At 46.0% G+C, this 72,089-nt stretch overlaps 1 protein-coding gene and 1 pseudogene across 1 annotated transcript; both read right to left on the bottom strand.

Annotated features, from left to right (window-relative positions):
• Positions 1–465: 465 nt before the first annotated feature.
• LOC130360950 (astacin-like metalloendopeptidase) lies at positions 466–11,831 on the bottom strand. The gene is made up of 14 exons (XM_056563505.1): positions 11,763–11,831; positions 11,663–11,684; positions 10,929–10,982; positions 10,272–10,337; positions 8,402–8,539; positions 8,203–8,320; positions 7,508–7,686; positions 6,273–6,354; positions 4,706–4,833; positions 3,973–4,079; positions 3,016–3,241; positions 2,531–2,649; positions 2,166–2,394; positions 466–604 (listed from the first exon to the last, which is right to left on the bottom strand). The coding sequence occupies exons 1-14, from the start codon at positions 11,829–11,831 to the stop codon at positions 591–593; spliced, it is 1,551 nt and encodes a 516-aa protein (XP_056419480.1). The 3' UTR covers positions 466–590.
• A 27,388-nt stretch (positions 11,832–39,219) lies between these two features.
• On the bottom strand, positions 39,220–69,338 carry LOC130360948 (astacin-like metalloendopeptidase; annotated as a pseudogene).
• Positions 69,339–72,089: the final 2,751 nt, after the last annotated feature.

Genomic DNA, 72,089 nt, shown 5'->3' with positions numbered 1-72,089 from the left:
TCGAATCACGGCGATATTCGCATTCATTGCAAATCGAATAGTTCATGAAATTCGTAACGAATTCGGGTTCGTCAGCTTCGATTCGCTCATCTCTAATTGTAAGCTCTTGTGATCAGGATCCTCACTCCTCTTGTCTCCTCCTCATAGATTGTACATCGTGGTGCGATTGCATTGCAATTGGCCATGTACAGTAAGTCCATCTGAAATGATGCTATTAACCTGCACTTTTTTTTTTTTTTTGAGTACTTTTCAGTTTTAGCTTTTTAGGAGTAAGGGTGTTAAAGTATTAAGAATCCGCAGCATTTCAGAAGTACTGCCTACTGTCATCTACACCTCAACCCTAACTAAACCACCCACTTTATGTGTTTTTACCATTTGTGCAAGAAGTGGAAGTGAGACAAGGAAGCCAGATGAGGTCGATGTGCAGGAAATCAGAGAATATAGAGGCTTAATGATCATAATTTTATTTATTCTGCAAGCAAATTTTATGAACAGAATTTTTGACAAAAATAAAACATTCTATGTCTTTGCCAAAATGTTTCGGGTCTTGGTTTTGCAGAGATAATTGGATTCTCTCTCAGTTGCGTCATTCAGCTTGTAGTCACTGTAAGAAAGAGGAATGTATGAAAGAAAGGAACGATTTCAGAAATATGCGCAACCACATTGTGTGTTTTTACCCATATGGAGGTTTAGGCCTATCCCCTACTCTACTGCATTGTTCAGGAGAATCCAAAAATAGTTGAGATCTCCTGAACCGCTAGCAGATGGATACAAGCAGCTACCGCTATGGAGGACTTGCTGCGTGTGTGTGTGTGTGTATAGATATATATACATACATACAGTATATTGCTTCCATTGGCTTCACAGGTAGCTGTATACAAACACTCATTGACCAAAAAATAATGGGGGAGATTTATCAAAACCTGTCCAGAGGTTAAGTTGCTGAGTTGCCCATAGCAACCAATCAGATCGCTTCTTTCATTTTGTAGAGGCCATGTTAAAAATGAAAGAAGAGATCTGATTGGTTGCTACGGGCAACTCAGCTACTTTTCCTCTGGACAGGTTTTAATAAATCTCCCCCAATGTTCCCAAATACAAATGTCGGATCACTGCAAAACTCTGCATGAGTTGATGAGGCAAATGTGGGAATGATTTCAGGTGTGCACTGGGTATTGTTACAAAAGGGCATAAAACTGCTTCCCCCACTGCCCTATAAAATGGCTCTCAGAGGCTACTTTTGAATAGTGAACCTCTCAGTGAGAGATTGTTGACTGTAGACTTATCTACGACGCACTCAAAGACATTTTGCTCGGTTGACAGACTTTGTTAGGTGGCACATCTTTAGACCAAGGGTTTGTATTAAGTACATTTTTAAAGGATATTTCCAAACAAATAACATGACATCACAGAAATAATGTAAAAGCAAAAAGAGAATTTCCATGTATCGAATAAGGTATTTTGGTTCAACTCCATAAACATACAAAATAGGAATCGTTGGTTCTAGACCAAGGGTTTGTTTTTTGCAAGACAAAGTTACTTTGCAATGACCTTGTGTGATATTTAGCAATAATATGTTTAGTTTTTTTTCCCCTGACACATGGAATGGAATATATGGGAACCTTTTTTTTCGTCTATAGCTTTGTAAAAAGAAAATGGGGATTTGAAGAGTTGTACTTTGTATAATTTAAGCTCCAACCCTTAAAAAGATGTATAAAAAAATTACATTACAGAGTTTTGGACTCTTACAGTAAATAAAACATTGCCAGTCCCATATCGGAACAATTGTACGATTATTGTTGTGGGGGTGTGGCCTGTGTTTGTTGGTTGATTTTAATAAAAAAAAATTGCCGAAACTAAAAAGAAAATTCTGAAGTGGCCAGGTATAGAATAGGACAGTGCAGATTAAAGATTTGGGGCCTTCTTAAGTACTTCACAATGTCCGGTTTTAGCAAAACATTAAGGCCCAATTTGTCAATCTGTCTAATTGACATAACATTCCATAACAACCAATCATAGCTCAGTTTTAATATTACCAGTATTAACATATGAAAGCTGAGGTGTGATTGGTCGATGTGGGCAAATCTCTCCAGTTTTTTTTTTTTTTTCAGACAGATTAATGAATCTGGGCTTAAAGTCAACATCTATTATTATAGATCCTCACTTACCAAACTCATATTCAGCATAAAATCCATTATAACCAGTACTATCCCCACTGTGGAACTGGAGAAGCATCACATTCCCAGTAGACACCAGTGGGGGAGGTAGGTCGTCCAAAAATCCACAGTAAGTTCCCAAGATGGCGGAAGAGTTCGATGGTCCATCATTAACAATCAAATAGTCTATGGAACAGGTCGGTGAAGGTTTTGTCATAAAGAAATAGATGCTTAGGGACACCTGAAAGAGAAACATAGGCCTGGTGAGCTGGATTCTGAGAATTTTGGAAATGATGCCATAAATATTGGGCTTTATGCTGAAGATTGATATTGTGGGTTAGGTTCGGTATCATGGCAGCTTTCATCTCACATCTTACCTTTTTTCCTATGGGGGCTATGATACTATAGACAACATCCAAAAAACTGGGATAAAAACTTGTAAATCCTGGAGATGTCACCACTCCGGTATCCGTCACATAGGTTCCTCCGTATCTCACTAGGCGAAGAGAACTTGTTTAGGCATTTTTGATACTTTTGCAATAAATATAAGATTTGAATGGGGTTCTTAGATTTATGAAACCAAGTTTTTGAAAGACTCGGGATTCAGACAATCCCATTGGCTTGAATTAGCACTGAAATATAATGTCTCAATTCCCCTGGAGTGATACTGCAGAGGAATGAAGCACTTGTTACAAGAATATTCCACAGATTAAGGATAGGTTCTTCTCAGCAATGTAACACTATCTGATCACTTTTGACAATCCCTTTTTATTGGGAGAAACCAACAAAATAAAGCTGGGCAACTCCATGAGAAAAAACCTAGAACTCAAAATCTAGATATTTTAACTTGTGGTAGAATTACCTGTTTCATAGGAAGCTGTAAAAGTGCTTGGAACTGATGGTTTGTTGTTCACAATCTCTATGAGCATGAAGCTTCCAGATGATACCAGCGGTGGGACCGGTCCGCTTCCACATGTCTTGTCCAGCAGGACAGGCGAGGACTGACTGACTCCATCATAGACTTTAATGTAGGAATTACTACAGCCAGGAGATGATGGGATATTGAGGCCACTGAGCTGCAGGAGAACCTGGAATGGAAGGGAAGAAATAGTTGGTGTCCACAGGATCAGTATGCAGTGCTGCTGTATGCATCATAGCTTCTACTCCACTACATTTACTTCCAGCTACTGTGTGTACTGTACGGTAGGTATTTCTGCTTTTAGAAGGATTCTCTGCTCCTGTACATACTTTGCATAGGCAATAGCAGGGCTAGCAGGGCATTTCGGAACCCATATTAGACCAATATAGATACAAATCTGCCAAATCGGTCCCAAATAAGACTCTTACTTATCTCCAATAGCCAGTACTGAATCTTCTGGCATATAACTAGTTAAAAAATTGGATCTGATGTGTCCAAACATTGTGAGAAGACGGAGCTGATGGAGGCTAACCAAGTGTTGTCCTCTGTTTATCCATCATTGTTCACGGCAAGATCAGTAGACCGTTAAGAAAAAGTTGGAAATACCCAAGGTGGCAAAAAATAGTAATGTAGGTTGTGCTCATCTAAAGATTGACTAAAGAGGCTGTTTGATTATGGCATATGGATGTTGTAGAGATAGTGGTGACTAGTATAGGATTTGGCCACTACAAGTGTTGCGCAAATAGCCATAATACTGTACTGTCGCATGGCTAATGTGTTTCCCCTAGAGGTAACAGCTAATGGGTGGGGTTAATATAGCCAGACCCTGCAGTGATCACCAGGCTGGGGTCAATATAGAAATATATTTAACAGTCATTGAGGGGATTGATTCAAACTTACCTTCAGGGTGGATTGGATGAGATAGAGGCAATAAGCTCCTCCCTGTCCTGATGAGGTGGAGTCATAGGTGGAAGACCCTGGTGTAATAAGCTTCTGTCTACACAGATCTGAAATGAATAGGTCTTATGTCAGGTGAAGTAAAAGGATGTGATAAATGAAATTAATGGGAATCTGTCAGCTCTATATCATGCTTAAAGCATCAAACATGGGCAAATAGTTCATATGGATATTAACATATAATACCTGTTCTTTAACTGATGGTTATTTGTAAAATTATAAACTCATGTTTTTTCTTATAAACTCGAGAAGAGTTATAGAGGCGGTTCTGAGCTGCAGCATGCAAGCCTCCTCCCTCCTCCACCCTCCCTGCTCTGCACGAATGATGTACAGGGCTCAGTGCTAGAATCCAAGCTGGGGGGTGGGGGAGGAAGAAGACTTGCATGCCGCAAATTTCTAAAAACTTGAAGAGTACAAACTAGCTCCCTCTTTCCCTAAAAAGTAACCCAAGTCCAAGTGCACCAGTTTTAAAGGGTCCAAGACCTTCAATGGTTTTTGGAATGGCTCATTATTAGCTCAGCCTTTAGCAATGTTTAGAAACCCCATAGAGAATGTTTAAAGCACTGGCCAAACGTAGATGCCGCATCTCCTTTCATTCACAGGACAATGGTTCTCTGCTCTTGGGATTGGTGGGGATCCCAAGGACAACCCTTTAATATTGTTGGCAAACACTCACTGCAATTGTATATTTTGTTAATCTTCATCACATCCAGATTATCCAGTCCTATCGCCTGTCCCATAGGGACGTTGGGGTCAGGTTTTGCGACCATGGATGGTTGGCCAGATACACTGCTCAAAGCGTACCTTAAGGGGAAATAAGATATAAGTGATAAGAAACCTTCTGAAAACTGAAGAATAAGGGTATGTTTACACTAGGCAATTCCTGCGTAATTCCCGCATAATTCATCAGTGTGAATGGGTCTTCCGCAAAACCCGTTCACACTGAGGAATTTCAGTACTGAAGAACATTTTTATTCTGTGCATGGAAGTCCGCGAGCCCTGTATTGCCATCAATGGTGATGGCAGCCACCAGATAGAATCTCCACCCGCGGAATCCTGCGAGCAGAAATTCCGTTCACATTACTCCTTTCCTAGTAACTTTTACACCATTACTAGGAAAAGCGATGTGCATAAGAGGAATTGTAAAATATTACTTTATCTGTACAGAAGCCATGAGGTAGGGTGAGGGAGAGATAGGACTAACATGCTCAGAGAGTTTCAGGATATATATAATGCCATTTATAAAGTACAGATTGAGTAAATACCACACTAATAGATACTATGGGGAAGGTTTAAAAAAAAATGGCCTAGTTGTTAAAAGAGACAACAGTGGGGTGCCCATTGGTTGCCATGGTAGTTGGAGACCTTATAAAGGGCTTCCAAGGAAGATCCAGCCACAGATTGCCAGTGTAACGGTTCAGAGCAATGCCGAAGTATTGCATTAAACTGTATACAACATACAAAACTGTATAAACGGACAAAAACATTTAAACTAAAGGAAAAAACCATTTTGTATCAAAGTGTGCAAATTGTTTTTTTTAAATATAATATTAATAATTCTGCACAGTGAATCCTGAAAAAAAAAAAAAAAAAAACCTTACATGCCATTTGCACTGCTGTAGGGGTCAGAATATGACAAAGCACTTTTTATTAAAAAACAAAAAGTAGTAAAAAAAATGCATGAATTGTTTATTGCTGTAAATATACGAACATGTAAAATAAAGATAGCACATCATTTTTATTCCTATTCTTCATTTTTTATTGTTTTTTAGCACACTATACGGTAAAATGAAGGGTGTGATTAAAAAAAGGACAATTGGTCCTGCAAAAATGGAAGCCCTTCTATGTCCCAATTTATGAAAAACCTTGAAGGATTTAAGTAAATAAATTGGCTTTGGGAAATGTAAAAAAAAATAAAAATATATAAAACACCAACATTATCCTATTAAAGCCCCCACTGTATCAATCACCAGAGTGTTTTATTTATTTATTTATTTATTTTTAGGTAAATAATGTTAGATTTTTTTTTATTCTTTTTTTTTTTTTTTATAACATTTTCGGGGCTTACTTAAAATTTCTAAGGTCTTGAGCAGCCCCCTTTATGGCCTTGGGCAGATAAAAAGGCTGAAAATAAAGTACAATGCACGAAAAAATAAAAATAAAGCAGAAATCCACGGTTTACTATATCATGGATTCCTAAATAAATCATACATGATAGGACACTATATTTCATATCTACTTACTTTGTATAATGCACAATAGAATTGTAATCGTAAGGAATGTCCTGGGTATTCCCATTATCCAAGTAGAAATAAGGCCGATCACCTTATGGAAAAATGTTTTATACACAATAGAATTAGATCAGATAAGAATAAGAACTTCTATCATTACTAGAGTCATGTATGGAGATCACTGCTTAGAAACATCTATGGTGGAACCAACATCCAACTACTGTATATAGCACTGACATCAAACTTAGGTTATAAAAGTATACAACTATCTATATAGATGGCTGTATGCTTTATTGGCCAGAAAGGGTAAACTAGTGAGGCTCAGCTTTGCTAGTTAACCAATCCAGTGTCGGGGCAGGCACAGAGCGCTAAGCGCAGTATTGGGGAACACTATCCAGTGATGTATGCATGGCACTGCTCCTTAAAGGGATACTCTGCCCCTAGACATCTTATCCTCTATCTAAAGGATAAGGGATAAGATGTATGATGGGTGGGACCCCCGCGATCCCCGCTGCGGCATCTCAGTCATCCTATGCACAGTGTGAATTTCGCTTTGTGCCGGATGACTAGTGATGCGGCGCTGGAGGCTTGTGACGTTACGAGCCTCCAACGCCGCAGCTGGTATTTATTTAGGGTGGTGCAGGGAGATCGCGGGGGGGCAGGGGGGGTCCCAGTGGCAGGACCCCTGCGATCAGACATCTTATCCCCCATCCTTTGGATAGGGGATAAGATGTCAAGGGGCAGAGTACCCCTTTACCTATTTTTATGAATACCTCCTGCTCAGCCGAGCTGTGCCTGCAGCTGTATAGCCGCTGGTACATGCACTATAAACCGCTGAATACTTTTCCTTCATCGGCAGGGCCTGCTCAGAGCAAGGATAAGTGAGTCCGACTACAGAACACCTATCCATTCCGTGCATTGCGGCCTGTAAAACAGGGTCATTGACTGGCATGGGTAGTGCGACTTTGTGTGACACTTTTCAAACATTTTTCAAAAGTCGCACATAATACGTCCTGGTGTAAATAATTCACCAGGATGAAAACTCCCACTCCCCACCCGCTAGAGTCACTGGTGAAAATAGTCACTAACGTAGGAGATTCCAGCTTGCTGCATGCAGTGTACAGGGTACACCACGCCACCATGGGATTTGGGCAAAAAAAGTTAAGACATGACCCCTAAGTGTATTTCCTTTGCTACAATGCTTAATTATTAGGTTCTTTTTATAACCAGCAGATGTCGATGCTCACCTGGAGAAATGTTCTGCCACATGATGTCTATGTAGTCATCCCGGTCACTTCTTGTGAATTCATGATAGAAGCCCAGAGCATGCATGAATTCATGTTGTATGATATTGTACTTGATACATCCGGCCATAGAGAGACTCATTGTCTGTTTACCCCCCATCTTCCCAACGTATGACCAACAGCTGAGAATGAGATCACATTATAACTCCTTTGAATTTCCACATACCTTTAAAGGAGAAGTATCACGGACAAAAACTTATCACCTATCCTGCGGATAGGGGATAAGTTTTAGATTGTGGGGGGTCCGAGCGCTGGGCTGGCCTGTATGGAGCCCTGGTTCTCTTCCACAGCGGCATGTCATGACCCCCTGTCCAAAGCGGGGGCCGCCATGCCCCCACCATATAGCTCTATGGGAGAGCCATTTAGCATTCTTCTGCTCTCCCATAGAGCTATATAGAGGGGGCTTGGCGGCCCCAACTTTGGGCGGGGGTCGTGATGCACTGCTGAGGAAGAGAGCCGGGGTTCCATACAGGAGATCACGGGGGCCCCAGTGCTCGGACCCCCACAATATAAAACGTATATCCTGCGGATAGGGGATACGTTTTTGTCTATGATACTTCTTTAATAATACCAATAATACAATTATGGAAAATACCTAAAATATGTTAAAGATCAAAAAGCATCAAAAAATCACTTACCCCGATCCATCCTCTATACTCAGATAGTCATTCTCGGTGCTTCTGCTGACAAACTGTATGCAGGTCATCACCTCAAATTCCTTCATAGCCGAAATAAACATCGATCTTTCAAAATTCGCTAAAGGCCAAAGAAGAGTTTATTGTCATAAATTAATCTTGTTGCCTCCCCAATGTAATATATATAATAGTAATTATTTACTGTATGTGGGTGAGGGGGTAGTATATGGGACTCGAACTCTTCCATCCTGGGACTTTAACCACAAGCATCTTGTACATTCCGTCACACTGCGGTCAAGGTTAGGCCTAATGTCACCTTCCACAAGCAGAACAGAGGTATCTACAAGGATATAAAGAATATTCTTTAAATACAAAATATAATTGTATATGATCTTCCCCTAATAACCTCAAATTGTCCCCCTTGTTCTTGTGTTTAGTCTTTTATTACAGATACTTCTTTCCTCAAACTTATTTAACCCTTCAAAATATTTCAAGGTTTTGACCACGTCCCCTTTTTCCTTATTTCCTCCAAACTATATAGGATTTAGTTCCTTGACTGATAATTCTCATCATCACAGGTTACACATCACCTACAGAATTATGATTAACTAGTTGATTGATGGGGGTTCTACTATAGGCTTATACCAGAGATTAGCTAAGTTTAGGCAACAGGCAGTATGTCCATGTGAAGCTAGGAGAAAGTCAAAGTGATATAAAGGCATATACATGGGCACCATTGCGGGACCAGACATATAAAAATAAAATAAAAATAAAAACGATTCATCAAAAATAAATTGAATACGTCATAACAAAGAATGGATGATCAAACTCTTTATATGCGGGGTCAAACATCCTCTGTATGAATACAGCTCTTCATTTATTCTCTATTGAGCTTCCAAACACTGAAGAGTGCTCAGAATGTCAGCAAAAATGAAGAAAAAAAAAATGAAGAAAAAAAGAACATTTTCACATGTCATAGAAATGTGTAAGTTTTGATCAGTTGGGGCGTGGGAGCTGAGACCCTCACAGATCAGTTCAGTATCAATTCCAAAGGATACCCTTTATTAAATGTTCATAAAAATATACAGTACGGTACTTGACACTGGGTTCAGACCCAACGTGTTTCTGATGTAGACATCACCTCCTTACTCATGGGTGTCACATGACATCTGAGAACAGAACCCCTTTTCTCTCCTCGCTGCAGGCTCTATAGACTTTCTATAGACTCTGTCTCCCATAGTGAGGAGAGACGTGGAGAGAAGCACATAGATGGGCACTTTTATCTACTCGTTCTAGTATTCAGTGGGGGTCTTAGCACCCACAGCCCAACTACTTAAAACATTTGACTTGTCTAAAGTTTTTTAGTTTTTTTAATCACAAGGACACTTTAAAGTGGAACTCCGCCCCTAGACATCTTACCTCTATCCTTTGATCTGATGGCGAGGTCTCACCTCTGGGTAGCCCCATGATCTTGGCTGCGGCACCCCAGAAATCTGGCGCACGGATGACTGGCGATGCAAGGCAGAGGCTCGTGACGTTCCAGTCACGCCCGCTGGTGATGTCACGGCCACGCCCCCTCAAAGAAAGTCTATGGGAGGGGGTGTGACGGCCGTCACACCCCCTCCCATAGACTTGCATTGAGGGGGCATAGCCGTGACGTCATGAGCGGGCATGACTGTGACATCACGGGCCTCCGGCACAGCACCCGACACTCTTAATGAACGCCAGGTGTAGCAGGGAGATCGTGGTGGTCCCAACACGATCAGACATCTAATCCCCTATCCATTGACTAAAGGATAAGATGTCTAGGGGCGGAGTACACTGTTAAGGATTTAAAAAGGTTGTGAATTATTGGTCTAGATACATATATCTTAAACTCCGCAAACACCAATAGACCACACGATGGCCCTCTACTACAAATATAGGGAGAGTTTTGGCTATATTAATAAGATGCCAGTCTGCCTTTTGGTAGGCTACAGAAGAAGGTTTTGCTTGATGGGTAATAATGTGGTGAGGGTAAAGCAAGAGGAAAGTCCAGTTGACTGATGCACAATGGAAGGCTGGAGACTTACCTTTGTTTACTTCCTCTATTATATCGGACACCGGCCTAAAATGGGTCTCATCATCATTGACGATATCTGGGGAGGAGGAAAACAAGTTGTCAAAACAATCTGGATACATTGTATGAGATTTCTGCCTTAACACCATAAGGGAGCGTTCTTCTGCATTCACTATTTTATAGACACAAGGTTGTTTATTAAAAATACATATATATATATATATATATATATATATATACAGTGTATATATATATACAGGGCTCAAGTCCTGCAGGAACGCGTGGGAACCGAATGCGCTATCTTTTTCCAAAACAAGAACACTGTTTCCATTAACAGGACCAGCCCTTATTTGGAAATCTTGGGTGAGTTCCCTCGCTTTTTTTTACCCCAGGACTTGACCCCTGTCACAAGCCTCCACCCCACATCGCCAGTCATCCGGCAAGGAGCAAAGTTCACTCCGTGCACTGGATGTCTGGGGTGCTGCAGCCAAGATCGCAGGGGTCCACTGCAGCGGGACCACCCTGCGATCAGACATCTTATCCCCTATCCTTTGGAGTACCCCTTTAGGTTATAATGATAATAATTAATATTTCTAAATAAACATTATAGAGTATATCATGGCATACTAAGGCCAGCTATATGATCCACCATGGAAGGCTGAACCCGCACCTTTGTTTGTTTCCCGTATTATCTCAGATACTATCCTCTTGTCCACCTCAGCATCTGTAAAGATTAAAGAGTCATTACAACTGATACTGTCTAAAACTCAGACCAGACAGTGTAAAATGCACCCGATATATCACACTGGCCATTATTTTTTATACATTTTGTACATATGAGTTTAGACCAGCAGGTTTAGTTGGCTTAGTTTATGCCAATATTGTGCGCTTGATCATTTTTGATGCATATTGTTGCAGTTTATGTCCCTTTTACATGACACTATAAGATTATGTTTGCATGGAGAAAGGTAAATGTAGTTGAAAGTTAAAGGGGTATTCCAGGGAAAAAAAATATTTTTATATATCAACTGGCTCCAGAAAGTTAAACAGATTTATAAATTACTTGTGAAGTAGAGTTGTTCTTTTCTGTCTGGCAACAGTGCTCTCTGCTGACACCTCTGTCTGTCTCGGGAACTACACAGAGTAGAAGAGGTTTGCTATGGGGATTTGCTTCTACTCTGGACAGTTCCCGAGACACGTGTCATCAGAGAGCCCTTAGACAGAAAAGAACAACTTCACTTCAGAAGCTCATAAGTACTGAAAGGATTTAAAAAATGTAATAGAAGTAATTTACAAATCTGTTTAACTTTCTAAAGCCAGTTGATATATATATTAAAAAAAAGTATTTTTTTCCTGGATAACCCGTTTAAATAGGAATGAAACAAAGCAAAAAAATCAAATTACCTTGAACATCACCTCCAGAAATCTATAAGGAAAGGGAAAGAGATGTTATAGTTGAGAGGATTACGGGAGGGTCGTTTAGTACTTTAGGATCTTCACTCACCGGTACTGGAAGAGCTTGACTGAGAGGACAACTGGTCAAACACAGCAGCAACACCAAGATGACCGCCATGATCTTGTGGAACAGATAGCTCAATTCTACCAGGAAAACTATTTAGGGTGATCTATATAAACCACCTAGAAAATGGAGCCAGCCAATCCGTATGTAGACAGAAATCCTCTCCCACTTCTACCAACCATGAAACTGCTCCTAATATGAAACTTTGCCTTTGGCACCATGCAGAATAATCACCCCTATAATGATTGGCTTGGTGAATTATGTGTGACTTACCCTAAATTCAACCGCAAACTCTTTTCCACGGGTAAAGGTCATAAAGACGATTCAACTTATGGTCTTCAAAGAACTTTACTATCCTTGTATAATAAGCTCCTGGTAGAATAGATAGATGATTGATGATAGATAGATAGATAGATAGATAGATAGACAGATGGTAGATAGATATGAGATAGATAGAAAGAAAGATATGAGAGAGAGATAGATAGATAGATAGATAGATAGATAGATAGATAGATAGATATGAGATAGATAGAAGGTAGATAGATATGAGACAGATAAGATAGAAGACAGTTAGATAGATAGATAGAAGGTAGATAGATATGAGATAGATATATAGATAGAAGATAGATATGAGATAGATAGAAAGAAAGAAAGAAAGAAAGACAGACATGAGATGGATAGATAGATATGAGATAGATATGAGATAGATAGATAGATAGATAGATATGAGATAGATAGATAGATAGATATGAGATAGATAGATATGAGAGAGATAGATAGATATGAGATAGATAGATATGATCGATAGATAGATATGATCGATAGATAGATATGAGATAGATAGATATAAGATAGATAGATCTGAGATAGATAGATAGATAGATAGATATGAGATAGATAGATAGATAGATAGATATGAGATAGATAGAAATGAGATAGATATATAGATATGAGATAGATATGAGATAGATAGATAGATATGAGATAGATAGATAGATAGATAGATAGATAGATAGAATATGCAAAGCAGCTCAATCACAAAACCTTTCCAGGTAGCATTCCCTAAAAATCAGCTTTTTGTGCCAGTTACAGAAACAGATATGGATTTAATGCCAAGCCAGTATTTAGAGCAAGGAGTTCTGGCCTAACTTGTGAGAGACCTGTCACCTATTGCCTAGGGAGGAAATAAAGCATGGAGTATTTTCTAATGATAAATTACCTGTTTTTAACATGGTAATGAAACTGTATAACATTTAGATCCCCATGAAAAACATTTATATCCCCATATGTATAAATATATCCAGACATACATATCCTCCATCACAGATAATGTTCTTCTCCCCATCACAGATAATGTTCTCCCCATCACAGATAATGTTCTTCTCCCCATCACAGATAATGTTCTTCTCCCCATCACAGATAATGTTCACTCCCATCACAGATAATGTTCTCCCCATCACAGATAATGTTCTTCTCCCCATCACAGATAATGTTCTCCCCATCACAGATAATGTTCTTCTCCCCATCACAGATAATGTTCTTCTCCCCATCACAGATAATGTTCACTCCCATCACAGATAATGTTCTTCTCTCCCATCACCGATAATGTTCTTCTCCACCATCACACATAATGTTCTCCATCATCAGAGATAATATTCTCCGCCCCATCACCGATAATGTTCTTCTCCACCATCACACATAATGTTCTCCATCATCAGAGATAATATTCTCCGCCCCATCACAGATAATGTTTTCTGCCTCACAGATAATGTTCTCCTCCATCACAGATAATGTTCTCCCACATCTCAGATAATATTTTCCCCATCACAGATAATGTTCTCTCCCATCACAGATAATCTTCTTCTCTCCCATCACAGATGTTCTTCTCCCCCATCACAGATAATGATCTCCCCCATCACAGATAATGTTCTTCTCTCCCATCACAGGTAATGGTCTTCTTCCCTATCACAGTTAATGTTCTCCCCCATCACAGATAAAGGTCTTCTCCCCATCACAGATAATGGTCTTCTCCCCCATCACATATAATGTTCTCCCCATCACAGATAATGTTCTTCTCCCCTATCACAGTTAATGTTCTTCTCCACCATCACAGATAATGTTCTCCCCCATCACAGATAATGTTCTCCCCATCATCGATAATGTTCTTCTCCACCATCACACATAATGCTCTCCATCATCAGAGATAATATTCTCCGCCCCATCACAGATAATGTGTTCTGCCTCACAGATAATGTTCTCCTCCATCACAGATAATGTTCTCCCACATCTCAGATAATATTTTCCCCACCACAGATAATGTTCTCTCCCATCACAGATAATTTTCTTCTCTCCCATCACACATCATGTTCTCTCCCATCTCAGATAATGTTCTCCCACATCTCAGATAATATTCTCCCCATCACAGATAATGTCTCCCCATCATAGATAATGTCTCCCCATCACACATATTGTTCTCTCCCATCTCAGATAATGTTCTCCCCATCACAGATAATGTTCTCCCCATCACAGATAATGTTCTCTCCTCCCATCACAGATAATGTTCTTTCCCATCACAGATAATGTTCTCCCCATCACAGATAATGTTCTCCCCATCACAGATAATGTTCTCTCCCATCACAGATAATGTCCTCCCCATCACAGATAATGTCTCCCCATCACACATAATGTTCTCTCCCATCTCAGATAATGTTCTCCCCATCACAGATAATGTTCTCCCCATCACTGATAATGTTCTTTCCCATCACAGATAATGTTCTCCCCATCACAGATAATGTTCTCTCCCATCACAGATAATGTCCTCCCCATCACAGATAATGTCTCCCCATCACACATAATGTTCTCTCCCATCTCAGATAATGTTCTCCCCATCACAGATAATGTTCTCCCCATCACAGATAATGTTCTTTCCCATCACAGATAATGTTCTCCCCATCCCAGATAATGTTCTCCCCATCACAGATAATGTTCTCTCCCATCACAGATAATGTCCTCCCCATCACAGATAATGTTCTCTCCCATCACAGATAATGTTCTTCTCTCCCATCACAGATAATGTTCTCTCCTCCCATCACAGATAATGTCTCCCCATCACACATAATGTTCTCTCCCATCACAGATAATGTCCTCCCAATCACAGATAATGTTCTCTCCCATCACAGATAATGTTCTCTCCCATCACAGATAATGTCTCCCCATCACACATATTGTTCTCTCCCATCTCAGATAATGTTCTCCCCATCACAGATAATGTTCTCCCCATCACAGATAATGTTCTCTCCTCCCATCACAGATAATGTTCTTTCCCATCACAGATAATGTTCTCCCCATCACAGATAATGTTCTCCCCATCACAGATAATGTTCTCTCCCATCACAGATAATGTCCTCCCCATCACAGATAATGTCTCCCCATCACACATAATGTTCTCTCCCATCTCAGATAATGTTCTCCCCATCACAGATAATGTTCTCCCCATCACTGATAATGTTCTTTCCCATCACAGATAATGTTCTCCCCATCACAGATAATGTTCTCTCCCATCACAGATAATGTCCTCCCCATCACAGATAATGTCTCCCCATCACACATAATGTTCTCTCCCATCTCAGATAATGTTCTCCCCATCACAGATAATGTTCTCCCCATCACAGATAATGTTCTTTCCCATCACAGATAATGTTCTCCCCATCCCAGATAATGTTCTCCCCATCACAGATAATGTTCTCTCCCATCACAGATAATGTCCTCCCCATCACAGATAATGTTCTCTCCCATCACAGATAATGTTCTTCTCTCCCATCACAGATAATGTTCTCTCCTCCCATCACAGATAATGTCTCCCCATCACACATAATGTTCTCTCCCATCACAGATAATGTCCTCCCAATCACAGATAATGTTCTCTCCCATCACAGATAATGTTCTCTCCCATCACAGATAATGTCTCCCCATCACACATATTGTTCTCTCCCATCTCAGATAATGTTCTCCCCATCACAGATAATGTTCTCCCCATCACATATAATGTTCTCTCCTCCCATCACAGATAATGTTCTTTCCCATCACAGATAATGTTCTCCCCATCACAGATAATGTTCTCCCCATCACAGATAATGTTCTCTCCCATCACAGATAATGTCCTCCCCATCACAGATAATGTCTCCCCATCACACATAATGTTCTCTCCCATCTCAGATAATGTTCTCCCCATCACAGATAATGTTCTCCCCATCACTGATAATGTTCTTTCCCATCACAGATAATGTTCTCCCCATCACAGATAATGTTCTCTCCCATCACAGATAATGTCCTCCCCATCACAGATAATGTCTCCCCATCACACATAATGTTCTCTCCCATCTCAGATAATGTTCTCCCCATCACAGATAATGTTCTCATCATCACAGATAATGTTCTTTCCCATCACAGATAATGTTCTCCCCATCCCAGATAATGTTCTCCCCATCACAGATAATGTTCTCTCCCATCACAGATAATGTCCTCCCCATCACAGATAATGTCTCCCCATCACACATAATGTTCTCTCCCATCTCAGATAATGTTCTCCCCATCACAGATAATGTTCTCCCCATCACTGATAATGTTCTTTCCCATCACAGATAATGTTCTCCCCATCACAGATAATGTTCTCTCCCATCACAGATAATGTCCTCCCCATCACAGATAATGTCTCCCCATCACACATAATGTTCTCTCCCATCTCAGATAATGTTCTCCCCATCACAGATAATGTTCTCCCCATCACAGATAATGTTCTTTCCCATCACAGATAATGTTCTCCCCATCCCAGATAATGTTCTCCCCATCACAGATAATGTTCTCTCCCATCACAGATAATGTCCTCCCCATCACAGATAATGTTCTCTCCCATCACAGATAATGTTCTTCTCTCCCATCACAGATAATGTTCTCTCCTCCCATCACAGATAATGTCTCCCCATCACACATAATGTTCTCTCCCATCACAGATAATGTCCTCCCAATCACAGATAATGTTCTCTCCCATCACAGATAATGTTCTCTCCCATCACAGATAATGTCTCCCCATCACACATATTGTTCTCTCCCATCTCAGATAATGTTCTCCCCATCACAGATAATGTTCTCCCCATCACAGATAATGTTCTCTCCTCCCATCACAGATAATGTTCTTTCCCATCACAGATAATGTTCTCCCCATCACAGATAATGTTCTCCCCATCACAGATAATGTTCTCTCCCATCACAGATAATGTCCTCCCCATCACAGATAATGTCTCCCCATCACACATAATGTTCTCTCCCATCTCAGATAATGTTCTCCCCATCACAGATAATGTTCTCCCCATCACTGATAATGTTCTTTCCCATCACAGATAATGTTCTCCCCATCACAGATAATGTTCTCTCCCATCACAGATAATGTCCTCCCCATCACAGATAATGTCTCCCCATCACACATAATGTTCTCTCCCATCTCAGATAATGTTCTCCCCATCACAGATAATGTTCTCCCCATCACAGATAATGTTCTTTCCCATCACAGATAATGTTCTCCCCATCCCAGATAATGTTCTCCCCATCACAGATAATGTTCTCTCCCATCACAGATAATGTCCTCCCCATCACAGATAATGTTCTCTCCCATCACAGATAATGTTCTTCTCTCCCATCACAGATAATGTTCTCTCCTCCCATCACAGATAATGTCTCCCCATCACACATAATGTTCTCTCCCATCACAGATAATGTCCTCCCAATCACAGATAATGTTCTCTCCCATCACAGATAATGTTCTCTCCCATCACAGATAATGTCTCCCCATCACACATATTGTTCTCTCCCATCTCAGATAATGTTCTCCCCATCACAGATAATGTTCTCCCCATCACAGATAATGTTCTCTCCTCCCATCACAGATAATGTTCTTTCCCATCACAGATAATGTTCTCCCCATCACAGATAATGTTCTCCCCATCACAGATAATGTTCTCTCCCATCACAGATAATGTCCTCCCCATCACAGATAATGTCTCCCCATCACACATAATGTTCTCTCCCATCTCAGATAATGTTCTCCCCATCACAGATAATGTTCTCCCCATCACTGATAATGTTCTTTCCCATCACAGATAATGTTCTCCCCATCACAGATAATGTTCTCTCCCATCACAGATAATGTCCTCCCCATCACAGATAATGTCTCCCCATCACACATAATGTTCTCTCCCATCTCAGATAATGTTCTCCCCATCACAGATAATGTTCTCATCATCACAGATAATGTTCTTTCCCATCACAGATAATGTTCTCCCCATCCCAGATAATGTTCTCCCCATCACAGATAATGTTCTCTCCCATCACAGATAATGTCCTCCCCATCACAGATAATGTTCTCTCCCATCACAGATAATGTTCTTCTCTCCCATCACAGATAATGTCCTCCCCATCACAGATAATGTTCTCTCCCATCACAGATAATGTTCTTCTCTCCCATCACAGATAATGTCTCCCCATCACACATAATGTTCTCTCCCATCACAGATAATGTCCTCCCAATCACAGATAATGTTCTCTCCCATCACAGATAATGTTCTCTCCCATCACAGATAATGTTCTCTCCCATCACAGATAATGTTCTCTCCCATCACAGATAATGTTCTCTCCCATCACAGATAATGTTCTCTCACATCACAGATAATGTTCTCTCAAATCACAAATAATGTCCTCCCCATCACAGATAATGTTCTCCCCATCACAGATAATGTTCTCTCCCATCACAGATAATGTCCTCCCCATCACAGATAATGTTCTCTCCCATCACAGATAATGTTCTTCTCTCCCATCACAGATAATGTTCTCTCCTCCCATCACAGATAATGTCTCCCCATCACACATAATGTTCTCTCCCATCACAGATAATGTCCTCCCAATCACAGATAATGTTCTCTCCCATCACAGATAATGTCCTCCCCATCACAGATAATGTTCTCTCCCATCACAGATAATGTTCTTCTCTCCCATCACAGATAATGTTCTCTCCTCCCATCACAGATAATGTCTCCCCATCACACATAATGTTCTCTCCCATCACAGAAAATGTCCTCCCAATCACAGATAATGTTCTCTCCCATCACAGATAATGTTCTCTCCCATCACAGATAATGTTCTCTCCCATCACAGATAATGTTCTCTCCCATCACAGATAATGTTCTCTCACATCACAGATAATGTTCTCTCAAATCACAAATAATGTCCTCCCCAGCACAGATAATGTTCTCCCCATCACAGATAATGTTCTCTCCCATCACAGATAATGTCCTCCCCATCACAGATAATGTTCTCTCCCATCACAGATAATGTTCTCTCCTCCCATCACAGATAATGTCTCCCCATCACACATAATGTTCTCTCCCATCACAGATAATGTCCTCCCAATCACAGATAATGTTCTCTCCCATCACAGATAATGTTCTCTCCCATCACAGATAATGTTCTCTCCCATCACAGATAATGTTCTCTCCCATCACAGATAATGTCTCCCCATCACACATATTGTTCTCTCCCATCTCATATAATGTTCTCCCCATCACATATAATATTTTCTTATGAGTCTGGCTGACTAGACAATTGGTTAACATTTTCCACCGCTCTGTGAAATGGTAGGCCATCATTCAGCAATAAAATGATTTTCAATTTGTAAAAATACTCCACTCTTCATTTCTTTTTTAAGTTTTTTTAAAAACTTTCATTTTTATTTAATTTTTTTACAAAAAAAAAAAATGGTTTTCCATTGCTTCAAGATTTTGGAAATTTTAACATTTCTACTTCTGTACAGATCACTTCCCAGCAATGTTATTCTTATGATCCCAGATGACACCAGGTGAAAGGTGACTCCAGTATATAAATAACACATAAATAACACAGAGCTGTAGCTCACTGTTCAGCCTCCCCCTCCCTGTAGAGTGATAAAGATCACTGAGCATGTAACATCTGCGCTCTGGCCAGACACACTGGCCATGAGCGCTCTCTTGTCATGTCCCCGCTGCCGGCAGGGCTGGGATTCGCATTGCGGGATGTGCCCGCATGTGAATCCCAGCCCGTCACTCACCTCTCTGGTCTTTCTGTTCCCGCAGCCCTGGCGTGTGTGCCTCCGCCTCCTAGGGCGCGCGCACCAGAGCTGTTACATTTAAAGGGCCAGTACTCATTTAAATAATTGTCTACACCTGCACTTTGTCTTTAAGTATCAGCTCCTCTCTTTGTTCCTGGCCGGATCTTTGTTGCCTTGTGCCCTAGTGATATTGTCGAAATTGATTATAATGATTCTGACCGATCAATATATTAATACTCATATGCCATTGCTAATGCTGCAAAAAGATATTTGTTACCTACCCTTAACCTATATATCAGCTTGCTAACTTGCTGACCAAGAAGATGAAGACCTTGGAATGAGGCCAAAAGAAGCGAGATAAGAAGAGGCTGAAAGTTGGAAGACAAAATATTTAAAGAGATATAGACTGTGCAGAAAGACAGAGATATATCCGTAATTTTCTGGCAAAATAGGGGGATGGCAACGTCAGTGAACTACAGCCAAGAAAGAAATGAATGTTTAATATGCTAATATATACACAGACGCAATACTCAAATAACCAATCAAAATATAACATGATGATTTTGACGTGATCTCTAACTTTTTGTCTATGTAAAAAACTAATGTACTTCTGTGGAATAAACAGAACTCTCAGAACGCCTTGGGACAGTTCCCTAGCCAGTATGCTGAGAAGGAGTTTCATACCAACATCTTGTCTGGTGTTTATTTCTTGTGTCAACACTCAGCAGTATACAGCGGCAGTCACTCACAGTTTAAGGCCTAACCAGCAGCCATCCTTGACAAAAGCATACTGTGTTCCTGTGTTCCTGATATCCGTGTTCCTGATCCTTGTTCCAGTACCTGACCCTGCACCTGTGCCACCTGCCCTGACCTACTGCTAACTTGACCTTATCTTGCCAGTTTCCTTTTGTGCCACGCCACATCCCAGCAACCTGTGTGGACAAGTCGTGTCAGGGGTAGAGACCTTGGTGCTGCCTGCCACAGCAAGACCATCCTGCTTTGCAGCGGTCTCTGGTGAAAACCAGCAGAGCCTTAGACTCCGCTCCTTGGCACGGCTCACATCATCATCCAAGCCCAGAGGATCCACCTCCTGCCGTGACCCCTTTACAGTAAGATCTGGCCATGGATCCCGCTGGGGTGCCTTTGCCAGATGTCTCGGATCTCTCCACCTTCGTGGCTCAGCAGTCGCAGCAGTTAGTCTATCAGGCGCAACAACTGAATCAAGTCTCAGCCATGGTGCAACAGCTTCTTGCTGCTCATCAGCAACAACAGCAGCCTATTGTTCCTGAGCCTTCTTCTATGTCTGCAGCTTCTCCTGGGACCAAGCTTTGTTTGTCCTTGCCTTCTAAGTATGACGGAGATCCCAAGCTGTGTAGAGGCTTTGCGACACAGTGTTCTATCCATCTAGAACTCATGGCGGATCTGTTCCCAACAGAGCTTGCTAAAGTGGTGTTTGTGGTTAGTCTACTATCTGGAAAAGCTTTAGCTTGGGCTACTCCTCTCTGGGATCGTAGAGATCCGGTCTCTTTCAACCTGTTGACCTTCCTTGCAGAATTCCGCAATGCATTTGAAGAACCCGCGCGAGCCTCCTCTTCCGAGACGGCTCTTCTGAACCTCTGCCTAGGGAACTCCTCCGTTCAGTTCTGCACACTTGCCTCTGAACTTGCTTGGAATGACGAGGCCTTGTGTGCTACCTTTAAAAAAGGACTTTCCTCTAGAATCAATTATGCTCTCGCTGCACGAGATTCTCTGACTAACCTGAGCGAACTCAAATTGATGTGCGTTTTGCTGAGAGGCAGGAAGAACTTCCTTTGAAAAAAGAACCTGCCCGAACACGGCGATTACCTCATCTGGCACCTGTTTTCCACCATCCAACTCTACAGTCTTCTTTGCCTCCTGCCGAAGAGGCTATGGAGGTGGACCATTTTCGCTTAACGCAGCAAGAAAGATCCCGTTGACGCAATGACAATTCGTGCCTATATTGTGCCAGTCTGGAGCACTTTCTCAAAGACTGTTCTATACGTCCTCCGCATCCTGGAGAACACTCTCATCTTGGACAAGTAGGAGTGGCATCACTAGATGTGAATATTACCTCTCCTCGCTTGACCACCCCGGTTCAAGTTTTTACCTCTGCCAAGTTCTTTCATCGCTTCTGCTTTTTAGGACTCTGCTTCCGCTGGCAACTTCATTGGTGCCTCCCAGGTCCATAAACACCGTCTTCCAGTGACGTGTCTTGTCAAGCCCTTCTACATTTCTTCTGTTGATGGACAAAATCTTAACTGTAAGGTGCAATTCCGCACTGAACCCCTCGTCATGCAAGTAGAGGATTTGCATAAGGAAAAGATTGAGTTTTATGTCCTACCAAATTGTACTTCAGAGCTTCTTCTCGGTCTTCCTTGACTTCAACGTCATTCTCACCAACTTGACTGGAAATCTGGTGAAATCACTTGTTGGGGACAATTTTGCCAAGATCACTGCCTTGTGCCTCCTCTTAGGCCTGCTAATAAAACCTTCAGCACCGATGCTCTTTCCAGATCCTCCGATGTCACAGGGTTGGACTTCACGCCAAGGCATAATGTTCCTCCTGTGATATCTTCTGTGCCTGTTAAACTCAGATGTAAGTCTTGAATTGGGGACATTCTTCTTTGCCAGTTGGTCACCTTAGAAGACGGAAGACTCCACGACAGAAACCTGCATGTCCCTTACAGCCTTTGTCCATTCCAGAAACCCCTTGGTCTCATGTAGTGGGGAACTTTCTGAGTTCCAAAGAAGAGACATGCTGGCCGTGAGCGCTCTCTTGTCATGTCCCCGCTGCCGGCGGGGCTGGGATTTGCATCATGGGACGTGCCCGCATGCGAATCCCAGCCCGTCACTTACCTCCCTGGTCTTACTGTTCCCGCAGCCCCGGCATGTGTGCCTCCACCTCTTAGGGGGCGCGCGCGCACTGGAGCTCCTACATTTAAAGGGTCAGTACTCATTTAATTTAGTGTCTACACCTGCACCTTGTCTTTAAGTATCAGCTCCTCTCTTTGTTCCCGGCTGGATATTTGTTGCCTTGTGCCCTAGTGAAAGCATACTGTGTTCCTGTGTTCCTGATATCTGTGTTCCTGATCCTTGTTCTGTTGCCTGACCCTGCACCTGTGCCACCTGCTCTGACCTACTGTTACCTTGACCTCGTCTTGCCAGTTTCCTTTTGCGCCACGCCAGCATCCTGTGCAAGTTGTATCAGGAGTAGCAAGATGGGTGCCGCCTGCTGCAGCAAGACCGTCCCGCGGGTTCTGGTGAAAACCAGGGGCACCTTACACTCTGCTCCCTGGCACTGCTCATGTCATCATCCACACAGGCCCAGTGTCACGATTCGGCTTCCAGGTAGTGGATCCTCTGTGTCAGCGAGGGATTGGTGTGGACCGTGCTAGTGGACCGGTTCTAAGAGGCTACTGGTTTTCACCAGAGCCCGCCGCAAAGCGGGATGGTCTTGCTGCGGCAGTAGCAACCAGGTCGTATCCACTAGCAACGGCTCTACCTCGCTGACTGCTGAGAAGGCGTGGGACAGAAGGACTAGGCAGAGGCAAGGTCAGACGTAGCAGAAGGTCGGGGGCAGGCGGCAAGGTTCGTAGTCAGGATGGGTAGCAGAAGTTCAGGTACACAGGCTTTGGACACACTAAACGCTTTCACTGGCACAAGGCAACAAGATCCGGCAAGGGAGTGCATGGGAGGAGGTCAGATAAAGGCAGGGAGCAGATGGAAGCCAATTAAGCTAATTGAGCCAGGCACCAATCATTGGTGCACTGGCCCTTTAAGTCTCAGAGAGCTGGCGCGCGCGCGCCCTAGAGAGCGGAGCCGCGCGCGCCAGCACATGACAGCAGGGGACCGGGACGGGTAAGTGACCTGGGATGCGATTCGCGAGCGGGCGCGTCCCGCTGTGCGAATCGCATCCCCAACGGCCATGACAGTGCAGCGCTCCCGGTCAGCGGGACTGACCGGGGCGCTGCAGGGAGAAAGACGCCGTGAGCGCTCCGGGGAGGAGCGGGGACCCGGAGCGCTAGGCGTAACAGTACCCCCCCCCCTTAGGTCTCCCCTTCTCTTTGTCCGGTAACTGCCTCCCCTGGGATGAGGACACCGGGAAAGAATGGAGGGTTTCCTCAACGGCAGGCAGTACAGCAGGAGTGGGAATGGGGAGGGAGGGCAGAGGGCGAGGCCTGGCACGGGGCAGTGTGACACCAGGACGGGGGCCATGGGGAGGCACAGAGGCTTGCCTGACGGGACTGGGAGGGGGGGAGAGGCACTTCCTGTGGCAGGCAGAGTCCCAGTTCCTGATCTCCCCGGTGGTCCAATCAATGGTGGGGGAATGAAGCCGGAGCCAAGGCAGACCGAGGAGGACCTCAGAGGTACAGTTGGGGAGAATGAAGAACTCAATCCTCTCAAGGTGGGGTCCAATAGACATGAGGAGGGGCTCTGTGCGGTAACACACGGTGCAGTCCAATCTGGCTCCGTTGACCGCGGAAATGTAGAGCGGCTTGACGAGACGGGTCACCGGGATGCTGAATTTATTAACAAACGACTCCAAAATAAAATTTCCAGAGGCACCGGAGTCCAAGCAGGCCACGGCTGAGAGGGAGGAGTTGCCTGAAGAAGAAATCCGCACGGGTAGCGTGAGACGTGGAGGAGCAGACTTGGAACCAAGAGACGCCACACCCACGTGAGCTGGGTGCGTGCGTGCGTTTCCCAGGCGTGGAGGACGGATAGGGCAATCCACCAAGAAATGCTCGGTACTGGCACAGTAAAGACAGAGATTTTCTTCCCTACGGCGATTCCTCTCTTCCTGGGTCAGGCGAGACTTATCCACTTGCATGGCCTCCTCGGCGGGAGGCCCAGGCGTAGATTGCAACGGATACTGTGGGAGAGGTGCCCAGAGATCTAAGTCTTTTTCCTGGCGGAGCTCTTGGTGTCGCTCAGAAAAACGCATGTCAATGCGGGTAGCTAGATGGATGAGTTCTTGCAGATTGGCAGGAATCTCTCGTGCGGCCAGCACATCCTTGATGCGACTGGATAGGCCTTTTTTAAAGGTCGCGCAGAGAGCCTCGTTATTCCATGATAACTCGGAAGCAAGAGTACGAAATTGGATGGCGTACTCGCCCACTGAAGAATTACCCTGGACCAGGTTCAACAGGGCAGTCTCGGCAGAAGAAGCTCGGGCTGGCTCCTCGAAGACACTCCGGAGTTCAGCGAAGAAGGCCTGGACTGTGGCTGTGGCAGGATCATTGCGGTCCCAGAGCGGTGTGGCCCAAGACAAGGCCTTTCCTGAAAGAAGGCTTACTTCGAACGCCACCTTAGACCGTTCAGAAGGAAACAAGTCCGACAACATCTCCATATGTAGGGAACACTGAGACAAAAATCCACGGCAGAGTTTAGAGTCCCCATCAAATTTGTCCGGCAGGGACAAGCGGAGGTTAGGAGCGGCCACTCGCTGCGGAGGAGGTGCAGGAGCTGGCGGAGGAGATGGTTGCTGCTGTAGCAGAGGCAGAAGTTGCTGTAACATGGCGGTCAACTGCGACAGCTGCTGTCCTTGTTGGGCAATCTGCTGCGATTGCTGAGCGACCACCGTGGGAAGATCAGCGAGACTTGGCAGCGGCACCTCAGCGGGATCCATGGCCGGATCTACTGTCACGATTCGGCTTCCAGGTAGTGGATCCTCTGTGTCAGCGAGGGATTGGCGTGGACCGTGCTAGTGGACCGGTTCTAAGAGGCTACTGGTTTTCACCAGAGCCCGCCGCAAAGCGGGATGGTCTTGCTGCGGCAGTAGCAACCAGGTCGTATCCACTAGCAACGGCTCTACCTCGCTGACTGCTGAGAAGGCGTGGGACAGAAGGACTAGGCAGAGGCAAGGTCAGACGTAGCAGAAGGTCGGGGGCAGGCGGCAAGGTTCGTAGTCAGGATGGGTAGCAGAAGTTCAGGTACACAGGCTTTGGACACACTAAACGCTTTCACTGGCACAAGGCAACAAGATCCGGCAAGGGAGTGCATGGGAGGAGGTCAGATAAAGGCAGGGAGCAGATGGAAGCCAATTAAGCTAATTGGGCCAGGCACCAATCATTGGTGCACTGGCCCTTTAAGTCTCAGAGAGCTGGCGCGCGCGCGCCCTAGAGAGCGGAGCCGCGCGCGCCAGCACATGACAGCAGGGGACCGGGACGGGTAAGTGACCTGGGATGCGATTCGCGAGCGGGCGCGTCCCGCTGTGCGAATCGCATCCCCAACGGCCATGACAGTGCAGCGCTCCCGGTCAGCGGGACTGACCGGGGCGCTGCAGGGAGAAAGACGCCGTGAGCGCTCCGGGGAGGAGCGGGGACCCGGAGCGCTAGGCGTAACACCCAGAGGATCCAAAACCTGCCGTGACCCTTTTACAGAGCAGTTTAAAAATACTATTACCTACAACTGACTTTTCAACATGGATAAGGCTTGGAGTAATTTGCCTACAAGATATAAGTGTGGGTAATTGGTCCTATCTTTTGAAGAGATAAGGAATAAATATCCTATCCCTTCTAGCGATTTTTATAAATACTTACAATTGAGGCATCTTTTGACATCTATTGTGTGGCCAACATCTACATCTTCTCAAGGTTATACACAATATTTTGATTGTCATGAAGAGATTAAAAAAAAAGGGGTATCAAGAACATATATCTTATGGAGCTTAGCTCCCAATTCCAGTGTTTCCTTAAGGTTCAATGGATTTAGGAATACATACTTGATGATCAGTGGACTTCACTTTACACTTTGCCTTTTTCAGTTATCTTGATGTGCTAATCACTGGGAATCCTCCCGTAAATTAATGTATAGATAGTATCAAACGTCTTACCAAATATCGTCTATACATCCACAAATATCGCCGTTATGTTGGAGATGCGGAGATGGAAAAGGGACTTTCATACACATTTGGTGGAAATGTCCCCGTTTTAAACTATTCTGGTTAGAAATATTTGATTTTCTTCAGACCACTCTATCTCTTCACTTTTCCTTGGGACCAGGCCTGACACTATTGTCTCTGGATTTTAATAAATTCCCAATGTGTAGCTGGGCTCTTATATTTCGTGTATTAACGAGTGCTCACATTATGATTGCGACACTGTGGAAGTCTAAAGATATCCTAGACATCTCTACCATTATTGGCAAAACACAATATTCTTATAGAATAAGTTTTGAAACAATATGGCCGAAATGGGCTTATTTGGATAGAATTTCTTTAATATCTAGTAACTTTGGTATATAATGAAATTGACGGCCGTGAACATATATTAATTTCTTCTTTGTTACTTTTCTTTTAGTTCCTCTTTTCTTTTTATGCTTTTTTTCTTGCACTACAATATGTGGGTTTAGGAATATAATAGGGCAGTTGTTACGCCGAGCGTATAGTATATTATACTGTAGTATATATACTGTAGTATATTATAGTACTTTTTTTCGATTTTTTATTCTGCTTCTGTATCATTTACTTTGTTTTCTTTTCCTTATTGTCTATGTTGTGAATAATGCAAAAATCTATAAATAAATAAAAAATAAAAAAAATAAATAACGATCACTGATCACACCTAGGCAGCTTTTCCATTCGTATCAATAGAACAGCTTTAGTATATTTATTTCCTATGTCCGAGGGGCTTGCTATAAAGCACATGTCTAAACCCTGTTAAAAACTGTTCAGGCAAGATGGCTGCCCCCATAATAATGTACAAAAACTAAATTAAATAAATTGTAATCAGAAAATATAAACAGATTAGAAAAAAAAAGTTTCAGCATCTAGTTCGAATCAGTAAAACCAAATCTGGATGACACATTCTAGATGATGTTAAAAAACCATGTTGACCTTGAATAAAGGGAGTGAATTAGTTAATGAAAGACTAACAAAGACACAAGCGTGTCCAAGTTAACGTGCAGTAATAATATGAAGAACACAAGTTATAATGTGATGATTGCTAAGTGCGCCGGAGGACAGGACGAAGCAGAACACAGGCGTAGTAAATAGAGAAAACAAGTCATCTCACTGCTCAATGTCTGGGTAGAGTATTGGGAACATCCAGGGAGCACAGAGGATAAGGCAACAAGCCGATTCCTGAGTATCAAAAAAGGAGGGCCTCCAGTAGAGATGAACGAACTTTTGAAAAATTCAATTTGGCCGATTCGCCGAATTCTCCGAAAAAGTTTGTTTTGATCCGAAATTTTTCGCAGCGAATCTATATTTAAAGAGGCTATTTCTAGCCTACATACAGCCTCTATAGGGGTATAGAACACTTTACTGTGTTATAAAACGCATATGGAGTGTGCTGGGGTAGTGAAATTGTTACGCCGAGCGCTCCGGGTCCCCGCTCCTCCCCGGAGCGCTCGCAGCGTTCTCTCCTTTGCAGCGCCCCGGTCAGACCTGCTGGCCAGGTGCGCTGCGATATTACTCCCAGCCGGGATGCGATTCGCGATGCGGGACGCGCCCGCTCGCGATGCGCATCTCGGCTCCCGTACCTGACCCGTTCCCCGTCTGTGTTGTCCCGGCGCGCGCGGCCCCGCTCCTTAGGGCGCGCACGCGCCGGGTCTCTGCGATTTAAAGGGCCACTGCGCCACTGATTGGCGCAGCAGGCCTAATCAGTATCCTCACATGTGCACTCCCTACTTATACCTCACTTCCCCTGCACTCCCTCGCCGGATCTTGTTGCCATTGTGCCAGTGAAAGCGTTTCCTTGTGTGTTCCTAGCCTGTGTTCCAGACTTCCTGCCGTTGCCCCTGACTACGATCCTTGCTGCCTGCCCTGACCTTCTGCTACGTCCGACCTTGCTCTTGTCTACTCCCTTGTACCGCGCTTATCTCAGCAGTCAGAGAGGTTGAGCCGTTGCCGGTGGATACGACCTGGTTGCTACCGCCGCTGCAAGACCATCCCGCTTTGCGGCAGGCTCTGGTGAATACCAGTAGCAACTTAGAACCGGTCCACCGACACGGTCCACGCCAATCCCTCTCTGGCACAGAGGATCCACCTCCAGCCAGCCGAATCGTGACAGTAGATCCGGCCATGGATCCCGCTGCGGTCCCACTGCCAGTTGTCGCCGACCTCACCACGGTGGTCGCCCAGCAGTCGCAACAGATAGCGCAACAAGGCCACCAGCTGTCTCAACTGACCGTGATGCTACAGCAGCTACTACCACAGCTTCAGCAATCATCTCCTCCGCCAGCTCCTGCACCTCCTCCGCAGCGAGTGGCCGCTTCCAGCCTCCGATTATCCTTGCCGGATAAATTTGATGGGGACTCTAAGTTTTGCCGTGGTTTTCTTTCGCAATGTTCCCTGCATTTGGAGATGATGTCGGACCAGTTTCCAACTGAAAGGTCTAAGGTGGCTTTCGTAGTCAGCCTTCTGTCTGGGAAAGCCCTGTCATGGGCCACACCGCTCTGGGACCGCAATGATCCTGTCACTGCCTCTGTACACTCCTTCTTCACGGAGATTCAAAGTGTCTTTGAGGAACCTGCCGAGCCTCTTCTGCCGAGACTGCCATGCTGAACCTGGTCCAGGGTAATTCTTCTGTTGGCGAGTACGCCATCCAATTCCGTACTCTTGCCTCAGAATTATCCTGGAATAACGAGGCCCTCTGCGCGACCTTTAAAAAAGGCCTATCCAGTAACATTAAAGATGTGCTGGCCGCACGAGAAATTCCTGCTAACCTGCATGAACTTATTCATCTTGCCACCCGCATTGATATGCGTTTTTCCGAAAGGCGTCAGGAGCTCCGCCAGGATATGGACTTTGTTCGCACGAGGAGGTTTCTCTCCCCGGCTCCTCTCTCCTCTGGTCCTCTGCAATCCGTTCCTGTGCCTCCCGCCGTGGAGGCTATGCAAGTTGACCGGTCTCGCTTGACACCTCAAGAGAGGACACGATGCCGCATGGAGAACCTTTGCCTGTACTGTGCCGGTACCGAACATTTCTTGAAGGATTGTCCTATCCGTCCTCCTCGCCAGGAAAGACGCATGCTGACTCCGCACAAAGGTGAGACAGCTCTTGATGTGAACTCTGCTTCTCCACGTCTTACTGTGCCTGTGCGGATGTCTTCTTCTACCTTCTCCTTCTCTGCTATGGCCTTCTTGGATTCCGGATCTGCAGGAAATTTTATTTTGGCCTCTCTCATCAACAGGTTCAACATCCCGGTGACCAGTCTCGCCAGACCCCTCTACATCAACTCTGTTAATAATGAAAGATTGGACTGTACCGTGCGTTACCGTACGGAACCTCTCTTAATGTGCATCCGACCCCATCACGAAAAAATTGAATTTTTGGTCCTCTCTAACTGCACTTCAGAAATTCTTCTTGGATTACCGTGGCTTCAACGCCATTCCCCAACCCTTGATTGGACCACAGGGGAAATCAAGAACTGGGGTACTTCTTGCCACAAGGACTGTCTTAAAACGGCTCCCAGTACTCACAGTCAAGACCCTGTAGTTCCCCCGGTATCTGGTCTTCCTAAGGCCTATCTGGACTATGCTGATGTTTTTTGCAAGAAACAAGCAGAGACTTTGCCTCCACCCCGGGGCATAATCTATCCTCTGTCTGATCCGGAAACCCAAGCCATGTCGGAATACATCCAGGAGAACTTAAAAAAGGGGTTTATCCGCAAGTTCTCCTCTCCTGCCGGCTCCCTACGCCCTTGTATTGATTACCGCGGACTTAATAAAATCACGGTAAAAAAACGCTACCCCCTACCTCTTATCTCGGAACTCTTTGACCGCCTACGAGGCGCCCACATCTTCACCAAGCTGGACTTAAGAGGTGCTTATAATCTCATCCGCATCAGGGAGGGGGACGAATGGAAGACTGCATTTAACACCAGAGATGGACACTTTGAGTATCTGGTTATGCCCTTTGGCCTTTGCAACGCCCCTGCCGTCTTCCAAGACTCTGTAAATGAAATTTTTCGTGATCTTCTATATACCTGTGTTGAGGTTTACCTGGACGATATTCAGATTTTTTCTGCCAACTTAGAAGAACACCGCCAGCATGTCCGCATGGTTCTTCAGAGACTTCGGGACAATCAACTTTATGCCAAAATGGAAAAAAGTCTCTTTGAATGTCAGTCTCTTCCTTTCCTAGGATACTTAGTCTCTGGCCAGGGACTACAAATGGACCCAGATAAACTATCTGCCGTATTAGATTGACCACGCCCCTTCGGACTCCGTGCTATCCAACGTTTTTTTGGGGTTCGCCAATTATTACAGACAATTTATTCCACACTTTTCCACTATTGTGGCTCCTATCGTGGCTCTAACCAAGAAAAACGCCAATCCTAAGTCCTGGTCTCCTCAAGCGGAAGACGCATTTGAACATCTCAAGGCTGCCTTTTCTTCTCCTCCCGTACTCTCCAGACCTGACCCATCTAAACCCTTCTTATTGGAGGTAGACGCCACCTCAGTGGGAGCTGGAGCAGTTCTTCTACAAAAAAATTCTTCCGGGCTTGCTGTTACTTGTGGGTTTTTTTCTAGGACCTTCTCTCCGGCGGAGAAAAACTACTCCATTGGTGATCGAGAATTACTGGCCATAATATTGTCGCTTGAGGAATGGAGGCACCTGCTGGAGGGATCCAAATATCCAGTTATCATATACACTGACCACAAGAATCTCTCTTATCTCCAGTCTGCCCAACGACTGAACCCTCGCCAGGCTAGGTGGTCGTTGTTCTTTGCCCGTTTTAACTTTGAAATCCATTTTCGCCCTGCTGACAAGAACATTAGGGCCGATGCCCTCTCTCGTTCTTCAGATGCCTCTGAAGTGGAAGCCTCTCCGCAACACATCATTCCTCCGGACTGTCTGATCTCCACTTCTCCAGCTTCCATCAGACAAACTCCTCCAGGGAAGACCTTCGTTTCTCCACGCCAGCGCCTCGTGATTCTCAAGTGGGGACACTCCTCCCACCTCGCAGGCCATGTTGGCATCAAAAAATCCTTTCAACTCATCTCTCGATTTTATTGGTGGCCTACTCTGGAGACTGATGTTATTGATTTCGTGCGGGCTTGTACTGTCTGTGCCCGGGATAAGACTCCTCGCCAGAAGCCTGCTGGTCTCCTTCATCCACTGCCTGTTCCTGAACAACCTTGGTCACAGATTGGTATGGACTTTATTACTGACTTGCCTTTATCCCGTGGCAACACAGTTGTTTGGGTGGTCGTTGATCGATTCTCCAAGATGGCACATTTTATCCCTCTTCCAGGCCTTCCTTCAGCGCCTCAGTTGGCAAAGCAATTTTTTTATACACATTTTTCGCCTTCACGGGTTGCCCACGCATATCGTCTCGGATAGAGGCGTTCAATTTGTGTCTAAATTCTGGAGGGCCCTCTGTAAGCAGCTCAAGATCAAATTAAACTTCTCTTCTTCTTATCATCCCCAATCCAATGGGCAAGTAGAAAGAATTAATCAGGTCCTGAGTGACTATTTGCGACATTTTGTTTCCTCCCGCCAGGATGACTGGGCAGCTCTTCTACCATGGGCCGAATTCTCATACAACTTCAGAGTCTCCGAATCTTCTGCTAAATCCCCATTCTTCGTGGTGTACGGCCGTCACCCTCTTCCTCCCCTCCCCACTCCCATGCCCTCTGGTTTGCCCGCTGTTGATGAAGTGACTCGAGACCTTTCCATCATATGGAAAGAAACCCAAAATTCTCTTTTACAGGCTTCATCCCGGATGAAAAAATTTGCTGATAAGAAAAGAAGAACTCCCCCCATTTTTGCTCCCGGAGACAAGGTATGGCTCTCCGCTATAAACTGGCTCTCCGTTATAAACTGGGACCACGCTATCTTGGTCCTTTCAAAATCATGTGCCAGATCAACCCTGTCTCTTACAAACTCCTTCTTCCTCCTTCTCTCCGTATTCCCAATGCCTTCCATGTCTCTCTCCTTAAACCACTCATCCTTAACCGCTTCTCTCCCAAAGTTGTTTCTCCCACTCCTGTTTCCGGTTCATCTGACATCTTTTCTGTGAAGGAGATTCTAGCATCCAAGACAGTCAGAGGTAAAAGATTCTTCTTGGTTGACTGGGAGAATTGTGGCCCAGAGGAGAGATCTTGGGAACCTGAGGACAACATCCTGGACAAAAGTCTTATCCTCAGGTTCTCAGGCTCCAAGAAGAGGGGGAGACCCAAGGGGGGGGGGGGTACTGTTACGCCGAGCGCTTCGGGTCCCCGCTCCTCCCCGGAGCGCTCGCAGCGTTCTCTCATTTGCAGCGCCCCGGTCAGACCTGCTGACCGGGTGCGCTGCGATATTACTCCCAGCCGGGATGCGATTCGCGATGCGGGACGCGTTCGCAAGCGATGCGCATCTCGGCTCCTGTACCTGACCCGTTCCCCGTCTGTGTTGTCCCGGCGCGCGCGGCCCCGCTCCTTAGGGCGTGCGCGCGCCGGGTCTCTGCGATTTAAAGGGCCACTGCGCCACTGATTGGCGCAGCAGGCCTAATCAGTATCCTCACATGTGCACTCCCTACTTATACCTCACTTCCCCTGCACTCCCTCGCCGGATCTTGTTGCCATTGTGCCAGTGAAAGCGTTTCCTTGTGTGTTCCTAGCCTGTGTTCCTGACCTCCTGCCGTTGCCCCTGACTACGATCCTTGCTGCCTGCCCTGACCTTCTGCTACGTCCGACCTTGCTCTTGTCTACTCCCTTGTACCGCGCTTATCTCAGCAGTCAGAGAGGTTGAGCCGTTGCCGGTGGATACGACCTGGTTGCTACCGCTGCTGCAAGACCATCCCGCTTTGCGGCGGGCTCTGGTGAACACCAGTAGCAACTTAGACCCGGTCCACCGACACGGTCCACGCCAATCCCTCTCTGGCACAGAGGATCCACCTCCAGCCAGCCGAATCGTGACAGAAATAATACTGTTATTCAAAATAACATGCAGATTATCAGCATCACTTTTAGAATCACTGCTGCACAGCAGCACACTGACAGACCCTGGTGGTGGCATCAGTGTCAGGAGACCATATAGTGACTGAATGACACAACGTGGAGGTGTTGGCAGCATGAGGACACCATATAGTGGCTGAATGACATAGCTTGGAAGAGGCTGAAGCATAAGGACACCATATAGTGGCTGAAAGGCACAGGGTGGAGGTGTTGGCAACATGAGGAGATCATATAGTGGCTGAAAGGCACAGCGTGGAGGTGTTGGCAGCATGAGGACACCATATAGTGGCTGAATGGCACAGTGTGGAGGTGTTGACAGCATGAGGACACCATATAGTGGCTGAATGACACAGCTTGGAGGTGTTGGCAGCAAGAGGAGACCATATAGTGGCTGAATGACACAGCGTGGAGGTGTTGGCAGCCTGAGGACACCATATAGTGGATGAATGGCACAGCCCGGAGTTGCCAGCAGCATGAGTAGGCACTAGGCCTTCACAATCCCTAAGATTAAAAGATGAATTAAGAAATTGAAACCGAAGATTTTGGATAGCGGGTGCTACCTATGAGAACATTTTAAATTCCCAGACCCAGGCCCAGCAGCGGCATCAGTAAACCATATATTGCCTGAATGACACAGCCTGGAGTTGGCTGATGCATGAGTACACACCAGGGCTTCACAATCCCTAAGAAAAAACACAACAATTTTAGAAATTTTTGAAGAAGATTTTGGAAAGCGGGTGCTACTTATGAGAAAATTAGAAATTCCCAGAACCAGGCCCAGCAGCGGCATCAGTAAACCATATATTGTCTGAATGACACAGCCTGGAGATGGCTGATGCATGAGTACACACCAGGACTTCACAATCCCCACCAAAAAATACAACAATTTAAGAAATTTATGAAGAAGACTTTTGGATAGCGGGTGCTACCTATGAGAAAATTTGAAATTCCCAGACTCAGGCCCAGCAGCACCATCAGTAAACCATATATTGCCTGAATGACACAGCCTGGAGTTCGCTGATGCATGAGTACACCCCAGGACTTCACAATCCCCCCCCCCCCCCCCAAAAAAAAACACAACAATTTAAGAAATTTACGAAGAAGACTTTTGGATAGCGGGTGCTACCTATGAGAAAATTTGAAATTCCCAGACCCAGGCCCAGCATCGCCATTATTGTTTTATTTGAAATTTAAATCAAACTTTGAGTGTCTCGGACCCCAGCGTGTGGGTACGAAGGACCAAATATAACAAGCCCCCATAGGGCTCATGTGACCGTGAGATGTAGGTTCAACGTCTCCATTGCCGTGACCAGCCATAGTTTCAATCATTTGTTGTAGGAAATGTAGGAGTGGAATGATGTCGTTCATGGTGTAATCTAGGCGACTTACAAATAATGTGGCTTCCTCAAAGGGCCTCAGTAAACGGCAGGTGTCACGTATGAGCTGCCACTGGTTCACATTAAAGTTACACAGGGGAGTAGTCCTATCTGCTTGGATAATCAAGAAATCGGTGATGGCTTTTCTTTGTTCGTATAGTCTGTCCAACATATGGAGGGTGGAATTCCAACGTGTGGCAACGTCACAAATGAGAATATGTTGTGGGATACCGTTCTGAAGCTGCAGCTCATGGAAGGTGTGCTTGGCGGTGTACGAGGCTAAAGTGCATGCACAGTTTCCTTGCCATTTTCAGGATGTTTTGCAAATGGGGTGAAGATTTGAGGAAGTGCTTGACAACAAGATTCAACATGTGTGCCATGCAGGGAGCATATTTCACACTTCATTGTCACAGCATGGACACAATGTTCTTCCCGTTGTCGGTCACCATGGTTCCCATTTCCAGATTTCGTATAGTAAGCCATTCTCGAATTTCTTTACGTATGAATTTTAGCAGTTCCTACCCTGTGTGACTCCGTTCGCCAAGGCAAACCATGTGAAGAACAGATTGACACTGCCGTGCCCTACACACATGGTACGATGAAGGGCCGCTGAGATTTGGACGTGCAGTGGAGGCCGAGGACACGGTAGAGGATGAGGAGGCGGCATCGCACACTGTAACAGGACCAACTGCCTGAGAGCGAGAGCGTGGAGGAGGAAGCGGTGTGACCTGTCCAAGTTGCTGTTGTGGCTGTGCAGGAACCACATTTACCCAGTGGGCCGTAAAAGACAAGCATTGTCCCTGCCCGTAATTACAGCTCCACACGTCGGCGCTGCCGTGCACTTTTGAACACACCGACAGTCTCAAGGACTGGCCCACCTTCTCTTGTACAAACTTATGCAGAGCTGGTACTGCCTTCTTCGCAAAGAAATGACGGCTTAGGACTCTCCACCTCGGCTCGGCACAAGCCATCAATTCTCTGAAAGGTGCAGAGTCCACCACTTGAAAAGGGAGGGACTGCAGCACCAGCAACTTGGATAGGGGCACATTCAACTTCTGCACCGTTGGATGAGTGGGCGCATACTGTTGTCTCTTGGACATGGCTTCGCCGATGGATTGTTTGCGGAATGGCTGACTAAAAGCGGGAGAAGCAGGAGCATCTGGAGCGATAGAAGGAGGGTTTGACACACAGCTCCCTTCGGCTGAGGTGGTGGAGCCTTCGCTGGATGAAGGAGGGAGCGGATGGCCACTGGGTGATGCAGCAGGCTGGACCACTACATCGGAGCCACGGTTCTCCCAGGCCGCTTTATGGTGGCAAAGCATGTGTTGATGCAGGGCCGTGGTGCCGACATTGGGACCCTGGCCACGCTTCACCTTCTGCCGACAGATCTTGCATGTGGCTACGTGAACCTCCTCCGGATGCCTGATGAAAAACTTCCACACCGCCGAGTAGCTGATTTTCCCACCTGCACTAATTGACTGCTACTGCCGCTGACTCCAGGAACCCCTGTTCCACTACCTCCCGGAAAGGTATGCTGCCGCAAAGCAGGTGGTCTTCCCCGGGCACGTTTGGCTCCTGAATTTCCCCTCCTGCCACCACGCTGACTGCCAACCGTGCTACCGCCTTGCTGCCTCAAGGGCGACCTGCAACTCTCTTCTCCTGATGATGATGAAGCCCCTTCTGCACCCGGCTCCCAATTGCGATCGGCTTCATCATCATCAACAGTTGTGTGCACGTCACTGATGTCCTCCTCAGGTTCCCCAACAGTGTCTGCTTCAGGACCCTGAACCCTTGCAACACCGCCTCCCACGTCGCTCTCCGCATCACTACTTGGCCGCCTAGCGGAGCAAGCAGCACATGTCTCCTCCCCTTCTTGGCTGTCCAGTAGCTGCTGACTGTCCTCTATTAGATCGTCCTCAGTAAATAGTGGAGCTGAACCCACAACATAAGATCCTTCTCTAGGAGAGGGAACAGCATAGGACAAAGGCAATGGGAGGACACGGACTGCTTCCGGGCCATGCCAACTGAGGGTTGTGTCTGAGGAACCCACCGACTGTTGACTGGGGGTGTCAGATGTCACTTGTGATGATGTGGATGAGCGTGTTAACCAATCGACGACGGCAGATGGGTTGCTGGTCGAGACTCGACCGCTGGCTGATAATAGGAGCTCAGGCCTCTCGCTGCGACTCCTGCTGCCACTCGCCCCTAGTCTGCTGCCAACTCTGCCTGAAGTATTTAGGCCTCTGCCACTCCTCTGTGCTTGTCCTGGCACTTCTCTGCCTGACAAACTTAGTGCATATATGAGGGTATTACAATACGCTACACTACTCTTTAAACAGTATTTGTCTAGAACAGCAGTGGGTGATTACTTATGGCTGTCCTTTCACAGTATGAAGGCCCTTGAAAGATTAACAGGTGCAAGATGGTACACTACTTGGATGTACGTATGCGGTATGCACTGATGAGGGCAGAAATATGCGCAACAATACCCACAAAAAACTCTGTATTTTTGTTAAACACCAGCCGGTGAGTACTATTGTTTGGACTTTCACAGTATGTAGCCCCTTGACAGATTAACAGGTAAAAAATGGTACAATACTTGGATGTACGTATGCGGTATGCACTGATGAGGGCAGTAATATGCGCAACTATACGCAGAAAAAAAATCTCTATTTTTGTAAAACACCAGCCGGTGAGTACTATTGTTTGGACTTTGACAGTATGTAGGCCCTTGACAGATTAACAGGTACAAAATGGTACAATACTTGGATGTATGTATGCGGTATGCACTGATGAGGGCAGAAATATGCGCAACTATGCGCAGAAAAAATAAGTGTTTTTTAAAAACACCAGCAGGTGTTTACTTTTGCCAGGAGTCAGGACTTTCCCTGTATCTAGACTTGTTACAGATACAGAACGTATTTGTGAACAGCAGCAGGACCCAACAGTGCAGCACCACAAAAAAAAAAAAATCCAGGGATTAAACCCTAAATTGCACTCTGTCACACAATTCTGAGCAGCAGAAGATTTGTGGAGCAAAAAAACACTGAATTTCGCTGAAAAATGAGGAGATAAGATGGTTGATAAAGTTCAGGCAGCTTGTTGATCTGTATGAGGCAGCTGACAGCTATCTGCCCCTCTCTGCTGTAATGCTCAATAACGTGAATAGGAGGTTTAGCAATCAATGATCCTTCTCAGAGTAACAGCACAGCACTCTGCACTCCTGTCTTTCCCTAATGCTGATGTGACTAGCAGTTGCAATGTAACGCTGTGGTATGAGCTATTCACACACACGCAGTCCCGTCCTCTCCATCTGAGTGCATAGATGAAATGAAGAGAGGCAAGATGGCCGCTGATTATATAGGGGCTGTGACATCACAGGGGTCAGTGAACACTGATAGGCTGCATCTCACATGTGGTTCAGGGTCAGCCCGCCTACCTTCATTCCCACCGCTGTTTCCCGCCCTCCCATAATCCCCTGCCCCATGTACTCACACGTGGATCCGCCATTTTAGGCCTCCAATAGCCTGGAACACTGTAATATGAAGTTTAATGAAGCGATTCGCGCGATCGAATCGCGGCGATATTCGCATTCGTTGCAAATCGAAAAGTTCATGAAATTCGTAACGAATTCGGGTTCGTCAGCTTCGATTCGCTCATCTCTAATTGTAAGCTCTTGTGATCAGGATCCTCACTCCTCTTGTCTCCTCATAGATTGTACATCGTGGTGCGATTGCATTGCAATTGGCCATGTACAGTAAGTCCATCTGAAATGATGCTATTAACCTGCGCTTTTTTTTTTTTAGTACTTTGCAGTTTTAGCTTTTTAGGAGTAAGGGTATTATTAAAGTATTAAGAATCCGCAGCATTTCAGAAGTACTGCCTACTGTCATCTACACCTCAACCCTAACTAAACCAGCCACTTTATGTGTTTTTACCATTTGTGCAAGAAGTGTGAGACAAGGAAGCCAGATGAGATCGATGTGCAGGAAATCAGAGAATATAGAGGCTTAATGATCATAATTTTATTTATTCTGCAAGCAAATTTTATGAACAGAATTTTTGACAAAAATAAAACATTCTATGTCTTTGCCAAAATGTTTCGGGTCTTGGTTTTGCAGAGATAATTGGATTCTCTCTCAGTTGCGTCATTCAGCTTGTAGTCACTGTAAGAAAGAGGAATATATGAAAGAAAGGAACGATTTCAGAAATATGCGCAACCACATTGTGTGTTTTTACCCATATGGAGGTTTAGGCCTATCCCCTACTCTACTGCATTGTTCAGGAGAATCCAAAAATAGTTGAGATCTCCTGAACTTCTAGCAGATGGATACAAGCAGCTACCGCTATGGAGGACTTGCTGCGTGTGTGTGTGTATAGATATATATATACATACAGTATATTGCTTCCATTGGCTTCACAGGTAGCTGTATACAAACACTCATTGACCAAAAAATAATGGGGGAGATTTATCAAAACCTGTCCAGAGGTTAAGTTGCTGAGTTGCCCATAGCAACCAATCAGATCGCTTCTTTCATTTTGTAGAGGCCATGTTAAAAATGAAAGAAGCGATCTGATTGGTTGCTACGGGCAACTCAGCTACTTTTCCTCTGGACAGGTTTTAATAAATCTCCCCCAATGTTCCCAAATACAAATGTCGGATCACTGCAAAACTCTGCATGAGTTGATGAGGCAAATGTGGGAATGATTTCAGGTGTGCACTGGGTATTGTTACAAAAGGGCATAAAACTGCTTCCCCCACTGCCCTATAAAATGGCTCTCAGAGGCTACTTTTGGATGGTGAACCTCTCAGTGAGAGATTGTTGACTGTAGACTTATCTACGACGCACTCAAAGACATTTTGCTCGGTTGACAGACTTTGTTAGGTGGCACATCTTTAGCCTCTTAAGGACCCAGCCATTTTACACCTTAGGACCCGGCCATTTTTTGAACATCTGACCACTGTCACTTTAAACATTAATAACTCTGGAATGCTTTTAGTTATCAATCTGATTCCGAGATTGTTTTTTCATGACATATTCTACTTTAACATAGTGGTAAAAAAAATTGTAACTTGCATCCTTTCTTGGTGAAAAATTAGAAAATGTTATGAAAAATTTGAAAATTTTGCATTTTTCTAACTTTGAAGCTCTCTGTTTGTAAGGAAAATGGATATTCAAAATATTTTTTTTTTCACATAAACAATATGTCTACTTTATGTTTGCATCATAAAATTGACAAGTTTTTACTTTTGGAAGACACCAGAGGGCTTCAAAGTTCAGCAGCAACTTTCCAATTTTTCACAAAATTTCCAAACTCACTATGTTTCAGGGACCAGATCAGGTTTGAAGTGGATTTGAAGGGTCTTCATCTTAGAAATACCCCACAAATGACCCCATTATAAAAACTGAACCCCCCAAAGTATTCAAAATGATATTCGTTCAGCCTTTTAACCCTTTACGTGTTTCACAGGAATAGCAGGAAAGTGAAGGAGAAAATTCACAATCTTCATTTTTTACACTCGCATGTTCTTGTAGACCCAATTTTTGAATTTTTACGAGGGGTAAAAGGAGAAAATGTATACTTATATTTGTAGCCCAATTTTTCTCGAGTAAGCAGATACCTCATATGTCTATATAAAGTGTTCGGCGGGCGCAGTAGAGGGCTCAGAAGCGAAGGAGCGACAAGGGGATTTTGGAGAGTACGTTTTTCTGAAATGGTTTTTGGGGGGCATGTTGCATTTAGGAAGCCCCTATGGTGCCAGGACAGCAAAAAATACCCACATGCCATACCATTTTGGAAACAAGACCCCTTGAGGAACGTAACAAGGAATAAAGTGAGCATTAATACCCCACATGTGTTTCACGACTTTTGCATATGTAAAAAAATAAAATAAAATTTCAATAAAATGTGTGATTCCCCCCAAATTTCACATTTTTGCAAGGGTTAATAGCAGAAAATACCCCCCAAAATTTGTAACCCCATCTCTTCTGAGTATGGAGGTACCCCATAAGTTGACCTGAAGTGCACTACGAGCGAACTACAATGCTCAGAAGAGAAGGAGTCATATTTGGCTTTTTGAGAGCAAATTTTGCTCGGGGGCATGTCGCATTTAGGAAGCCCCTATGGTGCCAGGAGAGCAAAAAAAAAAAAAACAAATAGCATACCATTTTGGAAACTAGACCCCTTGAGGAACGTAACAAGGAATAAAGTGAGCCTTAATACCCCACACGGGTTTCACAACTTTTGCATACATAAAAAAAAAAAAAAAAAAATGTCTTTAAAATGGGTGTTTCCCCCCAAATTTCACATTTTTGCAAGGCTTAATAGCAAGAAATATCCCCCAAAATTTGAAACCCCATCTCTTCTGAGTATGGAGGTACCCCATAAGTTGACCTGAAGTGCACTACGAGCGAACTACAATGCTCAGAAGAGAAGGAGTCATATTTGGCTTTTTGAGAGCAAATTTTGCTCGGGGGGCACTTCGCATTTAGGAAGCCCCTATGGTGCCAGGACAGCAAAATAACCCCCACATGGCATACCATTTTGGAAACTAGACCCCTTGAGGAACGTAACAAGGGGTACAGTGAGCATTTACCCCCCCCCCCCCACTGGTGTCTGTCAGATCTTTGGAACAGTGGGCTGTACAAAATCTTTAATTTGCACAGCCCACTGTTCCAAAGATCCGTCAGACACCAGTGGGGGGTAAATTCTCACTGCACCCCTCATTACATTCCATGAGGGGTGTAGTTTCCGAAATGGGGTAACATGTGGGGTTTAGTTTTTTTTGCGTTTGTCAAAACCGCTGTAACAATCAGCCACCCCTGTGCAAATCACCTCAAATGTACATGGCGCACTCTCCCTTCTGGGCCTTGTTGTGCGCCCCCAGAGCACTTTGTGCCCACATATGGGGTATCTCCGTAGTCGGGAGAAATTGCTTTACAAATTTTGGGGGCTTTTTTCCCTTTTACCTCTTGTCAAAATGAAAAGTATAGGGCAACACCAGCATGTTAGTGTAAAAAATTTATTTTTTTAAACTAACATGCTGGTGTAAATCCCAACTTCACATTTTCATAAGGGGTGAAAGGAGAAAAAGCCCCCCAAAATTTGTTAGGCAATTTCTCCCGAGTACGGCGATACCCCATATGTGGCCCTAAACTGTTGCTTTGAAATACGACAGGGCTCCAAAGTGAGAGTGCCATGCGCATTTGAGGCCTAAATTAGGGATTTGCATAGGGGTGGACATAGGGGTATTCTACGCCAGTGATTCCCAAACAGGGTGCCTCCAGCTGTTGCAAAACTCCCAGCATGCTTGGACAGTCAACGGCTGTCCAGCAATACTGGGAGTTGTTGTTTTGCAACAGCTGGAGGCTCCATTTTGGAAACAGTGGCGTACCAGACGTTTTTCATTTTTATTGGGGAGGGAGGGGGGCTGTGTAGGGGTATGTGTATATGTAGTGTTTTTTACTTTTTATTTTATTTTGTGTTAGTGTAGTGTAGTGTTTTTAGGGTACAGTCACATGGGCGGGGGGTTACAGCGAGTTTGAGCTGCCGCGCAAAATTTGCTGCATCGCAAACTTGCAGCCTGATACTCACTGTAAGCCCCTGCCCATGTGAGTGTACCCTGTACATTCACAGGGGGGGGACCTCCAGCTGTTGCAAAACTACAACTACAACAGTCTATCAGTGCATGCTGGTAGTTATAGTTTTGCAACAGCTGGAGGCACACGGGTTGGGAAACACTGAGTTAGGAAACAGACAATGTTTCCCAACCAGTGTGCCACCAGTTGTTGCAAAACCACAACTCTCAGCATTCTCAAACATGCTGGGAGTAGTAGTTCGGAAACATCTTTAGAGCCAGATGTTGCCGAACTACAACTCCCAGCATGCTTGGAGTTGTAGTTTTGCAAAATCTGGAGGACTACAGTTTGCAGACCACTAATACAGTGGTTCTCAATCTGTGCCCTTCCAAATGTTGCAAAACTACAACTCCCAGTATGCCAAAACTGTCCAGGCATGCTGGGAGTTGTAGTTCTGCAACATCTGAAGGGCCAGATGTTATAGAACTACAACTCCCAGCATGCCTGGACAGTAAGGGCATTCTGAGGATGTGTAGTTTTGCAACATCTGGAAGGGCACAGTGGTCTCCAAACTGTGGACCTCCAGATGTTGCAAAACTGCAACTCCCAGCATGCCCAGACGCCAAGGGCTGTCTGGGCATGTTGGGAGTTGTAGTTTACAGGGTCCCAATACAGCAATGCATGCCGCTTTACGGCGATGTGCATTGCTGTAAAGGGCCCGGCCGCGGCTGAAGATCTACTCACCTGTCGCCGCCACCGCCATCTTCCTCGCCAGGATCCGGGTCTTCAGGGACGAGGTAAGTACCGGGGCCAGTCTCCAGCACTCCCCCGTCCCCCGCCGTGTCCTCCGGTCTTCCTCCCGTCCTCTCCGGACTTTTAGGGGCTGGGCAGGACGGGAGGAAGTAACCGCCCCCCCCCCCCCCCCTTGCGATTGGTCGGTTAGTTAACCGACAGATCGCAGGGAATAGGAGGAGGTGGCAGGCTTGCCACCTCGCTCCTATTCTTTAGCATGGTCCTGGCTGTCTGTGACAGCCGGGATCATGCGAAATTACCGGACGGTCGGGTCCCAGAGACCCGATCAGCCCGGTATCGCCGCAGATCGCAAGGGTGATTTCCCTTGCGATTTGCGGCGATCGCCGACATGGGGGCCTACATGGCCCCCTTCGGCGTTTGCCCTGGATGCCTGCTGAAGGATTTCAGCAGGCATCCAGTTCCGATCTCTGCCCGGCGTGCGGCAGAGACCGGAAAACGCCAGGGCGTACTAGTACGCCCTGGGTCCTTAAGGCCCAGGGTGTGAGGGCGTATCCATACGCCTGTCACGATGCCGGCTGGCAGGTAGTGGACCCTCTGTGCCAGAGAGGGATTGGCGTGGACCGTGCTAGTGGACCGGTTCTAAGCCACTACTGGTTTTCACCAGAGCCCGCCGCAAAGCGGGATGGTCTTGCTGCGGCGGTAGTGACCAGGTCGTATCCACTAGCAACGGCTCACCTCTCTGGCTGCTGAAGATAGGCGCGGTACAAGGGAGTAGGCAGAAGCAAGGTCGGACGTAGCAGAAGGTCGGGGCAGGCAGCAAGGATCGTAGTCAGGGGCAACGGCAGAAGGTCTGGAAACACTGGCAAGGGACACACAAGGAACGCTTTCACTGGCACTAAGGCAACAAGATCCGGCAAGGGAGTGCAAGGGAAGTGAGGTAATATAGGGAGTGCACAGGTGATAACTCTAATTGGAACCACTGCGCCAATCAGCGGCGCAGTGGCCCTTTAAATCGCAGAGACCCGGCGCGCGCGCGCCCTAGGGAGCGGGGCCGCGCGCGCCGGGACAGAACAGACGGGGAGCGAGTCAGGTAGGAGAGCCGGGGTGCGCATCGCGAGCGGGCGCTACCCGCATCGCGAATCGCATCCCGGCTAGCAGCAGGATCGCAGCGCCCCGGGTCAGAGGACGTGACCGGGGCGCTGCAGCGGAGGAGGTGAAGCGAGCGCTCCGGGGAGGAGCGGGGACCCGGAGCGCTCGGCGTAACAGTACCCCCCCCCTTGGGTCTCCCCCTCTTCTTGGAGCCTGAGAACCTGAGGAGCAGACTTTTGTCAAGGATGTTGTCCTCAGGTTCCCAGGATCTCTCTTCAGGACCACAACCCTCCCAGTCTACTAAAAAAAAATTTTTTCCTCTGACCTTTTTGGCAGCCAAAATCTCCTTGACCGAGAAGACGTCCGAGGAGCCGGAAACAGGAGTGGGAGGAACAGATTTGGGAGAAAAACGGTTGAGGATGAGTGGTTTGAGAAGAGAGACGTGAAAGGCATTAGGGATACGAAGAGAAGGAGGAAGAAGAAGTTTATAAGAGACAGGATTAATTTGACACAGAATTTTGAAAGGACCAAGATAGCGTGGTCCCAACTTGTAGCTAGGGACACGGAAGCGGACATATTTAGCGGAGAGCCATACCTTGTCTCCAGGGGAAAAAACGGGGGGAGCTCTTCTTTTCTTATCCGCGAACCTCTTCATGCGTGAAGAAGCCTGTAAGAGAGAATTTTGGGTCTCTCTCCATATAATGGAAAGGTCACGAGAAATTTCATCCACAGCGGGCAGACCAGAGGGCAAGGGGGTAGGGAGGGGGGGAAGAGGGTGACGGCCGTACACCACGAAAAATGGGGATTTGGAGGAAGATTCAGAGACCCTGAAGTTATACGAGAATTCGGCCCATGGAAGGAGATCTGCCCAGTCATCCTGGCGGGAGGAAACAAAATGTCGCAAATAATCACCCAGGATCTGGTTAATTCTTTCTACTTGTCCATTGGACTGGGGATGATATGCAGAGGAAAAATTTAATTTAATCTTGAGTTGTTTACAGAGAGCTCTCCAGAATTTAGACACGAATTGGACCCCTCTATCCGAGACAATCTGCGTAGGCAACCCGTGAAGACGAAAAATGTGTACAAAAAATTGTTTAGCCAACTGAGGCGCAGAAGGAAGACCAGGAAGAGGAATGAAATGTGCCATTTTGGAGAATCGATCAACGACCACCCAAATAACGGTGTTGCCACGGGAAGGGGGTAAATCAGTAATAAAATCCATACCAATCAGAGACCAAGGCTGTTCGGGGACAGGCAGAGGATGAAGAAAACCAGCGGGCTTCTGGCGAGGAGTCTTATCCCGGGCACAGATAGTGCAGGCTCGCACAAAGTCCCCAACATCCGTCTCCAGAGTTGGCCACCAATAGAAGCGGGAGATGAGTTGCACAGATTTCTTGATGCCCACATGACCTGCGAGATGGGAGGAGTGACCCCATTTGAGGATTCCGAGGCGTTGGCGTGGAGAAACAAAGGTCTTTCCTGGAGGAGTCTGTCTGATGGAGGCAGGAGAAGTGGAGATCAGGCAGTCAGGTGGAATGATGTGTTGCGGAGGGAGATCAACTTCTGAGGCATCCGAGGAACGAGAGAGAGCATCGGCTCTAATGTTCTTATCGGCAGGACGAAAGTGAATCTCAAAATTAAATCGGGCAAAGAACAGAGACCACCGGGCCTGGCGAGGATTCAGCCGTTGGGCCGACTGGAGGTAGGAGAGGTTCTTGTGGTCGGTGTAGATAATAACAGGAAATCTTGATCCCTCCAGCAGATGCCTCCATTCCTCAAGTGCTAATTTAATGGCTAGAAGTTCTCGATCCCCGATGGAGTAGTTCCTCTCCGCTGGAGAGAAGGTCCTAGAGAAAAAACCACAAGTGACAGCATGCCCGGAAGGATTTTTTTGTAGAAGAACAGCTCCAGCTCCTACTGAGGAGGCATCAACCTCCAATAGGAAGGGTTTGGAAGGGTCAGGTCTGGAGAGCACGGGAGCCGAAGAAAAGGCAGACTTGAGTTGTTTAAAGGAGTCTTCTGCTTGAGGAGGCCAGGACTTGGGATCAGCATTTTTCTTGGTTAAAGCCACGATAGGAGCCACAATGGTAGAAAAATGTGGAATAAATTGCCTGTAATAATTGGCGAACCCCAAAAAGCGTTGGATAGCACGGAGTCCGGAGGGGCGTGGCCAATTTAAGACGGCAGAGAGTTTGTCTGGATCCATCTGTAGTCCCTGGCCAGAGACCAAATATCCTAGAAAAGGAAGAGATTGGCATTCAAACAGACATTTCTCAATTTTGGCATAGAGTTGGTTGTCACGAAGCCTCTGAAGAACCATACGGACATGCCGGCGGTGTTCCTCTAGATTGGCAGAAAAAATTAGGATATCGTCCAGATATACCACAACACAGGAGTATAATAGATCACGAAAAATTTCATTGACAAAGTCTTGGAAGACGGCAGGGGCATTGCACAGTCCAAAGGGCATGACCAGATACTCAAAGTGTCCATCTCTGGTGTTAAATGCCGTTTTCCACTCGTCCCCCTCTCTGATGCGGATGAGGTTATAGGCGCCTCTTAAGTCCAATTTAGTGAAGATGTGGGCACCTTGGAGGCGATCAAAGAGTTCAGAGATGAGGGGTAAGGGGTAGCGGTTCTTAACCGTGATTTTATTAAGACCGCGGTAGTCAATGCAAGGACGTAGGGAGCCATCTTTTTTGGAGACAAAGAAAAATCCGGCTCCGGCAGGAGAGGAGGATTTACGGATAAAGCCCCTTTTTAGATTCTCCTGGACGTATTCGGACATGGCAAGAGTCTCTGGGGCAGAGAGAGGATAAATTCTGCCCCGGGGTGGAGTAGTACCCGGGAGGAGGTCGATAGGGCAATCATAAGGCCTGTGAGGAGGTAGAGTCTCAGCTTGTTTTTTGCAGAAAACATCCGCGAAGTCCATATAGGCCTTGGGGAGACCGGTTACTGGAGGAACCACAGAGTTACGGCAAGGGTTACTGGGAACCGGTTTTAGACAGTTCTTGGAACAAGAGGACCCCCAACTCTTGATCTCCCCAGTGGACCAATCCAGGGTTGGGGAATGAAGTTGAAGCCAGGGAAGTCCAAGGAGAATCTCCGAGGTGCAATTGGGGAGGACCAAAAGTTCAATCCTCTCATGATGAGATCCGATGCTCATAAGAAGGGGCTCCGTGCGGAAACGTATGGTACAGTCCAATCTTTCATTATTTACACAATTGATGTAGAGGGGTCTGGCGAGACTGGTCACTGGGATGTTGAACCTGTTGACGAGGGAGGCCAAAATAAAATTTCCTGCAGAACCAGAGTCCAAGAAGGCCACTGTAGAGAAGGAGAAGGCAGAAGCAGACATCCGCACAGGCACAGTAAGACGTGGAGAAGCGGAGTAGACATCAAGGACTGTCTCACCTTTGTGCGGAGTCAGCGTACGTCTTTCCAGGCGGGGAGGACGGATAGGACAATCCCTCAGGAAGTGTTCGGTACTAGCACAGTACAGGCAGAGGTTCTCCATACGGCGTCGTGTCCTCTCTTGAGGTGTCAGGCGAGACCGGTCGACCTGCATAGCCTCCACGGCGGGAGGCACAGGAACAGATTGCAGGGGACCAGAGGAGAGAGGAGCCGAGGAGACGAAACGCCTCGTGCGAACAGAGTCCATATCTTGGCGGAGTTCCTGACGCCTTTCAGAAAAACGCATGTCAATGCGAGTGGCTAGGTGAATAAGTTCATGTAGATTAGCAGGAATTTCTCGTGCGGCCAGAACATCTTTAATGTTGCTGGATAGGCCTTTTTTGAAGGTCGCGCAGAGGGCCTCATTATTCCAGGACAATTCTGAAGCAAGTGTACGGAATTGTACGGCATACTCGCCAACGGAAGAATTACCCTGGACCAGGTTCAACAGGGCAGTCTCAGCAGAAGAGGCTCGGGCAGGTTCCTCAAAGACACTTCGGATTTCCGAGAAGAAGGAGTGTACTGAGGCAGTGACGGGGTCATTGCGGTCCCAGAGCGGTGTGGCCCATGACAGGGCTTTTCCGGACAGAAGACTGACTACGAAAGCCACCTTAGACCTTTCAGTGGGAAACAGGTCCGACATCATCTCCAGATGCAGGGAACATTGGGAAAGGAAGCCACGGCAAAACTTAGAGTCCCCATCAAACTTATCCGGCAAGGATAAGCGTATCCCAGGAGCGGCCACTCGCTGCGGAGGAGGTGCAGGAGCTGGCGGAGGAGATGACTGCTGAAGCTGTGGTAGCAACTGTTGTAGCATAACGGTCAGTTGAGACAGCTGTTGGCCTTGTTGCGCAATCTGTTGTGACTGCTGGGCGACCACCGTGGTGAGGTCAGCGACAACTGGCAGAGGAACTTCAGCGGGATCCATGGCCGGATCTACTGTCACGATGCCGGCTGGCAGGTAGTGGACCCTCTGTGCCAGAGAGGGATTGGCGTGGACCGTGCTAGTGGACCGGTTCTAAGCCACTACTGGTTTTCACCAGAGCCCGCCGCAAAGCGGGATGGTCTTGCTGCGGCGGTAGTGACCAGGTCGTATCCACTAGCAACGGCTCACCTCTCTGGCTGCTGAAGATAGGCGCGGTACAAGGGAGTAGGCAGAAGCAAGGTCGGACGTAGCAGAAGGTCGGGGCAGGCAGCAAGGATCGTAGTCAGGGGCAACGGCAGAAGGTCTGGAAACACTGGCAAGGGACACACAAGGAACGCTTTCACTGGCACTAAGGCAACAAGATCCGGCAAGGGAGTGCAAGGGAAGTGAGGTAATATAGGGAGTGCACAGGTGATAACTCTAATTGGAACCACTGCGCCAATCAGCGGCGCAGTGGCCCTTTAAATCGCAGAGACCCGGCGCGCGCGCGCCCTAGGGAGCGGGGCCGCGCGCGCCGGGACAGAACAGACGGGGAGCGAGTCAGGTAGGAGAGCCGGGGTGCGCATCGCGAGCGGGCGCTACCCGCATCGCGAATCGCATCCCGGCTAGCAGCAGGATCGCAGCGCCCCGGGTCAGAGGACGTGACCGGGGCGCTGCAGCGGAGGAGGTGAAGCGAGCGCTCCGGGGAGGAGCGGGGACCCGGAGCGCTCGGCGTAACAACGCCCTGGGTCCTTAAGAGGTTAGACCAAGGGTTTTTATTAAGTAAATTTTTATAGGATATTTCCAAACAAATAACATGACCTCACAGAAATAATGTAAAAGAAAAGAGAATTTCCATGTATCGAATAAGGTATTTTGGTTCAACTCCATAAACATACAAAATAGGAATCGTTGGTTCTAGACCAAGGGTTTGTTTTTTGCAAGACAAAGTTACTTTGCAATGACCTTGTGTGATATTTAGCAATAATATGTTTTGTTTTTTTCCCCTGACACATGGAATGGAATATATGAGAACCTTTATTTTTCGTCTATAGCTTTGTAAAAAGAAAATGGGGATTTGAAGAGTTGTACTTTGTATAATTTAAGCTCCAACCCTTAAAAAGATGTATTAAAAAATTACGCTACAGAGTTTTGGACTCTTACAGTAAGTAAAACATTGCCAGTCCCATATCGGAACAATTGTACGATTATTGTTGTGGGGGTGTGGCCTGTGTTTGTTGGTTGATTTTAATAAAAAATTTTGCCGAAACTAAAAAAAATTCTGAAGTGGCCAGGTATAGATTAGGACAGTGCAGATTAAAGATTTGGGGCCTTCTTAAGTACTTCACAATGTCCGGTTTTAGCCAAACATTAAGGCCCGATTTGTCAATCTGTCTAATTGACATAACATTCCATAACAACCAATCATAGCTCACTTTTAATATTACCAGTATTAACATATGAAAGCTGAGGTGTGATTGGTCGATGTGGGCAAATCTCTCCAGTTTTTTTTTTTTTTTTCAGACAGATTAATGAATCTGGGCTTAAATGTAACATCTATTATTATAGATCCTCACTTACCAAACTCATATTCCGCATAAAATCCATTATAACCAGTACTATCCCCACTGTGGAACTGGAGAAGCATCACATTCCCAGTAGACACCAGTGGGGGAGGAAGGTCGTCCAAAAATCCACAGTAAGTTCCCAAGATGGCGGAAGAGTTCGATGGTCCATCATTAACAATCAAATAGTCTATGGAACAGGTCGGTGAAGGTTTTGTCATAAAGAAATAGATGCTTAGGGACACCTGAAAGAGAAACATAGGCCTGGTGAGCTGGATTCTGAGAATTTTGGAAATGATGCCATAAATATTGGGCTTTATGCTGAGATTGATATTGTGGGTTAGGTTCGGTATCATGGCAGCTTTCATCTCACATCTTACCTTTTTTCCTATGGGGGCTATGATACTATAGACAACATCCAAAAAACTGGGATAAAAACTTGTAAATCCTGGAGATGTCACCACTCCGGTATCCGTCACATAGGTTCCTCCGTATCTCACTAGGTGAAGAGAACTTGTTTAGGCATTTTTGATACTTTTGCAATAAATATAAGATTTGAATGGGGTTCTTAGATTTAGGAAACCAAGTTTTTGAAAGACTCAGGATTCAGACAATCCCATTGGCTTCAGTTAGCACTGAAATATAATGTCTCAATTCCCCTGGAGTGATACTGCAGAGGGATGAAGCACTTGTTACAAGAATATTCCACAGATTAAGGATAGGTTCTTCTCAGCAATGTAACACTATCTGATCACTTTTGACAATCCCTTTTTATTAGGAGGAACCAACAAAATAAAGCTGGGCAACTCCATGAGAAAAAACCTAGAACTCAAAATCTAGATATTTTAACTAGTGGTAGAATTACCTGTGTCATAGGAAGCTGTAAAAGTGCTTGGAACTGATGGTTTGTTGTTCACAATCTCTATGAGCATGAAGCTTCCAGATGATACCAGCGGTGGGACCGGTCCGCTTCCACATGTCTTGTCCAGCAGGACAGGCGAGGACTGACTGACTCCATCATAGACTTTAATGTAGGAATTACTACAGCCAGGAGATGATGGGATATTGAGGCCACTGAGCTGCAGGAGAACCTGGAATGGAAGAGAAGAAATAGTTGGTGTCCACAGGATCAGTATGAAGTGCTGCTGTATGCATCATAGCTTCTACTCCACTATATTTACTCCCAGCTACTGTGTGTACTGTACGGTAGGTATTTCTGCTTTTAAAAGGATTCTCTGCTCCTGTACATACTTTGCATAGGCAATAACAGGGCTATCAGGGCACTTCAGAACACATATTAGACCAATATAGATACAAATCTGCCAAATCGGTCCCAAATAAGACTCTTACTCATCTCCAATAGCCAGTACTGAATCTTCTGGCATATAACTAGTTAAAAAATTGGATCTGATGTGTCCAAACATTGTGAGAAGACGAAGCTGATGGAGGCTAACCAAGTGTTGTCCTCTGTTTATCCATCATTGTTCACGGCAAGATCAGTAGACCGTTAAGAAAAAGTTGGAAATACCCAAGGTGGCAAAAAATAGTAATGTAGGTTGTGCTCATCTAAAGATTGACTAAAGAGGCTGTTTGATTATGGCATATGGATGTTGTAGAGATAGTGGTGACTAGTATGGGATTTGGCCACTACAAGTGTTGCGCAAATAACCATAATACTGTACTGTCGCATGGCTAATGTGTTTCCCCTAGAGGTAACAGCTAATGGGTGGGGTTAATATAGCCAGACCCTGCAGTGATCACCAGGCTGGGGTCAATATAGAAATATATTTAACAGTCATTGAGGGGATTGATTCAAACTTACCTTCAGGGTGGATTGGATGAGATAGAGGCAATAAGCTCCTCCCTGTCCTGATGAGGTGGAGTCATAGGTGGAAGACCCTGGTGTAATAAGCTTCTGTCTACACAGATCTGAAATGAATAGGTCTTATGTCAGGTGAAGTAAAAGGATGTGATAAATTAAATTAATGGGAATCTGTCAGCTCTATATCATGCTTAAAGCATCAAACATGGGCAAATAGTTCATATGGATATTAACATATAATACCTGTTCTTTAACTGATGGTTATTTGTAAAATTATAAACTCATGTTTTTTCTTATAAACTCGAGAAGAGTTATAGAGGCGGTTCTGAGCTGCAGCATGCAAGCCTCCTCCCTCCTCCACCCTCCCTGCTCTGCACGAATGATGTACAGGGCTCAGTGCTAGAATCCAAGCTGGGGGGTGGGGGAGGAAGAAGACTTGCATGCCGCAAATTTCTAAAAACTTGAAGAGTACAAACTAGCTCCCTCTTTCCCTAAAAAGTAACCCAAGTCCAAGTGCACCAGTTTTAAAGGGTCCAAGACCTTCAATGGTTTTTGGAATGGCTCATTATTAGCTCAGCCTTTAGCAATGTTTAGAAACCCCATAGAGAATGTTTAAAGCACTGGCCAAACGTAGATGCCGCATCTCCTTTCATTCACAGGACAATGGTTCTCTGCTCTTGGGATTGGTGGGGATCCCAAGGACAACCCTTTAATATTGTTGGCAAACACTCACTGCAATTGTATATTTTGTTAATCTTCATCACATCCAGATTATCCAGTCCTATCGCCTGTCCCATAGGGACGTTGGGGTCAGGTTTTGCGACCATGGATGGTTGGCCAGATACACTGCTCAAAGCGTACCTTAAGGGGAAATAAGATATAAGAGATAAGAAACCTTCTGAAAACTGAAGAATAAGGGTATGTTTACACTAGGCAATTCCTGCGTAATTCCCGCATAATTCATCAGTGTGAATGGGTCTTCCGCAAAACCCGTTCACACTGAGGAATTTCAGTACTGAAGAACATTTTTATTCTGTGCATGGAAGTCCGCGAGCCCTGTATTGCCATCAATGGTGATGGCAGCCGCCAGATAGAATCTCCACCCGCGGAATCCTGCGAGCAGAAATTCCGTTCACATTACTCATTTCCTAGTAACTTTTACACCATTACTAGGAAAAGCGATGTGGATAAGAGGAATTGTAAAATATTCCTTTATCTGTACAGAAGCCATGAGGTAGGGTGAGGGAGAGATAGGACTAACATGCTCAGAGAGTTTCAGGATATATATAATGCCATTTATAAAGAACAGATTGAGTAAATACCACACTAATAGATACTATGGGGAAGGTTTAAAAAAAAATGGCTGTCACGATCCCGGCTGGTAGGAGGTGGATCCTCTGTGCCAGAGAGGGATTGGCGAGGACCGCGCTAGTGGACCGGTTCTAAGTCACTACTGGTTTTCACCAGAGCCCGCCGCAAAGCGGGATGGTCTTGCTGCGGCGGTAGTGACCAGGTCGTATCCACTAGCAACGGCTCACCTCTCTGACTGCTGATGATAGGCGAGGTACAAGGGAGTAGACAAAGGCAAGGTCGGACGTAGCAGAAGGTCGGGGCAGGCAGCAAGGATCGAAGTCAGGGGCAACGGCAGGAGGTCTGGAACACGGGCTAGGAACAAACAAGGGAACGCTTTCACTAGGCACAAGGGCAACAAGATCCGGCAAGGGAGTGCAGGGGAAGTGAGGTATAAGTAGGGAGTGCACAGGTGGAAACTAATAAGCTAATTGGAAGATTGGGCCAGGCACCATCATTGGTGCACTGGCCCTTTAAATCGCAGAGACCCGGCGCGCGCGCGCCCTAGGGAGCGGGGCTGCGCGCGCCGGGACAGGACCGACGGAGAGCGAGTCAGGTACGGGGACCGGGGTGCGCATCGCGAGCGGGCGCCACCCGCATCGCGAATCGCATCCCGGCTGGAGGCGGGACCGCAGCGCACCCGGTCAGTGGATCTGACCGGGGCGCTGCAACAACGAGGATGAGGCGAGCGCTCCGGGGAGGAACGGGGACCCGGAGCGCTCGGCGTAACAGTACCCCCCCCCCCTTGGGTCTCCCCCTCTTCTTGGGGCCAAAGAACCTGAGGAAAAAAAACTCAATTTTTTCGTGATGAGGTCCGATGCACATTAGGAGGGGTTCCGTGCGGTAACGCACGAGACAGTCCAATTTTTCATTGTAAACACAATTGATGTAGAGGGGTCTGGCGAGACTGGTCACAGGGACGTTGAACCTGTTGATAAGAGAGGCCAAAAAAAAATTTCCTGCAGATCCGGAATCCAAGAAGGCCATAGTAGAGAAGGTAGAGGCAGATATCCGCACAGGCACAGTAAGGCGTGGAGAAGCAGAGTTGACATCAAGAACTGTGTCACCTTTGTGCGGAGTCAGCGTACGTCTTTCCAGGCGGGGAGAACGGATAGGACAATCCTTCAGGAAGTGTTCGGTACCGGCATAGTACAGGCAAAGATTCTCCATGCGGCGTCGTGTCCTCTCTTGAGGTGTCAAGCGAGACCGGTCAACTTGCATAGCCTCCACGGCGGGAGGCACAGGAACGGTTTGCAGAGGACCAGAGGAGAGAGGAGCCGGGGAGAAAAAACGCCTCGTGCGAACAAAGTCCATATCCAGGCGGAGCTCCAGACGCCATCCGGAAAAACGCATGTCAATGCGAGTGGCAAGATGAATGAGTTCACGTAGGTTAGCAGGAGTCTCTCGTGCGGCCAGAACATCTTTAATGTTGCTGGATAGGCCTTTTTTAAAGGTCGCGCAGAGAGCCTCACTATTCCAGGACAACTCGGAAGCAAGAGCACGGAACTGAATGGCGTACTCGCCAACGGAAGAAACACCCTGGGCCAGGTTCAGCAGGGCAGTCTCGGCAGAAGAAGCTCGGGCAGGCTCCTCGAAGACACCACGGACCTCAGCGAAGAAGGACTGGACTGTGGCTGTGGCAGGATCATTGCGGTCCCAGAGTGGTGTGGCCCCAGACAAGGCCTTTCCAGAAAGGAGACCACGGCAGAGTCTAGAGTCCTCATCAAATTTGTCCGGCAGGGACAAGCAGGGGTTAGGAGCGGCCGGTTGCTGCGGAGGAGTTGCAGGAGCCGGCGGAGGAGATGGTTGTTGCAGTTGCAGCTGCTGTAACTGTGACTTCAGTTGCTGTGTCACGGTGGACAAGTATGCCAGCTGGTGATTTTGTTGGGTGATCATCGTGGAAATGTCGGCAAGACTTGACAGCGGCACCTCAGCGGAATCCATGGCCGGACGCTGCGGAGGAGTTGCAGGAGACGGCGGAGGAGATGGTTGTTGCAGTTGCAGCTGCTGTGTCAGTGGCAGCAGCTGCTGTAACTGTGACTTCAGTTGCTGTTTCACGGAGGACAAGTATGCCAGCTGGTGATTTTGTTGGGTGATCATCGTGAAAATGTCGGCAAGACTTGACAGCGGCACCTCAGCGGAATACATGGCCGGATCTACTGTCACGATCCCGGCTGGTAGGAGGTGGATCCTCTGTGCCAGAGAGGGATTGGCGAGGACCGCGCTAGTGGACCGGTTCTAAGTCACTACTGGTTTTCACCAGAGCCCGCCGCAAAGCGGGATGGTCTTGCTGCGGCGGTAGTGACCAGGTCGTATCCACTAGCAACGGCTCACCTCTCTGACTGCTGATGATAGGCGAGGTACAAGGGAGTAGACAAAGGCAAGGTCGGACGTAGCAGAAGGTCGGGGCAGGCAGCAAGGATCGAAGTCAGGGGCAACGGCAGGAGGTCTGGAACACGGGCTAGGAACAAACAAGGGAACGCTTTCACTAGGCACAAGGGCAACAAGATCCGGCAAGGGAGTGCAGGGGAAGTGAGGTATAAGTAGGGAGTGCACAGGTGGAAACTAATAAGCTAATTGGAAGATTGGGCCAGGCACCATCATTGGTGCACTGGCCCTTTAAATCGCAGAGACCCGGCGCGCGCGCGCCCTAGGGAGCGGGGCCGCGCGCGCCGGGACAGGACCGACGGAGAGCGAGTCAGGTACGGGGACCGGGGTGCGCATCGCGAGCGGGCGCCACCCGCATCGCGAATCGCATCCCGGCTGGAGGCGGGACCGCAGCGCACCCGGTCAGTGGATCTGACCGGGGCGCTGCAACAACGAGGATGAGGCGAGCGCTCCGGGGAGGAACGGGGACCCGGAGCGCTCGGCGTAACAATGGCCTGGTTGTTAAAAGAGACAACAGTGGGGTGCCCATTGGTTGCCATGGTAGTTGGAGGCCTTATAAAGGGCTACGTGGCTTCCAAGGTAGATCCAGCCACAGATTGCCAGTGTAATGGTTCAGAGCAATGCCGAAGTATTGCATTTAACTGTATACAACATACAAAACTGTATAAACGGACAAAAAAATGTAAACTAAAGGAAAAAAAATTTTTGTATCAAAGTGTGCAAATTGTTTTTTTAAATATAATATTAATAATTCTGCACAGTGAATCCTGAAAAAAAAATACCTTACATGCCATTCGTACTGTTGTTTATTAAAAAACAAAAGGTAGTAAAAAAAAATGCATGAATTGTTTATTGCTGTAAATATACGAACATGTAAAATAAAGATAGCACATCATTTTTATCCCTACTCATCATTTTTTATTGTTTTGTACTACACTATACGGTAAAATACTATACGGTAAAATGAAGGGTGTGATTAAAAAAAGGGACAATTGGTCCTGCAAAAATGGAAGCCCTTCTATGTCCCAATTTATGAAGTAAATAAATTGGCTTTGGGAAATGTAAAAAAAAATTAAAATATATAAAACACCAACATTATCCTATTAAAGTCCCCACTGTATCAATCACCAGAGTGTTTTTTTTTTTTTTTTTTCCGGTAAATAATGTTAGATTTTTTTTTTATTCTTTTTTTTTTTTTTTTTTTATAACATTTTCTGGGCTTACTTAAAATTTCTAAGGTCTTGAGCAGCCCCCTTTATGGCCCTGGTCAGATAAAAAGGCTGAATATAAAGTACAATGCACGAAAAAAAAAATAAAGCAGAAATCCACGGTTTACTATATCATGGATTCCTAAATAAATCATACATGATAGGACACTATATTTCATATCTACTTACTTTGTATAATGCACAATAGAATTGTAATCGTAAGGAATGTCCTGGGTATTCCCATTATCCAAGTAGAAATAAGGCCGATCACCTTATGGAAAAATGTTTTATATACAATAGAATTAGATCAGATAAGAATAAGAACTTCTATCATTACTAGAGTCATGTATGGAGATCACTGTTTAGAAACATCCATGGTGGAACCAACATCCAACTACTGTATATAGCACTGACATCAAACTTAGGTTATCAAAATATACAACTATCTATATAGATGGCTGTATGCTTTATTGGCCAGAAAGGGTAAACTAGTGAGGCTCAGCTTCGCTAGTTAACCAATCCAGTGTCAGGGCAGGCACAGAGCGATAAGTGCAGTATTTGAAAACACTATCCAGCGATGTATGCATGGCACTGCTCCTTAAAGGGGCACTCTGCCACTAGACATCTTATCCTCTATCTAAAGGATAAGGGATAAGATGTATGATGGGTGGGACCCCCGTGATCCCCGCTGCGGCACCTCAGTCATCCAATGAAAAGAGCGAATTTCGCTTTGTGCCGGATGACTAGTGATGCGGCGCTGGAGGCTTGTGACGTTACGAGCCTCCAACGCTGCAGCTGGTATTTATTTAGAGTGGTGCAGGGAGATCGCGGGGGGCAGGAGGGGTCCCAGTGGCAGGACCCCTGCGATCAGACAACTTATCCCCCATCCTTTGAATAGGGGATAAGATGTCAAGGGGCAGAGTACCCCTTTACCTATTTTTATAAATACCTCCTGCTGAGCCGAGCTGTGCCTGCAGCTGTATAGCCGCTGGCACATGCACTATAAACCGCTGAATACTTTTCCTTCATCGGCAGGGCCTGCTCAGAGCAAGGATAAGCAAGTCCGACTACAGCACACCTATCCATTCCGTGCATTGCAGCCTGTAAAACAGGGTCATTGACTGGCATGGGTAGTGCGACTTTGTGTGACACTTTTTAAACATTTTTCAAAAGTCGCACATAATACGTCCTGGTGTAAATAATTCACCAGGATGAAAACTCCCACTCCCCACCCGCTAGAGTCACTGGTGAAAATAGCCACTAACGTAGGAGATTCCAGCTTGCTGCATGCAGTGTACAGGGTACACCACGCCACCATGGGATTTGGGCAAAAAAAGTTAAGACATGACCCCTAAGTGTATTTCCTTTGCTACAATGCTTAATTATTAGGTTATTATTATAACCAGCAGATGTCGATGCTCACCTGGAGAAATGTTCTGCCACATGATGTCTATGTAGTCATCCCGGTCACTTCTTGTGAATTCATGATAGAAGCCCAGAGCGTGCATGAATTCATGTTGTATGATATTGTACTTGATACATCCGGCCATAGAGAGAGACTCATTGTCTGTTTACCCCCCATCTTCCCAACGTATGACCAACAGCTGAGAATGAAATCACATTATAACTCCTTTGAATTTCCACATACCTTTAAAGGAGAAGTATCAAGGACAAAAACGTATCCCCTATCCGCAGGATAAGCTTTATATTGTGGGGGGTCCGAGCGCTGGGCTGGCCTGTATGGAGCCCTGGCTCTCTTCCAGAGCGGCATGTCATGACCCCCCATCCAAAGCGGGGGCCGCCACGCCCCCACCATATAGCTCTATGGGAGAGCCGTTTAGCATTCTTCTGCTCTCCCATAGAGCAATATAGAGGGGGCTTGGCGGCCCCAACTTTGGGCGGGGGTCGTGACGCACTGCTGTGGAAGAGAGCCGGGGTTCCATACAGGAGATCATGGGGGCCCCAGTGCTCGTACCCCCCGCAATATAAAACGTATATCCTGCGAATAGGGGATACGTTTTTGTCTAAGATACTTCTTTAATAATACCTATTAAAAACAATTATGGAAAATACCTAAAATATGTTAAAGATCAAAAAGCATCAAAAAATCACGTACCCCGATCCGGCCTCTATACTCAGATAGTCATTCTCGGTGCTTCTGCTGACAAACTGTACGCAGGTCATCACCTCAAATTCCTTCATAGCCGAAATAAACATCGATCTTTCAAAATTCGCTAAAGGCCAAAGAAGAGTTTATTGTCATAAATTAATCTTGTTGCCTCCCCAATGTAATATATATAATAGTAATTATTTACTGTATGTGGGTGAGGGGGTAGTATATGGGACTCGAACTCTTCCATCCTGGGACTTTAACCACAAGCATCTTGTACATTCCGTCACACTGCGGTCAAGGTTAGGCCTAATGTCACCTTCCACAAGCAGAACAGAGGTATCTACAAGGATATAAAGAGTATTCTGTATATACAAAATATAATTGTATATTGTGATCTTCCCCTAATAACCTCAAATTGTCCCCCTTATTCTTGTGTTTAGTCTTTTATTACAGATACTTCTTTCCTCAAACTTATTTAACCCTTCAAAATATTTCAAGGCTTTGACCACATTCCCTTTTTCCTTATTTCCTCCAAACTATATAGGATTTAGTTCCTTGACTGATAATTCTCATCATCACAGGCTATACATCACCTACAGAATTATGATTAACTAGTTGATTGATGGGGGTTCTACTATAGGCTTATACCAGAGATTAGCTAAATTTAGGCAACAGGCAGTATGTCCATGTGAAGCTAGGAGAAAGTCAAAGTGATATAAAGGCATATACACCGTGCCCATTGCGGGACCAGACATACAAAAATAAAATAAAAAGAAAAACGATTCATCAAAAATAAATTGAATACGTCATAGCAAAGAATGGATGATCTATTCCTTTATATGCAGGGTCAAACATTCTCTGTATGAATACAGCTCTTCATTTATTCTCTATTGAGGTTCCAAACACTGAAGAGCGCTCAGAATGTCAGCAAAAATGAAGAAAAAAAAATGAAGAAAAAAAGAACATTTTCACATGTCATAGAAATGTGTGAGTTTTGATCAGTTGGGGTGTGGGAGCTGAGACCCTCACAGATCAGTTCATTATCAATTCCAAAGGATATCTGTCACGATGCCGGCTGGCAGGTAGTGGATCCTCTGTGCCAGAGAGGGATTGGCGTGGACCGTGCTAGTGGACCGGTTCTAAGCCACTACTGGTTTTCACCAGAGCCCGCCGCAAAGCGGTATGGTCTTGCTGCGGCGGTAGTGACCAGGTCGTATCCACTAGCAACGGCTCACCTCTCTGGCTGCTGAAGATAGGCGCGGTACAAGGGAGTAGGCAGAAGCAAGGTCGGACGTAGCAGAAGGTCGGGGCAGGCAGCAAGGATCGTAGTCAGGGGCAACGGCAGAAGGTCTGGAAACACAGGCAAGGAACACACAAGGAACGCTTTCACTGGCACTAAGGCAACAAGATCCGGCAAGGGAGTGCAAGGGAAGTGAGGTAATATAGGGAAGTGCACAGGTGATTACCCTAATTGGAACCACTGCGCCAATCAGCGGCGCAGTGGCCCTTTAAATCGCAGAGACCCGGCGCGCGCGCGCCCTAGGGAGCGGGGCCGCGCGCGCCGGGACAGAACAGACGGGGAGCGAGTCAGGTAGGGGAGCCGGGGTGCGCATCGCGAGCGGGCGCTACCCGCATCGCGAATCGCATCCCGGCTGGCAGCGGGATCGCAGCGCCCCGGGTCAGAGGACGTGACCGGAGCGCTGCAGCGGGGAGAGTGAAGCGAGCGCTCCGGGGAGGAGCGGGGACCCGGAGCGCTCGGCGTAACAGTACCCCCCCCCTTGGGTCTCCCCCTCTTCTTGGAGCCTGAGAACCTGAGGAGCAGACTTTTGTCAAGGATGTTGTCCTCAGGTTCCCAGGATCTCTCTTCAGGACCACAACCCTCCCAGTCTACTAAAAAAAAATTTTTCCCTCTGACCTTTTTGGCAGCCAAAATTTCCTTGACCGAGAAGACGTCCGAGGAGCCGGAAACAGGAGTGGGAGGAACAGATTTGGGAGAAAAACGGTTGAGGATGAGTGGTTTGAGAAGAGAGACGTGAAAGGCATTAGGGATACGAAGAGAAGGAGGAAGAAGAAGTTTATAAGAGACAGGATTAATTTGACACAAAATTTTGAAAGGACCAAGATAGCGTGGTCCCAACTTGTAGCTAGGGACACGGAAGCGGACATATTTAGCGGAGAGCCATACCTTGTCTCCAGGGGAAAAAACGGGGGGAGCTCTTCTTTTCTTATCCGCGAACCTCTTCATGCGTGAAGAAGCCTGTAAGAGAGAATTTTGGGTCTCTCTCCATATAATGGAAAGGTCACGAGAAATTTCATCCACAGCGGGCAGACCAGAGGGCAAGGGGGTAGGGAGGGGGGGAAGAGGGTGACGGCCGTACACCACGAAAAATGGGGATTTGGAGGAAGATTCAGAGACCCTGAAGTTATACGAGAATTCGGCCCATGGAAGGAGATCTGCCCAGTCATCCTGGCGGGAGGAAACAAAATGTCGCAAATAATCACCCAAGATCTGGTTAATTCTTTCTACTTGTCCATTGGACTGGGGATGATATGCAGAGGAAAAATTTAATTTAATCTTGAGTTGTTTACAGAGAGCCCTCCAGAATTTAGACACGAATTGGACACCTCTATCCGAGACAATCTGCGTAGGCAACCCGTGAAGACGAAAAATGTGTACAAAAAATTGTTTAGCCAACTGAGGCGCAGAAGGAAGACCAGGAAGAGGGATGAAATGTGCCATTTTGGAGAATCGATCAACGACCACCCAAATAACAGTGTTGCCACGGGAAGGGGGTAAATCAGTAATAAAATCCATACCAATCAGAGACCAAGGCTGTTCGGGGACAGGCAGAGGATGAAGAAAACCAGCGGGCTTCTGGCGAGGAGTCTTATCCCGGGCACAGATAGTGCAGGCTCGCACAAAGTCCCCAACATCCGTCTCCAGAGTCGGCCACCAATAGAAGCGGGAGATGAGTTGCACAGATTTCTTGATGCCCGCATGACCTGCGAGATGGGAGGAGTGACCCCATTTGAGGATTCCGAGGCGTTGGCGTGGAGAAACAAAGGTCTTCCCTGGAGGAGTCTGCCTGATGGAGGCAGGAGAAGTGGAGATCAGGCAGTCAGGTGGAATGATGTGTTGCGGAGGGAGATCAACTTCTGAGGCATCCGAGGAACGAGAGAGAGCATCGGCCCTAATGTTCTTATCGGCAGGACGAAAGTGAATCTCAAAATTAAATCGGGCAAAGAACAGAGACCACCGGGCCTGGCGAGGATTCAGCCGTTGGGCAGACTGGAGGTAGGAGAGGTTCTTGTGGTCGGTGTAGATAATAACAGGAGAACTTGATCCCTCCAGCAGATGCCTCCATTCCTCAAGTGCTAATTTAATGGCTAGAAGCTCTCGATCCCCGATGGAGTAGTTCCTCTCCGCTGGAGAGAAGGTCCTAGAGAAAAAACCACAAGTGACAGCATGCCCGGAAGAATTTTTTTGTAGAAGAACAGCTCCAGCTCCCACTGAGGAGGCATCAACCTCCAATAGGAAGGGTTTGGAAGGGTCAGGTCTGGAGAGGACGGGAGCCGAAGAAAAGGCAGACTTGAGTCGTTTAAAGGCGTCTTCTGCTTGAGGAGGCCAGGACTTGGGATCAGCACTTTTTTTGGTTAAAGCCACGATAGGAGCCACAATGGTAGAAAAATGTGGAATAAATTGCCTGTAATAATTGGCGAACCCCAAAAAGCGTTGGATAGCACGGAGTCCGGAGGGGCGTGGCCAATCTAAGACGGCAGAGAGTTTGTCTGGATCCATCTGTAGTCCCTGGCCAGAGACCAAATATCCTAGAAAAGGAAGAGATTGGCATTCAAACAGACATTTCTCAATTTTGGCATAGAGTTGGTTGTCACAAAGTCTCTGAAGAACCATACGGACATGCTGGCGGTGTTCTTCTAGATTGGCAGAAAAAATTAGGATATCGTCCAGATATACAACAACACAGGAGTATAACAGATCACGAAAAATTTCATTGACAAAGTCTTGGAAGACGGCAGGGGCGTTGCACAGTCCAAAGGGCATGACCAGATACTCAAAGTGTCCATCTCTGGTGTTAAATGCCGTTTTCCACTCGTCCCCCTCTCTGATGCGGATGAGGTTATAGGCGCCTCTTAAGTCCAATTTAGTGAAGATGTGGGCACCTTGGAGGCGATCAAAGAGTTCAGAGATGAGGGGTAAGGGGTAGCGGTTCTTAACCGTGATTTTATTAAGACCGCGGTAGTCAATGCAAGGACGTAGGGAGCCATCTTTTTTGGACACAAAGAAAAATCCGGCTCCGGCAGGAGAGGAGGATTTACGGATAAAGCCCTTCTTTAGATTCTCCTGGACGTATTCGGACATGGCAAGAGTCTCTGGGGCAGAGAGAGGATAAATTCTGCCCCGGGGTGGAGTAGTACCCGGGAGGAGGTCGATAGGGCAATCATAAGGCCTGTGAGGAGGTAGTGTCTCAGCTTGTTTTTTGCAGAAAACATCCGCGAAGTCCATATAGGCCTTAGGGAGACCGGTTACTGGAGGAACCACAGAGTTACGGCAAGGGTTACTGGGAACCGGTTTTAGACAGTTCTTGGAACAAGAGGACCCCCAACTCTTGATCTCCCCAGTGGACCAATCCAGGGTAGGGGAATGAAGTTGAAGCCAGGGAAGTCCAAGGAGAATTTCCGAGGTGCAATTGGGGAGGACCAAAAGTTCAATCCTCTCATGATGAGATCCGATGCTCATAAGAAGGGGCTCCGTGCGGAAACGTATGGTACAGTCCAATCTTTCATTATTTACACAATTGATGTAGAGGGGTCTGGCGAGACTGGTCACCGGGATGTTGAACCTGTTGACGAGAGAGGCCAAAATAAAATTTCCTGCAGATCCAGAGTCCAAGAAGGCCACAGCAGGGAAGGAGAAGGCAGAGGCAGACATCCGCACAGGCACAGTAAGACGTGGAGAAGCAGAGTAGACATCAAGGACTGTCTCACCTTTGTGCGGAGTCAGCGTACGTCTTTCCAGGCGGGGAGGACGGATAGGACAATCCCTCAGGAAGTGTTCGGTACTAGCACAGTACAGGCAGAGGTTCTCCATACGGCGTCGTGTCCTCTCTTGAGGTGTCAGGCGAGACCGGTCGACCTGCATAGCCTCCACGGCGGGAGGCACAGGAACAGATTGCAGGGGACCAGAGGAGAGAGGAGCCGAGGAGACGAAACGCCTCGTGCGAACAGAGTCCATATCTTGGCGGAGTTCCTGGCGCCTTTCAGAAAAACGCATGTCAATGCGAGTGGCTAGGTGAATGAGTTCATGTAGATTAGCAGGGATTTCTCGTGCGGCCAGAACATCTTTAATGTTGCTGGATAGGCCTTTTTTGAAGGTCGCGCAGAGGGCCTCATTATTCCAGGACAATTCTGAAGCAAGTGTACGGAATTGTACGGCATACTCGCCAACGGAAGAATTACCCTGGACCAGGTTCAACAGGGCAGTCTCAGCAGAAGAGGCTCGGGCAGGTTCCTCAAAGACACTTCGGATTTCCGAGAAGAAGGAGTGTACAGAGGCAGTGACGGGGTCATTGCGGTCCCAGAGCGGTGTGGCCCATGACAGGGCTTTTCCGGACAGAAGACTGACTACGAAAGCCACCTTAGACCTTTCAGTGGGAAACAGGTCCGACATCATCTCCAGATGCAGGGAACATTGGGAAAGAAAGCCACGGCAAAACTTAGAGTCCCCATCAAATTTATCCGGCAAGGATAAGCGTATCCCAGGAGCGGCCACTCGCTGCGGAGGAGGTGCAGGAGCTGGCGGAGGAGATGACTGCTGAAGCTGTGGTAGTAACTGTTGTAGCATAACGGTCAGTTGAGACAGCTGTTGGCCTTGTTGCGCTATCTGTTGTGACTGCTGGGCGACCACCGTGGTGAGGTCAGCGACAACTGGCAGAGGAACTTCAGCGGGATCCATGGCCGGATCTACTGTCACGATGCCGGCTGGCAGGTAGTGGATCCTCTGTGCCAGAGAGGGATTGGCGTGGACCGTCCTAGTGGACCGGTTCTAAGCCACTACTGGTTTTCACCAGAGCCCGCCGCAAAGCGGGATGGTCTTGCTGCGGCGGTAGTGACCAGGTCGTATCCACTAGCAACGGCTCACCTCTCTGGCTGCTGAAGATAGGCGCGGTACAAGGGAGTAGGCAGAAGCAAGGTCGGACGTAGCAGAAGGTCGGGGCAGGCAGCAAGGATCGTAGTCAGGGGCAACGGCAGAAGGTCTGGAAACACAGGCAAGGAACACACAAGGAACGCTTTCACTGGCACTAAGGCAACAAGATCCGGCAAGGGAGTGCAAGGGAAGTGAGGTAATATAGGGAAGTGCACAGGTGATTACCCTAATTGGAACCACTGCGCCAATCAGCGGCGCAGTGGCCCTTTAAATCGCAGAGACCCGGCGCGCGCGCGCCCTAGGGAGCGGGGCCGCGCGCGCCGGGACAGAACAGACGGGGAGCGAGTCAGGTAGGGGAGCCGGGGTGCGCATCGCGAGCGGGCGCTACCCGCATCGCGAATCGCATCCCGGCTGGCAGCGGGATCGCAGCGCCCCGGGTCAGAGGACGTGACCGGAGCGCTGCAGCGGGGAGAGTGAAGCGAGCGCTCCGGGGAGGAGCGGGGACCCGGAGCGCTCGGCGTAACAATATCCTTTATTAAATGTTCCGTAAAAATATACAGTACGGTACTTGACACTGGGTTCAGACCCAACGTGTTTCTGATGTAGACATCACCTCCTTACTCATGGGTGTCACATGACATCTGAGAACAGAACCCCTTTTCTCTCCATGCTGCAGGCTCTATAGACTTTCTATAGACTCTGTCTCCCATAGTGAGGAGAGACGTGGAGAGAAGCACATAGATGGGCACTTTTATTTACTCGTTCTAGTATTCAGTTGGGGTCTTAGCACCCACAGCCCAACTAGTTAAAACATTTGACTTGTCTAAAGTTTTTTAGTTTTTTTAATCACAAGGACACTTTAAAGTGGTACTCCGCCCCATCTTACCCCTATCCTTTGGTCTGATGGCGGGGGTCTCTCTGCTGGGTACCCCCATGATCTCGGCTGCGGCACCCCAGACATCTGGCGCACAGATGACTGGCGATGCAGGGCAGAGGCTCGTGATGTTCCAGTCATGCCCGCCTGTGATGTCGCGGCCATGCCCCCTCAATGCAAGTCTATGGGAGGGGGTGTGACGGCCATAGACTTGCATTGAGGGGGCATGACTGTGACATCACGGGCCTCCGACACAGCACCCGACACTCTAAACGAACGCCAGGTGTAGCAGGGAGATCGTGGGGGTCCCAACATGATCAGACATCTAATCCCCTATCCATTGACTAAAGGATAAGATGTCTAGGGGCGGAGTACACTGTTAAGGATTTAAAAAGTTTGTGAATTATTGGTCTAGATACATATATCTTAAACTACGCAAACACCAATAGACCACACGATGGCCCTCTACTTCAAATATAGGGAGAGTTTTGGCTATATTAATAAGATGCCAGTCTGCCTTTTGGTAGGCTACAGAAGAAGGTTTATGGGTAATAATGTGGTGAGGGTAAAGCAAGAGTAAAATCCAGTTGACTGATGCACAATGGAAGGCTGGAGACTTACCTTTGTTTACTTCCTCTATTATATCGGACACCGGCCTAAAATGGGTCTCATCATCATTGACGATATCTGGGGAGGAGGAAAACAAGTTGTCAAAACAATCTGGATACATTGTGTGAGATTTCTGCCTTAACACCATAAGGGAGCGTTCTTCTGCATTCACAATTTTATAGACACAAGGTTGTTCATTAAAAATACATTCGTATATATATATACAGTGATCCCTCAACTTACAATGGCCTCAACATACAATAGTTTCAACATACAATGGTCTTTTCTGGACCATTGTAACTTGAAACCAGACTCAACATAGAATGCTATGGAATCTGTGAAACGTGTCAAGGGCTTGAAGAACTGACCTGTATTACTGAAGTGTATGCACTGACTGGTGTCTGGTAGCGCCCCCTACAGTACAGGGAGGTATTACATGTTCTGTACTCTTTACCTGTACCAGGGTTAGCTGCTCCTTTGGACACCAGGTGAGGGCGGCTCCATGTTACTTTTTTTCAGGACACTGTGTACTGTACAGGACCCTGAAGAAGCTCCTGTCCTCTACATAGACTAGTGTTTCCCAAAGAGGGTGCCTCCAGCTGTTGCAAAACTACAACTCCCAGCATGCTGGGAGTTGTAGTTTTGCAACAACTGGAGGCACCCTCTTTGGAAAACACTGAAATAGACAGTGATTTACAGCTCCCAGCAGCTCTTTATTACTTTTATATGTAAGGATTTGCTTTATCTATATTAGTTATCTATTTATTTATCTTTAATTCTCCCTTTTTCCTATTTTTGGATGACATTTTGGTGGCTTCAGAACCAATTACCAGGTTTCCATAGAGTTACGGTTTCAACATGCAATGGATTCAACATACAATGGTCTTCCTGGAACCAATTAATATTGTAACTTGAGGGACTGCTGTGTGTATATATATATATATATATATATACACACACAGTGTGTGTATATATATATATATATATATATATATATATATATCTACAGGGCTCAAGTCCTGCAGAAATGCATAGGAACTGAGTGCCCTCACTTTTTCCAAAACAGGAACACTGTTTCCATTAACAGGACCAGCCCTTAATTGGAAATCTTGGGTGAGTTCCCTCGCTTTCCCCCCCGAACTTAACCCCTGTCACTTAAGCTGTCTAGGGGCGGAGTACCCCTTTATGTTATAATAATAATAATTAATATTTCTATATAAACATTATAGAGTATATCATGGCATACTAAGGCCAGTTATATGATCCACCATGGAAGGCTGAACCCGCACCTTTGTTTGTTTCCCGTATTATCTCAGATACTATCCTCTTGTCCACCTCAGCATCTGTAAAGATTAAAGAGTCATTACAACTGATACTGTCTAAAACTCAGACCAGACAGTGTAAAATGCACCCGATATATCACACTGGCCATTATTTTTTATACATTTTGTACATATGAGTTTAGACCAGTAGGTTTAGTTGGCTTAGTTTATGCCAATATTGTGCGCTTGATCATTTTTGGTGCATAATGTTGCAGTTTATGCCCCTTTTACATGACACTATAAGATTATGTTTGCATGGAGAAAGGTAAATGTAGTTGAAAGTTAAAGGGGTATTCCAGGGAAAAAAAATATTTTTATATATCAACTGGCTCCAGAAAGTTAAACAGATTTGTAAATGACTTCTATAAAAAAAAAAATCTTAATCCTTCCAATAATTATCAGCTGCTGAAATTAAGTTGTTCTTTTCTGTCTGGCAACAGTGCTCTCTGCTGACACCTCTGCTTGTCTCGGGAACTGCACAGAGTAGAAGAGGTTTGCTCTGGGGATTTGTTTCTACTCTGGACAGTTCCCGAGACAGGTGTCATCAGAGAGCACTTAGACAGAAGAGAATAACTCAACTTCAGCAGTTCATAAGTACTGAAAGGATTAAAAAAATGTAATAGAAGTGATTAACAAATCTGTTTAACTTTCTAAAGCCAGTTGATATATATATATATATATATATATATATATATATATATATATATATATAAAGTTTTTTTTCCTGGAATACCCCTTTAAATAGGAATAAAACAAAACAAAAAAATCTAATCACCTTGAACATCATGTCCAGAAATCTATAAGGAAAAGGAAAGAGATGTTATTGTTATTGAGAGAATTACGGGAGGGTCGTTTAGTACTTTAGGATCTTCACTCACCGGTACTGGAAGAGCTTGACTGAGAGGACAACTGGTCAAACACAGCAGCAACACCAAGATGACCGCCATGATCTTGTGGAACAGATAGCTCAATTCTACCAGGAAAACTATTGAGGGTGATCTATATAAACCACCTAGAAAATGGAGCCAGCCAATCCGTATGTAGACAGAAATCCTCTCCCACTTCTACCAACCATGAAACTGCTCCTAATATGAAACTTTGCCTTTGGCACCATGCAGAATAATCACCCCTATAATGATTGGCTTGGTGAATTATGTGTGACTTACCCTAAATTCAACCGCAAACTCTTTTCCACGGGTAAAGGTCATAAAGATCATTCAACTTATGGTCTTCAAAGAACTTTACTATCCTTGTATAATAAGCTCCTGGTAGAATAGATAGATGATAGATAGATAGATAGATAGATAGATATATAGATAGAAGGTAGATAGATAGATAGATAGATAGATAGACAGACAGATGGATAGATAGATAGGTAGATAGAAGGAAAGATAGATATGAGACAGATATATAGTTAGAAAATAGATAGATAGATAGATGGTAGATAGATATGAGATAGATATATAGATAGAAGATAGATATGAGATACATAGAAAGAAAGACAGAAAGAAAGATATGCGATAGGTAGATAGATATGAGATAGATATATAGATATGAGATAGATAGATAGATATGAGATAGATAGATAGATAGATATGAGATAGATAGATATGAAATAGATAGATAGATATGAGATAGATATGAGATAGATAGATAGATATGAGATAGATAGATATGAGATAAATAGATAGATAGATATGAGATAGATAGATAGATAGATAGAAAGATAAATAGATACATAGATAGATAGAAAGAAAGAAAGATATGAGATAGATAGAATATGCAAAGCAGCTCAATCACAAAACCTTTCCAGGTAGCATTCCCTAAAAATCAGCTTTTTGTGCCAGTTACAGAAACAGATATGGATTTAATGCCAAGCCAGTATTTAGAGCAAGGAGTTCTGGCTTAACTTGTGAGAGACCTGTCACCTATTGCCTAGGGAGGAAATAAAGCATGGAGTATTTTATAATGATAAATAACCTATTTTTAACATGGTAATGAAACTGTATAACATTTAGATCCCCATGAAAAACATTTATACCCACCATATGTTCTTCTCCCCATCACAGATAATGTTCTCTCCCATCACAGATAATGATCTCCCCCATCACAGATAATGTTCTCCCCCATCACAGATAAATGTTCTTCTCTCCCATCACAGATAATGTTCTTCTCCCCCATCACAGATAAGGTTCTTCTCTCCCATCACAGATAATGGTCTTCTCCCCATCACAGATAATGGTCTTCTCCCCTATCACAGTTAATGTTCTCCCCCATCACAGATAATGGTCTTCTCCCCATCACAGATAATGGTCTTCTCCCCTATCACAGTTAATGTTCTCCCCCATCACAGATAATGGTCTTCTCCCCATCACAGATAATGGTCTTCTCCCCTATCACAGTTAATGTTCTCCCCCATCACAGATAATGGTCTTCTCCCCATCACAGATAATGGTCTTCTCCCCTATCACAGTTAATGTTCTCCCCATCACAGATAATGGTCTTCTCCCCTATCACGGTTAATGTTCTCCCCCATCACAGATAATGGTCTTCTCCCCATTGGGCTTCTCCTCTCTGGGATCGTAGAGATCCAGTCTCTTTGAAGCTGTTGACCTTCCTTGCAGAAATCCGCAATGCATTTGAAGAACCCGCGCGAGCCTCCTCTGTTGAGACGGCTCTTCTGAACCTCTGCCAAGGGAACTCCTCCGTTGGTGACTACGCTATTCAGTTCCACACACTTGCTTCTGAACTTGCTTGGAATGACGAGGCCTTATGTGCTACCTTTAAAAAAGGACTTTCCTCTAGAATCAAGGATGCTCTCGCTGCACAAGATTCTCTGACTAACCTGAGCGAACTTATCCATTTAGCCACTCGAATTGATGTGCGTTTTGCCAAGAGGCTGGAACAACTTCCTTTGGAAAAAGAACCTGCCCGAACATGGCGATTACCTCGTCTGGCACCCGTGTTCCACCATCCAACTCTACAGTCTTTGTCTCCTGCCGAAGAGGCTATGGAAGTGGACCGTTTTTGCTTAACACAGCAGGAAAGATCCCGTCGACGCAATGAGAATTTGTGCCTATATTGTGCCAGTCTGGAGCACTTTCTCAAAGACTGTTCTATACGTCCTCTGCGTCCGGGAGAACACTCTCATCTTGGACAAGTAGGAGTGGCGTCACTAGATGTGAATATTACCTCTCCTCGCTTGACCACCCCGTTTCAAGTTTTTACCTCTGCCAAGTTCTTTCATCGCTTCTGCTTTTTTGGACTCCGGTTCCGCTGGAAACTTCATTGGTGTCTCTCAGGTCCATAAACACCGTCTTCCAGTGACGTGTCTTGTCAAGCCCTTCTACATTTCTTCTGTTAATGGACAAAATCTGAACTGTAAGGTGCAATTCCACACTGAACCCCTCGTCAAGCAAGTAGGGGATTTGCATAAGGAAAAAATTGAGTTTTATGTGCTACCAAATTGTACTTCGGAGCTTCTTCTTGGTCTTCTTTGGCTTCAATGTCATTCTCCCCAACTTGACTGGAAATCTGGTGAAATCACTTGTTGGGGACAATTTTGCCAAGATCACTGTCTCGTGCCCCCTCTTAGGCCTACTAATAATAGCTTCAGAGCCGATGCTCTTTCCAGATCCTCCGATGTTGCAGGATTGGACTTCACGACAAGGCATAATGTTCCTCCTGTGATATCTTCT

Source organism: Hyla sarda, chromosome 3 (genome assembly GCF_029499605.1).
Source record: "Hyla sarda isolate aHylSar1 chromosome 3, aHylSar1.hap1, whole genome shotgun sequence".
Taxonomy (NCBI): Eukaryota; Metazoa; Chordata; class Amphibia; order Anura; family Hylidae; genus Hyla; species Hyla sarda.
Note: the sequence above shows the minus strand (reverse complement) of the source record. Positions and strands in the feature narration are given on the sequence as shown.

What these genes read in the sequence shown, in the direction of transcription:
- LOC130360950 (XM_056563505.1), bottom strand. Translation starts at nt 11,831, where the DNA reads ATGGCGGTCATCTTGGTGTTGCTGCTGTGTTTGACCAGTTGTCCTCTC. An exon ending in AATACGGGAAACAAACAAAG is followed by an intron (nt 10,338 to 10,928) that starts GTGCGGGTTCAG and finishes CCTCCTCCCCAG; the next exon opens with ATATCGTCAATGATGATGAG. An exon ending in TCATCCAATCCACCCTGAAG is followed by an intron (nt 3,242 to 3,972) that starts GTAAGTTTGAAT and finishes CTTCCATTCCAG; the next exon opens with GTTCTCCTGCAGCTCAGTGG.